Below are 70,596 nucleotides of genomic sequence, written 5' to 3'. Positions count from 1 at the left end.
AAAAAATTAGACTAAATCTAATTTTGGCTATTAGCTAGTGAAAGCGACGAACATTCCCTTTTTTTCCTCCGGCATGGACTATTTGCTGGAAAATAAATATTTCATTTGTATCAATTCGTTAGTTTTCAGTTGATTGTAATGTTACTCATTTTAACGTATAAAATAGACACTAAATGGTCAAATGAATTCCAATATAGGCTAACATTAAGATAATAATTTTCAAAGATAGCCAGTTCACATCTTTTTGTGTCCAGCAAATAGACTGAACCTTCCCTTCCTCGTGACATGCAATAAGGCGGCGGCCTCGTTTTACTGCGAAACATACCCATGTTGGGATAGTAAATTAGCCTACCGTCTGTATATACGTACTGTACTTTCCCCGAGAAAAGCAATCACGTTTCAAACCCTCATCAGTTATTAAGAACAGTCTGAGACATAAGGACATTCATGAGCACAATTCTTAAATCGCGGATACGGCAAATTCCTGAAACGTTCAGTGATGGAAACATTTCGGACGTTAGATGATTAAACCAGCCCCTTGCACTTGACACTTTGTCATACGAATAGCTACTGGTCGATTTAGACACCAGCTTTATAGGATAGCTTTCATCTTTTAATTTGAGGTTTATTCCAGGAATGAGACTAAACCCAAACCGACGTGACTGACACTACAGTACTGTAGCAGCTAAGCTAGTTAGCGAGCTATTGTTCTTGTCAATGTCTAGCCAGCCAACGTTACCAAAAGTCGTCTAGTCTAGCTTCTCTAACCCCAAATAAATAGATTGAGAATATCGCTTGAAGACACAAATGATACAAATAACATTTTATAAGTGCATTTTGTCTGCCTTGCTTACCTGAGTGCTAAGAGATAGTGGTGTTCTTGATCTAGCTAGCTAGTCAACGGTACAACGCCTTCTCTTCGCTACCAGTTCTTCTGAATGTGATCCACGGGGTTTCCTCACACTCACACCAGTCTGAGATGCAGCGACTGGGTACACATGTTATGAATACCAGTGAACTCATGATGGGCGGGGTCTTAGCTTTCGTAAGAGTTGTATTGGTATAATGGTGAAAACTCCGCCCTGAAATACAACGTTATTACAAAACGAGTGTACCTAGGGAGCAAGACAACCGACGTCAAAGGATGCCAAGGCAACGGAGGATGATTGACGCGTTATGGGTTGCATTACAACCTGTGTGCTACGAAGGTCTAATACACCACAACCTACTTATTGACGAAATGTTAGTGTGAGGTGATGCTGAAGCCAGATTTAAATCCAACGTTTCGAACGTGCAGAATTAACCCACAGCTTCCGCCAAAGGCATCAAAAAGTAAAACCAGATAATATGCCACAAAAGTGCACGATTTGGTAACAAGCAGCATACAATAGCCTACTGTACATTGGCATGTGTTCCTTTCTCCAACACACAGCCATTGCATGAGGCCTCTATCACCTAGGAAGTCTCACTTATAACCACAGAAACCTTTGGACCAAGAATCAAGTATTACCTGACGTTACTGTACCAAATATGTCATGGTTACAGATGACAGTATTGTTGTTATAATAACCAGAACACTACAGGCTACAACCTGACAGCCTGCTTTAAAGAAACAATATTTTTGCAGTCTAGCCAGTTTCCATGGGGAAAGTGAATCTATTTTTATCATGTCACATGTTCTCCCCTAAGACCCTGGTTTGAAGTCAGTAACCTATTTAAGGCCAATCATCTGATAGCACTACGATTTCAGGCTAATATAGGTAGCTGTTTTTCATTTTCATGCATTTTACAAATGAATTGCCTGTGAAAGTCCCAGTCCTAGGTTGCCTGGCAGGGCTGTAGCTAAACTGGGCATTCTGAGATGAAGGCTGAGTGCGTCGTTGAGTGTGTGAGTCAGATGTTGCCTGACTGGTTGAGTCGGTTTTTCCCTCTCTCTCTACTGTCAGCCACACCCTGAGAAGCACACACACACACAACACACACACACACAGAGAAGTTGCAAAGGACACTCCAAAAAAGGCAAAGTGGTTCCCAGAGATAAAATAGTCTAACTAGTTTGTGGCCTGAATTAACATACTGCAGCATAGTGGCCTCTGCAAACTAGTTCATACTAGAGATAGTTTGAATACTCAAATGAATACAAAAGATTATTTACATAGTCTTAGCAGTGGGGACAAAAGAATAAATGGGAAATCATTACAGAACCTGCTGACCAGACTGGTAATGTAAGAGACATTTACATTTAGTCATTTAGCAGACGCTCTTATCCAGAGCGACTTACAGTAAGTACAGGGACATTCCCCCCCAAGGCAAGTAGGGTGAAGTGCCTTGCCCAAGGACACAACATCATGTGGCATGGCAGGGAATCGATCCGGCAACCTTATGATTACTGGGCCGACTCCCTCACCGCTCAGCCATCTGACTCCCCAGATTAAATTCCAGCAAGAATTTGTGTTCCAAAGCTGATGGTGAGGAATAATTCTAGAGGCATTTTTCGAAACCAGTTGACCCAGTCCCCCATAAGGGTTTATGCATCTGGCCAAGCTTGCATCATTCCAACAACGATGACGACGACGACGATGCCCTCAGGTGTGAAAAATAAGTCTGGTCTGCAGTGAGTTGGAAGGATTGATGAAATAATATGAATGTGACTCGTATAAAGGATGTGACATCCATCAAAATACATTTATTAGCAGCCAGTTAGCGAGGAATGGAGGACTTACTCATCTTTTTTGTAACTAATGGTGAAGCCTATTGAGGGAATAACTCTGTGTTTGCTTGAAGGGGGTAGATGAGTAACTAATGGAGATGAGGGTGAGGTTTCTAAGACTCCCACCATTGTGTAAACTGAGAAGGAAGTCAGAGCCTACTCTTTGAGGCACACATATATACAATAATGACCTTATGGACCAGCACAGCTCAGCAACACAAAACAGCTTCTTCTACACAGAAAAGTGTCAGTCATTGAGAAAATAAAGTCACATTTGCTACTGTATTGGGATATGTCATATTTAAATGTTGTGGAAACCACAGAAATCAAAGGCAGGCAAACAGAGAAAACTGTCTGAAAAACCTCTTACATTACCTGATATAATTTCCTTTAACACAATACTATGTGAAATGTTGCCGAAATACAGCTGATTGAAGACTTCTTTTTTCAAATACAGTTGATTTAAGGTTTAATTCTCAAGAGTAGGAAAGCCTTAGAGCGCCCCCTGTGCTCAAACATAAGACAACACAAAAGACCTTGAGGATTACAGAAAATGTTACCTATATGTATAGGGACAGCATGCTCTTCTACACAGTTTTTGTGGGGAACAGGTTTATCTACAGGTTGTAGATGTACACGTAAATATGCACATGTGCATGCAAGCAAGCAAGCACACACACATACATGCACACATGCTACTATATTATATGATATATATAAACTTTATTACAGGCTCAAGGCCCACATAGTAAACATTGTATATATATATGTATATATATTTTTATGTTTTTATATACTATATATATAGATATGGTATATGTTATATAATATTTCCTTAATGGGTGATGGAGTATCCTTGACCGGGCCACTCGAATTTGTGTGAAATTGAGGATTGATATTGTACTTTTTATCTTACCTCTTGAAAAAATAACGTATACTTCCAGCTATATTTAACCAAGAACATCAATCAGTCTTTGTATTTGCAGATGTCTTTTCTCATGGCAGCCGGGTCTGAGTGGGTGAGTGTGCACCAACACTCCACTAGGCTGCACAATATCCCATCAAATGTAATGTTCCATAAGGTGGGTATCCCCAGAGTGGAGTGTGAGCATCCCCATCTTAAAGAGCTGCAGATGATGAGGCTGTTCTCTCAGAAGCACTGATACCCTCACCATTGTCCGGACTTGATGTGAGTTGACACTGTCTTTGATGCACTCTGTGTTCAATAAGGAGTGTGCTTTGCTGTCTTGAAATAATTCTTGGCTGAGAAATGTCTGAACGACCATTGATCAAAATGCCCTTGCTGACTGGCCCGACGGAACCATTTTGACAATGGGCTCAAAGTGACGAGAGCTAATGCAGAACATTGAGTTTCATTGCACTATAATGACTGCACTCATTTGAACCACAGATATTGATCTTTACCTCCTATGGATGTTTGTCTGCAGCCTCTGGGTCTGCACCTTTAACCTCTCCAGACATTTCTGGAGGAGGTCACTCAGTGAACTGAGTTGTTGTCAGTTGAATTGATGGCACTTTGTGAGGTTCATTGTTAAAAGGGTTGTACAAATGGCCTTTTGAGTAAAGAAACCTTAACAAATTGGACACTAGAGTGCTATCATATGGGTTGAAAGTCAAATCTACTTAACTTGAAGTAACATGCATGAATGAATTATTTAGAAGACTAGCTTCCAGTAAAAGAGACACACATAGATTGAATTGTTCAGTCTACACTTGATGCTCCCATGGCTCAAAAGCAAGTGGTTAAACTCAACAAGATGTACATGAACTACACTACATTACATTCATGTCTTTCAAAATAAACTAAATCGTTTTATCAGATGATGTACAAACTGTGAGGGCTGAGCTCAGAATTATTTCTGTGAATTACCAGAACATCTAGTGTGACCTAATAATTCGTAGTCACTCATTACCCTGACTGAAAATGTATCATGTTATTAGTATTGAAAGGGGGACTCATTTTCTTAAGCCTCAGCAGCCTTTAGTGTGAAAACACTGTAATCTAAAAGTCATTAAGAGTCAATTGTAATTCAATGCCACAGCTATGTCCCTGGCCGAAAGTGTTATGTTCCAGTTTATAAGCATTGCTTATGTTGATGTGCTTTGATTGCTGCAGCACTACACAAGTAATTATATTACACTAAAGTGCGTTAGAAATCTAATGCTAATAAGAACTGTGTAGCAGGAAAGGGCCTTTGGTTTGAATTACATCATAAGCGAGACATTAAGCTACCATGCCCCTAGCAGACACTGGGAAAGCTTTATTGACCCATTAGGACTTTTCTCTAGAATTTATTATTGAGTATTGAAGTACAAGTGTGCAACAAAGTAATCGGTCAAGCTGTTACAAATAACACCTTTAAGACTGTTTTGAAAGTATAGTATGCTAGTTTGGTTAACATACACACACATACATTATTTACTTTTGACTGGGTAACTGATTTGACTTCATGAGTGATACAAAATCAAGCTAGAAATGTCAGGAAAAACACACTTGTGACCTGCAAAAGTATGGAAAGTAAGCAAATAAAGAAAAAGACCTCGGTAAAAGCACATCTCATGGATGTTTTCTATGGCGGTGGGGTCATTAGTGCTTCACAATGTGCACAAAGCATCCATTAATTTCCTCTAGTTCAATAGGTTATTCTTTCTGGGTATCCAAAGGTTCTTCATCATCATTTTGTGTGGATTCAAAAACCTCTACATCGTCAAATGTGTTTGGCCACAAGACAACACTTCAGACCACATGTTTCCTCTAGCACTGCCTCAGAGACTTGGTAAAGGGAATTGTGTGTTCTCTGAAAGCTTGTTAAAGAACTTTAGGGGGACAGTTTCCCAGAGGACTGACTGAATGCTGTTTAAAGGAGGATGTGTCTCTAAGCTAAGAGCATTAATTAATATGACGAGACAAAAACGCCAAGGCTTTTTTGTATTTCACATAATGAAATATTTAACACACGTTTCCCTGATCAGTGAATGCACAGTACACAGACACACAAACAGGAGAGACGCACAGACAGACAGACAGACAGACAGACAGACAGATGCTGAGATGCACATGCACACCCAGACACACACACACACACACATCCTTGCACATTATTAGTGATATCAATATTATACCAGTTTGCTGAAACAAAGATTGTGTATTTTTTCCTTTCGTTTTTCCCCATTTGTATTGTTCCCGGATCCTGCAACTCCACCGGACACTGCTGCTGTGGAGGGGGGATCCACCCTGCAGCATCCCCTCAGCTGCATCATCACTGCTCCCCTGTTGCTACCTGCTGATCTAATAGCCCAGGAGATGCCTTCTCAAGTTCCTCAGAAAAGGGGTGTCGGATCACTCTACTGACAGCTTTAAATACCTCTCTTCTTCTCCATGCCCAATGAATGCATCCCAAATCCAACCCACATTCCCTGGCCCCTGTAAGGCTGTATTGTACTGTGTATTGGACCACCAGCAGTGTAGTCCAGTGGATTTCTTCAGGCGCAGTAATTACAGTGGCTGCATGTCTTTGTGTATTGGAACTCATACAGTACAATTCCATTCAATCAGTGAGAGGGTGCAGCTGAGCGCTGGTTGCTGTGGTTTTATCCATTGATCTGGACTCAGAGCCCAGCCTGTAGATGTTTTTTACAGCATCTTGGTGCATTCCCAGTATTCCACACATTTACAGTGCAAGTATAGTCATGTAGCAGGTGCTTTTTAAAATCCAAACCAATCGACACATAGTGAATATAGTAAGGGCAACAGATAATAGAAAGTGCCTCTGTAACATTGTTATGACAGTGGCAGGTGCCATGGAATGGTCGGGGGCCTTTAGTGCCCTGTTACAAATACCATCACATTCCAAGACTGTCCGTCTGGTCCCAAATCATGTGACTAGTTCTTCCATGCAGTGCAGAGTCCAAATAAGGGATTGAACCAAAACATCTGACAAAGACACTCACCAATACTGACAGATGATAAGGCTGCATACTTAGCAACATGCAGATCTCTCATCTGCCTGGGAGGTTAAGCTTTGTGAGTCATACACCTTGTCAGTCCTCCAAAACAACACCTTGTTCCAGAGAATGACGGTTGATCCAACATGTTGTATCTAAGTCTGCTTTCTGTGACCGTGTTAATTGTTAGCGGGCACTTTTGATCTTATAGTGCTGTATGGAATGCTATGCTGTTGTAACGGCTTGTCCCGGGTTCTAAATACCACACCCTTAAAACCATACTCTACCACTTTACATGTGTGTGTCTGTCTGTCTGTCTGTTTGTATGCACATACATATAGTATCTATCACATTGTGTTTATCTGAGTGTGTGTGGTGTGCGTGTTTGTGTGTGTAAGCTTTGTGTGTGTGGGGTGTCTTAGATTCACACATTCCAGTCTATCCTTTAGCTGATGGGAGGAGCTTTAGGTGTGTGTGTGTGTGTGGTTGTCTGTATATGAATGTGTGTCTGTGTGTGATTGCCTGTCTGTAGTCCCTCCCATGGAGGTGTGGTCTGTTCTGGTAAATTGATCAATGAGCAGCTGTGTTCTTCAGATCCTTCATTTGTCATCGTAGATCTGTCAGCACTGCCAGGACGCTCAAAACACACACAGACACACCCACTACATCAACGACACAGAGGTAAGTCGTGCACGCTTTGCTCTGTGTTATCACTTAGAAACATTTTCAAATTGGTATCAATTTGAAAATGTACTTTGTTTTAAAAGGGATGGCAGGGGAAACGTGTGAATCTACCATTCCATAAAAGTATTTCCTGCCGGTGACTAAGTCGACTCACTGAGAACACCATGTGTGTCTTTCCTGTTAGCAGCACCAGTACAAGAACAAACATGTGCTGCACAATATGGGAGGCTATGTCTTCAGGTAGAGAAGTATGTGTAAGAGAGTCTTTTGCATAAGCAGCACTTGAGTAAACAATGTATGCATGGTACAACACCACATACTTCTGCTAGACAGGGTCAACATTGAAGAAATCTTTGGCAAACATAAAATGCTATACCCTTTGCGTAGTATTGCCGGCTATTGCTGGATCTAATTGTCACTGTAAGATATGTTGATCTCATAATATCTATTAACGAAATTCGATTTTTTCCTCAATTAAAATAAAGTTCTGGATATTAAGCACCTTTGTATGTCATCAAAAGCATAGCATGCAATTACACCTGTAAACAGCCCGCAGGTAAAATAAGTGTTGACTGTGTCGAAGGATCCTTAAGGCTCCTTTGTTTGAATGCATCTTGGAGAAATAATGAATAGAAATGCTTTCTAGATAAAATGTGTATTTGCACAGGATGTGTTAGAACTTGCTTCCATATGTGTATTGAGACAGGATGGATTAGCAAGAGCTTGCAATATGTTTTAGACCTCTTTTCCATGTTGTTTTGAATTAGCAACTGCTTGCTGATGTGCATCTAAGATAAGATGTGTTAAAACGTCTTGCGGAAAGTTTCAGACAGGAGGCTTCTGTATGACAGCTAGACACTGTTTGCGTATGACTTCTTAGAAACTGCCTGCATAGGATGAGGTTAAACACCTGCATAGAGGAAGCAACACTTGACCTTTTAGAGAGTGCAGGTTACTTGTAAACATGCACGATACCTGGATATGTGCGTCATAGCACAGTCAAAAGTTAAATTTGTCATCAGTATTGAAGCAAATAAAACGATTTGTATGTCTATGTAAAAAGGAGAACACGAGACTTCAGAGACAAGAGCAAGAGAAGAGAGAACTTCGAGTGCTGCCCCATCTGGGGCAGCGGGCTCACAGAAGAAGTCAGTCCGATAGACAGGATATAGCTCTCGAAGTCTTACTCTGTTAACAGTTTGAGTGAATTATTTTCATATATCCTGACTGGAAAAAAATAAATATCAAAAATATTCAAAAATATTATAACAGTGTTCAGAGACTTTAAATGTACTGTAACTCCTCTGCATTCCAGAGGAATTTGCATTTACTGTAGGTTTGAGTGTTAACCTGTTTCTGCTGAAGAGGAGGGGTTCTAACTGCCAAACACACTCACAGGCTTTAACGTAGTATTCAGGCTGCACACACGGAGAAAGACCTCCAGTAGTCTTGTAACTTGAACTAAATGTATTGTCAGCTTTCAGACACAAACGGTGATGTTGGAATTGTACCATTTATATTTTATGAATGCTATGGCTCTCCTAAGGGCTGTCACTGTGGGACCTGGCAGTAGACTGTTAAGAATTCTGACAACTTCTGAGAAGTAGTTAATGTGAGAGTTGTTGTTCAAGAAAATAATCAGGTCTTTTCCAAAATTGTATTTCATCAACTTAAACTCCAATTGGAGTCAGATTGGCTGAGCGGTGAGGGAGTCGGGCTAGTAATCAGAAGGTTGCCAGATCGATTCCCCGCCATGCCAAAATGACCTTGTGTCCTTGGGCAAGGCACTTCACCCTACTTGCCTCGGGGGAAATGTCCCTGTACTTACTGTAAGTCGCTCTGCACAAGAGCGTCTGCTAAATGACTAAACGTAAATGTAAATGGCATAGAATCATCCACGAATCATGTCTACAATTGTGACATTTGTGACCACAAACTCTCAACGGATGTGGATATCGTAACACCGATCTTAAAAGCAAACCGGCTCTCCATCGCCTTTGCTCTGTGCAGGACATGGCTATGAAGCTGGGCTGCTGCATTGCTCTGTTCTTCCTCCTTGCCAGCGTGGCTGTCATCATCACCATCTCTGTGATCCAGGGGCATAACTGGACTCACGAAACACCAGGACTCAAGGTAGCAACCAAACATACACACCCATGGTCCCTTCAAGTTTAAACAAGTACACAAGTCCGACATACCCTTGTCCAGATGACGTGTCAGGCAGATAGGAACCGGACACCAAGGTCAAGAAGATGCATCAATAGCTGTTTTACGATGTTCCCTGTGCATGGTAGCTGTGGTCCCAGTGTTGCTGCATATTTAATGTCTGTATTCTGTGCCCTCTCGTTCTTATGGAGCAGGGTAACCATTAGGCACTAAGTCTGATGATCACCTAATGGTTGTTGGGATCATTTGGTCTGTTACATCACATTCCCTTAGTGATAGTCTCCTAAGTAGTTGAGCTTTTTGATTTGAACCTGAGGTCATCTGTTTAAGTCGCTGTGGGCAAAAAGTGTTTTTCTGAGTGTTGTGAAATAATCCCCACACAGGCTGATGTGACACAACAACTAAACAGGGCAGGTGTTTCCATGGCAGTCACAGTCTGACAGTCCTGATAGTTCTGAACAGTCCCGTTGTATTGTGCTGGTCACAATGATCAAAATCCCAGTTGCAAGTAGGCTACTTATAATTGGACTGACATATACAGTATGTATTTGATTGATCAAAACAGGATGTGTTTAACTGATCTGAAGTGATGTGTTTGTACTAAAGCTGAGGCGCTGTCTTTTTCATGCAGTATGGCATCGTGGTGGATTCTGGCTCGTCTCGCTCTACTGTTTACCTCTACCAGTGGCCCGCGGAGAAGGAGAACAACACAGGAGTGGTCACTCAAAACATGCATTGCCAAGTTGCAGGTGAGCGAGCACTTTAAACCCAGCTCCAATCGGAATGTGGCAGTAACAACAGGCGCAATGCATGATGGCATCCTCGCCATCAAGACTGGATGTGAACGTGGCACCTTGAACATGTGCAGCTTGTGTTGTGATAGAAAAACCCTAGATTGACTTCCAGGTTCTTTGTTGCTGGTTGCTGTCTCCTTCTTCTCTTCTTCTCTTCTTCTCTTCTTCTCTTCTTCTCTTCTTCTCTTCTTCTCTTCTTCTCCCTCCAGGCCCTGGGATTTCTGACATGAACGTAGATCCAGCTCAGGATGAGGCATCCTGGAAGGCTATCAGAGCCTGCATGGCCAATGTCACCAAGGCCATCCCTCCAGAACAGCACAATGCCACCCCTGTCTTCTTGGGGGCCACCGCAGGGATGAGGCTACTGCAGTAAGTATGCCTGAAGAAGTTAGCTTTGCCTGCAGCTCTGGTTCACTGAGGTGGAGCCTTGGGGGTCAGACTGAGTGCTGTGTGGTAGTTTTCTGGAATTGAATTGAACTAAAAACGGAATTGAATTCCATTCGTGGAATGGACCCTGAAGGATATTTAAGAGCCTGCTGACATAACACAATGAAAGATCTTTCGATCAATTTCCAATCAATCAGATGATCGAATCACATGCCCAGATGTCTATATCTGTTCTATGTTCTGCCCCCAGGTCTTTCACACAGAATGTTTGAAACTTTTTTTCTTTTTTTTCCAAGTGCACAGAATGAAGAAGCGTCCAATACAATCTTGCAGAACCTTAGGGACTATCTCATGTCCCTACCATTCAGTTTTCAAAATGCTTCGATCATCTCTGGACAGGAAGAGGGTCTGTATGGGTGGATTACCGTAAACTACCTCATGGGGAATTTCTTGGACGTGAGTCAAACTTCAAACAAATAGTCAGACATAAATCTCAAAGAAATCCTGTTCATCTTCCAATTGTTCAATCTTTCAATTGTTTGTTTAGAAAAACCTCTGGAACTCCTGGGTGCGTCCGCATGGAGCAGTGACACGAGGCTCCATGGATCTGGGCGGGGCCTCCACACAGATTGCCTTCGCCGTTCCTGAGGACCTTACAGGACAGGATTACCTCCCTGTGACGCTGTATGGGTATGACTACAACATCTACACACACAGCTTCCTGTGCTACGGGAAGAACGAGGCGGAGAAGAGAGTCCAGGCTGCTTTAGTGAAGGTAAGGCCTCAAGCCAGTTTATGTCCAAATGTATTTGTGTGTGGGTATGGAGACATTGACTGTATGCAGCCCCCCCCCCCCCCCCAATTTAGTCCTTCAACATCCATTATGTTGTTACCAATTATCATAGCCTTTGCCATCAGTGGACACCCTTGTCCCTCCTGCCTCTCGGGCTTTCAGAAAGGAAACAGGAAGCCTTTTGTTGTTAACGTATTGATCGCACCACGTCTGCTAGCTTGTAAAAGTGCACTGTTATGCTAGCTTTGTAGAAAACATTTCCAGTCCTTAAGCTTTGCTACCATTTATGAAAAGCACTTAACCTCTTGTGCAATAGGCTTCTAGCCCAAACTCAATGAGGTGGAAATGTGCACATAAAATGCACATAATTCAATACTGATGTACAGTAATGTCTTTTCGTTACTAAACCTCCAGTTTATTGAAAAATATATTTTTTAAGTGAGTTAAGAAAAAGAATACCTTCGTTTAGCACACGCTTTTATACAAAGCAACAAACCTGTGACCTCTTACTGTAATCTGTTCCCACCACTGAGCTATATAGGCTACCCTTGCAGAATTTGTGAACATAATATTGAGTATACCTCTTCATACCTCCACACTGTCTTTCATACTGCTAGTTGAACTGGTTGTACAAATGAGCGAAGCAGGTTCAGGCATGGCAGTGCCACATCACCCATCGCCCTGTTCTTAGCCCATAGGCTTAGCTCGATAGGCGGCGCTTTAAAGTCCCATCCGCATCCTCGGATTACCTTTGTGTTCTGCGCTGCTGCCACCCACCACCATCCCCTTCTCCCCCATGTTGTCTGTCTGTTCTCCCCGTGGGGGATTTAACTCGTTGCTCCCTGCCTCATGTCATGCATGCTGCAGTGAAGGCAGGGAGCGCTTCCCCATGTACATCCATTCCGCCAATGTTAAACCATGTGTCATGTGTCCGAATAAATGGTGAAATCAATCAACGCGAGTGTCTTGACTGAACTAGTTAACAACTGAAAACAAACGTGAACTAGCAGGGACTCCGTCAACGCGCAGCGCTGCACTCCCAGACGTGAGTCATAACCAGGCCTTCATCCTCCCACAGTCCTCGAAAGACCCGACCACGGTGGTCCATCCCTGCCTTCCACGAGGCTTCAACCACACCATACCCGCATCGTCCATCTTCAACAGTGAGTGCACAGAGGCTCCGGAGGGCTATGACCTCACTCTGAACATCACCATGGTGGGAGTGGCTGACCGAGACGCCTGCGCCGACGTCGTGCGCTCCTTGTTCGATCTGTCCTGCACGGGGAACTGCTCTTTCAACGGGGTGGAGCAGCCACCGTTGTCTGGAGGTTTCATGGTACGACCGTCATGCAGGTGGAAACCCTTGCATGGGGGCACAGTGCATTCAAACATGTCAGAGCACATCTGATATCTATCATGAATATGTTGGTGTGCGTATATGGCATGTGGATATGATTTGTTTGTGTGTCTGTGTGTGTGGGTGTGTGTGTGTGTGTGTGTGTGTGCGGTTGTGATGTACTGTCCTCCAAGGCGTATGCTGGTTTCTACTACAGTGCTGCAGCTCTGTACCTGAGTGGCACCTCCACTCTTGACACATTCAACTACACCATGCAGAATTTCTGTGCCATGGACTGGCCCACAGTGAGTCTGCCTGCCCGCCTGGTGACTGTACCCATGGTCACTGGTCCTTATCTAATGATGTGTTTGGGTGTGAATTCAATGTTTGGCAGCTGATGATGTAGGTGTTATCTTACGAGATGTGGCCTGAAAGCAACACATTGTCAGACAGTATTTGAACTTCAGTCAAACACTTGCTGGATATAACTTATGGGTTGGGAATCCTAAGAATAACAGGAGGGCGAACAGCAGCCATCTCTGCCTCTCACGAGAAAACATGTTTTCAAAGATTCCATAGTATTAGTATTCGGTATTCACCGATCATGTACAGCCCAAAAGACACAATATGGTTATTTGGTTGACTGTGTTACTGTTCTTGTTTGTGTTTTTCTTCAGTTAAAGAAAGAACGGACGAGGATAAGAGACAAGTTCTTGAAATCCTACTGTTTCTCTGTTAACTACGTGTACACTTTACTGGTGGACGGATACAAGTTCAATGAAGAATCCTGGAAAACCATTCAGTTTCAGAAAGAAGTAAGTCTCTCTTCATGCGAGTCTCTCTTCATGCGAGGTGTGGTTAGGAACTAGCAGGGATGTGAGACACTTGTGCACTCACGTTGCAGAAGGCCAGTTTGTTGAGCAGTATGCACTAGATTCCTGTATACTCTTAAAGTGATTAAATCATCTGATTTCGTTTTAAAACTCTTCTGGAAACCGTCGATACACAAGTCAATCCTTCTTGTTTCCCAACTCTATCCGTCATTTAGAACTGACGGTTCTAAACATGGTGTCATGCTTCCCTTGGGAAAAAGACTTGAAAAGGATATGCTTTGCATTCCGCATCTATGGCTCCAAGAAATACAGCTGTAAGGTCACAACCAGACTTCCTGTTATCCACTCAGACAGTGCAGAGCCTGCGGCCAGACTGCTGAAAACTGTGACAAATAGGATGAATTGTCTGTCAAAAATTAGGGTTCTCAATATTTCCACAATCGTTAACAAGTAAGCCACTATCTAGCTGCCCCTTCGTGTGTTTGGTGTTAGACTTGATGTTTCCCTCATGGAGAGGAAGATGGGTGTCTGAGTCATTTGTCTCTAGGGCATAGTGCTCTTCAAACAAGTGAGGCACACCATTCATCAGGATTCAATTTGTAAGACACAGTACTATTGTAAGCATCTCACTGTTCTCTGTCAAGTTGTTTTGGCATTCTCAAAATTCTGTCATCTTAGTCAGCTGAAATTAAATACGTCCATAGTTTTCCATCCTCCTTCCATCTTTCCTTTGTCCATTTTCTGATGGGGATATGGGGACAAACCATAACCAATATTTTATCCGTGTAATAATCTGCACCCGCAAATGGCCCTGGACAAACTTGGATCTGGTTACTGAGAAGCACCCAGTCTTCTGCTCTTCCTTCGTTGTGCTTCTTTTCTAACGCAGCTGTTCCTCTCTCCTCTGCAGGTGAGGAACACCAGCATAGCGTGGAGTCTGGGGTACATGCTGACACTGTCCAACATGATCCCAGCAGAGGCTAAGCTGGTCCGTCTACCCCTGAACATCCCTCTGTTTGGTGGTCTCCTCTTCCTCTTCTCGGCCCTCACCATCGTCAGTTTGATGTTTCTCCTCATCAAGCTGGTACGCGCCTTGTACTGACCACCACTAGAGGGCGGTGCGGTCGTTGAATTACTCAGCCTTGACAAGGAGATGGAGGAGGAGGAGGATGTGGGGTCAGGGAGAACACTTGATGTCTAACTGTGTAACATGAAGTCACATGTCACCGACTTGAGATCAGTTTTGAGATCAATTCATTTATTATCCGGCAAGGTTAGGATGTGACCAACAGGATAGGGATGCTAGCAAACTCCAACACTGTGTCTGAGATAAGACACACTGCAATGCATGAGGGCTTTTTTTTGCACCTTCCAGTCTCTGTTTTGAACAGATAAACCAGAGAAGAAAACTTCTGTGGTTTTGTGAAGTAGAAGGGCGTCCCTTTGAACAGCTAGTCACTACCCAAGGATAATCCGAACAAATCTCTAATAAATATAACTTTTTGCAGCGCAACAAAAAGCGATAGTCCAGGTGAGAGGAATGCAGTGAAGATACACTGAAGGACCTTGGAATGATGGACGGTTGAGCTACTTGTATATTGAGTAACATACTGTAATCTTGTATGAAGACGACATGGTGCATACTACTGGAAGAACATACTACTGTGTGCGTTTAACTCTTTGTTTGATTCGATGGTGTTATTGGTAATGCCGTGCAGCCCAAGAAACTGCATGTTTAGTATGAATTGCAACCATGTACCATATTCTTATAGGTTGAATGGACTGTATGATGTATAATGCACTCTGAATAAACTGAAAATGATCATTGGAGTGTGTAGTTTAGTTTGTATTATCAATGTTTTATCAATGTATGTTTGAATGGGAATGAATAGCCTACATCAGGGGTGTCAAACTAATTTTAGGTAAGGGGCCACATACTTTCCACTTGGACCTCAAGTGGGCCAGACCAGTAAAATAAATCATAGCATAATAACGCATACATAACGACAGTATTTCTTGATGTTTAAATCATTGGTGAAGGTTTTTGATGACAACCCCTATTTTAAAGTCTTTCTACAATAAACTAGAAACATAAAGACCAAAAACTCAGACATCAGTCCATTGTTTATCTGCCTGGGCTCTCCTCAGCTAATTCCCTTGTTTTGTGACGCCTTGACGTCAAATGCGTTACAAAGCGAGCGCTGCTGCCTTTGCCAATGAGCGCTTCTGCCTCCGGAGCAGACATCGCATTTACGCTGTTTTTGAAGCAATTACTGGATCAATTAAAACAATTACTTAACCTTTCTAATCATAAACCTGCATATTCTTAATAGACATTTGGATTCGGAATAGCAGTTACTTTTATAGAAATGCGAATTATGTCTTTCTCTCAAACTTAGCAAAGACACCCGACGCGCCGAGCTGGATGCCCTGGCGGGCCGTATCTTTGACACCCCTGGCCTAGATACTGTAAGCAATTATATGACTGTCTCTAAAGAACTGAACCAAGGCCTGAGCTGATCCATTACCAGCAGAGGGCAGTCTTGTACAGAGAAGCCAGTCAACCGTGCAATCCATCGTTAGTGTGGCGGCGGGCACACAAACTGTTGTCTTATGGTGTATTCAAAAATGTTGAGTGAGTATTGTAGCCTACAAATTGTTTTCATATAGTCCATGGCGGCCCTTTACTCATTTTCGCTCTGGAGAGAGACAACGTGTTTAATCATGTCACTTCAGCCTCAAAGCTCAAGTTGAAACTAAAATAGCAAAACCGACTTTTCTTCATGAAAAATGTTTGGTTGATAAATGATTCATGGGTTCATAAAAACGTTCATGCATTTAAGCAGTCCGTCTTCAACAGTTGGCTGGTGAAGTTATACTATGCAATTCGAAAGCTATCGAATTTCAGTTCAGCCAGCATTCCACCATCTCACTCCGCACAAAAAAGGGTTAGACTTTTACTTTGAAATGAACTTCCCCAAATTCATGGTCCCTTGGGAGAAACGGCTATAGGGTAGTCCAGCCCTGTTGGAGTAAGTGTAGTCTATGGGATAGAAACTTTAGGTAGTGCATTTAGAATTATGTGAATCAGAAGATAACTAGGCTATTCAATAATGACATTCCCCTTGGAGAGCTGAGTAGGTAAAGCTTTTAAGGTTGCATCACATTGCAACATAAAATAAATGAATACATAATGCATGGATGCAACACAATTTGAAATGTGGAATGTATGGACCAAGATAATTGCTGATTTACGCCGCTGCAGCTGCATCACTGACGGGATGGGGGGACCAGTCTTGATCAACTCGCGACGTGTCGCAAATTGAAAGCTTGCAAACCCTCGTTTTGGAATGCACCTTCATAGGATAAACGATGGTAGGTGTGAATCATATATTAGTAAAATGACTCTTTTGCTTTAGACTTTTTGCTGTTCATATTTTGACTTAATATCAAGAGAGGATAGGACTGAGAGAGAACTGATTGTGAAAGATCAACAATTGGCTTGTTGCAGCATATTACTTGAACAGATCGCCCAGGTAGCCTACTGACATTGTGCCAGGACTATGAGCAAGCTATGGTCAAGTTTTGGGCAAGGGTATATGACTCTGGCTGGTAGAACCTGACAACCTCAGATAATAGACTAGTTATCGATTAGTATTTAGGTTGTGCGACATCCTGCATCAATGGCCTTTAAACCATGAATATATTCATATTACCTAATGGGTAAAAGTATGTTTCAGTATAAAACAAAACTAAGTGGTTTGAGGCGGGTGATCACTCTTACAATTCCAGCAGTCGTAAGTTCCTTAGGATAATTGATTCCATACGCAGTGACTGGTGGTTTCAGCGGCTGTACAGACGTTAACATAATCAAAACCTTTTTCTTTCACTTAAGTGTGAAACTTTGTAATGGTTAAATCTTGAACCCCAAACTTAATGGATATGGTGTTTTGTATCGTTGTATTTTTGTTTGCTGTTTCTGTTTTGCTTTGTCGATGGAACACTAGGTTTCTTCCTGTGTAGCTAAAATGATTTATAATGTTCATGCACAGAAGCCTTGTGTTAACCTCAAGGTACCAACTGCTAAACCTGGAGTCAAAACATGTAGATGTAATTTTGCATGCCTGACCAAACATGTAGAATTTGCACCGAATATTCCCAAATTGGTTTTATCGCACTGGGCATGTGAAAACAAGCCCACACAGAGTACCTCTGAGAAAAAATGATATCCAAATCTAATCTCCAGTCTTGTTCAGCTGGGTCAGTGGGCCTCCAGTTGGAATTTCTTTCTGGAAGTGACTCAGACAGGAACCATCAGGGTCCCCATCTTGCAGAACATAGCTCCACACAAGGCACTGCCTGCTGGCCATGTGTGTATTTTCAGCTGGATCTCTATTGCTGCTATTCCCAAGCTGTGAAAAGAGAGACCAGCCAGAGTATGTGTTTTAGAGGCAGCTACCAGCCTCTATAGGATCTCTCTCTCAGACCCTGAACCAGCGTCGGGTTCCTGAGCCACGCAGGATGCTAAAGTTTGTTGCATTGCTGCATTATGAATGACCCGTGTAATCTGGGTTTCCTCTCACTGTAAATCTACGAAACAGCCTTGGTGAGAACAAAACAACGGCACCAGGAGTGTATTTTCACTCCTTCAAGTTGTCATCTGTTAATGTGGCGCTGTTCATAGCCACTTCAGGTCTAAAGACAGCTGATGGGGAGGGGGGGAGGGGGACAGGGGACGGAGGGGGGGCAAAAACTCCCAGGCTACAGTTTTATAAGACCTGCTGGTTTTAGGTCCCTTGGAGTGGGAGAGGGATTCAAGGAAGTGGTTGGTGTGTGTCTCTCCCAAAGCTTGTGTTTAGGTTGAAACAGGCTAGTCCGACCACAAAAAATGGCCTACAGCAGTTATGCGTGCTACTTATCTCAGTGAAGCACATGGTTAAGAACTGCCTGCAGAGAGAAAAGTCTAAAAATGAGTGGAGCAAAGTGGAGGAGAGAACGAAGAATTGTATTGAAGCCCTTAAGGTCAAGGTGTCTCAGCTGGTGAGCCTGTCACGATAAGAACTCCAGAGGTGGTGAAACGTTCTTGTTCCAAACAATGCCCTCCTTCAAACCCAGCTCTTTTCCAGTTATGATTGGTAGAATTTAAAGCAGTAGACATTTCGAATTCCGTTTCATATTGCTGCCACGTGTTGAGAATAATTTCTGTGTTGACCTCAAGTTCAAGTCTTTTATTGTCAGATGCACAGAACAACACAGGGTCAGACTGGGCACTGAAATTCTTTGGACAAGACAACACAAAGCAACCTGGCATAACATGACATAACTGCTCAGCACATAGACCTACAGAGCTGAGAACAGGACTACATTTTGTTCACAATACTACATTGATTCAGTCATGGTTCCTAATGCTATATCCCTGCAAATTTGATTGCTTGACATAGCAAAAATCGATATATTTTGGTCAAATTCTGTCTGCAACAGCTGGAGAGGTACCTGTCGCAGACAACATCGTTTTCTTCACATGAGTTGTGTGGAGGTCTGGCGAAGGGTGTGCTGAGAAGCCTTTTTTGGACTAGATCTAAGAACGGTGGAGTTCATGGCTGCATTCCTGTTGTTCTGAGGGCTGTGTCTGGTTAGTCAGACTACTTGCAGCCTGTCTTGCCCAGGTCTTCCTAAATCAGCAGACATAAACCGTCAACCGGGAGACCTTGAGTATGCAGTAGCACACCAGTACACACCAGTACACACCAGTACACACACGCTTTATATACAGCACACCTGTAGGAGCCTAAGGCCCCGGCAAGCCTGGTCTGGAGAGCAGAATAAAGGCTTTGTACTTGTCCTCAGAGCACTATCTCATCACTTTCTCTTTGCTCCTCCATTGCTGCTCTTTCATTCCCCTGGGTCCCTCCTCTCTCTCTCTCTCTCTCTCTCTCTCTCTCTCTGTCTCTCTCTCTCTCTTTCCCTTTCTCCCTCTTTCTGTCTCCTTCTCACTCCCAGTTCGATAGAGTATTGTTACAGAAGAGGGATGGATTATATTAATGAATTCCTTTTCAGTTTTTCACCTGTAAGAGATCATTAATCTCACACTAATGTGTCCTTGCCTGGTAAATTCTTCTTTAGACAGATAGCTGTATCCTGCAGTTGATCTTTATAGACTGCTCCCTCCCTCCCTCCCAACACCCCCTCACCCCTCTGGCCCCAGGAGTTTCACCGTGTTTGTTTACTGTGGTAGTGTGGTTCGCCGTTGACCTGTGTCATGTCCTGGCCGTGCCTGTTTGCTCTCGCTGAGTGTAGAACCCACGAAGGGGCAACAGGGTCGCCTGATATTGACACATCCACACCGACAGAGAGGCTGCATGATGACTGGGCAATAAGTGATGCTGCTATAAGACATGTTAAACTCACATATCATTCATTACACTCACAGGCCTGTGACAAAGGCTATTGTAATATAAATGAACACAAAGTTTGTCACACTTTATCAGGTTTGCGTTTGACAGTAAAGAAAGTGTACACAGAGTTAAAATCACGTATGGTTAAAATCACGTATCAAGTATGGCAGTACCCATATTTATGTAATTAAACATCTGGGATGTAATTTTTTTGGTGGGCTATTCCTTTAAGGAGAGCTGCATGCCTGTCGCACATATGGTGCTGGTCTGTACGGTTATGTCTGTAGTGAGGCCCCTATTCTGTCAGGAATCTCCACGGACACCTACCCTGCTGGACCCTCGGGCCCTCAGAACTCCCAGACCAACATTCCAGCAGATGAGCATAATGGAATCCTTTCACAGGTGGTGTGATCTGGGAAAGCCATAAAGCAAAGCTCGGCCGTGGATGGAGAAGAGATCTCGGCAGTCTGAAAGTTCTGGGCGGGGGGTGGGAGTGGGGGTGGGGGGTGGGAGTGGGGGTGGGGGGGCATAGTGTGGATGGATAGTACTAGTGTGTCAGTGAAATTGGGTCAAGCAGACATCAATGTCATTTGCTTTGTAACCAACATGTCCTCACTGTGAGCAAGGAGCTTGGTTATAGAATGAAAACAGACAACATAAATAGAAAAGATACATTACTATCACAAATGCCTACTTTAAATGATACTTTGTGTCCTGTAAGTAATGGGTATAGTTTGTCTTGCACAACATGCTGAGGCAGTCATTTGTCATGGAGCCGGCTGTGAAAAGTCATCCATTGCTGAACCTGACAGCATATTCATGATGGCTCTGCATGCACGAGGCAGTGTGGAAACACGAGTGTGTGCCATAGCAGCTCTTAGCTGGGTAACCATGAAGAACCCAGAACCTTGTGCCTGAAGAAAGCCCAGGCAGACTTACTCTCTCTTTGTGCAAAGCAGACAGGATACACGTGGGTGATCAATCTTATCCTCCTACTTTTCTGTGTTTTTCCTTCTATTTTTTCTCTCATTCCCCCTTCTTTCTTACTTTCTTTTCTCCATTGCCGATTCCCTCCCCCCCCGTTCTTTCTCCCCCCTCATGTAAACATGAGAGGAATGCAAGCTCCTAGCATTTAGTTTACAGTAGTCATGCTATCTTTGCAGTTTACAGCACCCTTCCATTATAATCATGGCTTTTTTTCCAGCTGGCTGGTTAACTACAGCCCTCCTCCCTGTGTCCCTGTTCCCCTCTGTTCCCAGGCCTTGAGAGTGTGCTCAGCGATCCGCTGCAAGAGCTGGACTCTGCTTTCCCTGCTCTTCCTCCTCCTCTTCCTCGCGCTGTCGGCTCTGATGATCAGCACGCTCCCCTTCCCGCTCCCGGTGACGATACAAAGGCTAGCATCCCGAGGTCTCAGCGTCGCAGGTGGACCTACGCCAGGGGGTATGTACAGGGACCACCCCACAATGGCCCCCCTCCACCTCCTGACCCCCAACATCCACAGTGGGGCCTGGAGACAGGCTGATGGGAAAGAGTCCTCCAAGCACCTGCTGATGGTTGTGGATAAGGCAGGGGTGAGGGGATCTCCGGGGGATGTCATCCATGATACCTCTCACACGCACTTACGCGGAAGGACCACAACCCGCAGGATTAAAGGCATAGCCTCAAAGAGGAAAGAGACGCCAGCATCCAAGCACCAAACCAGGAAGCATCCACTCCCACTGGTGAATGATGTGCCAGGGCGTGTTGACATGCTAGCCAATCACAGTTCTGCTTCACAGCTCTCCTCCAATCCTCGCCCTGCTCCCAGACATGATGGACCCACGGACCAGGCTGCAGCTGCAGACTTGGAGACGTCAGAACCTAAACAGACTCCAGACAGACACAAGTATGCAAAGCATGCTGGGAAAGCCGGGAAGGCCTTCGAAGAGCATAAGGACGTTCAGAAAACTGCCAGGGCCCTCCGGAAACGCAAAGCACCATCCTCCAAAAAAAACAAACGCAGCAATGGTGGGCTAAAACCTCAAGCTGCATTGGAGCAGAGAGACGGTGTCTTGTGCAAGACCGGCACAGAAGCGGGCTTGTTTCCCGACCAGGACCAGCGGAGGATAAGAACCGACACCCATCCTCTGCCCTGGCTCAGTACGGACGACCTCCAGAAGATGGAGATGCTGTCAGGGGGCGACGTGGTCAGCAAGGCCCGAGTGCCTGCCCACGGGCAGGTTCTCCAGGTGGCGCTGGGTCCTGGCACCCAGCCTGGAGGGGAGGAGTCCCACAGTGGGCGGTGCGAGCAGGGGCACTGTGCTCTGGTCAAGAGGGCAGAGGACTGGTTCGAGGTGTTTGGCTTCCACCTTGACAGGGTCCTGGGGCTCAACCGGACCCTGCCCACTGTGCTCAGGAGTTTCCATAGCGACATCCTGCCCTACCGGTAGGTGTAGGACTGTCCCTGACCTTTTAAAGTTGTCAGGCGGACTTCTTATTAATGCAATGAGGTGAAAAATGAACAAAACACAATAATGTGTGGTATTGCGAATTGAAGAATAATTTCAATGTACTTGTTTTTGTTTTGTTTTGGTTAAACAGAATTTTGCTTAATTAACTGACAGATTGATTGATTAATTAATTGAATTTAGCTTTCATTCAGCAGACAGAACTGACCTGAACCTTGACAGGTACACCAGCGGTACACCTAGACCCGTGGTCTGGTGGGACCCAGAGATCCAGCACCTGGCTGATAAGGACAACGACCAAAATTCCATCCCACTCACCTGGACCCAGTATCAGCACCTGCTATTGGCTGGGTGTGGCCGGGGCGTGGGCCTAAACTCCGCCCCTTGTGTGGGCGTCAACCACTCAGAGTGGGGGAGACTGGCTCTCTTCGACTTCCTCCTACAGGTGAGGAAACGTGGCCTCATTCTGTCAACTTCCGGTTCTTTCTTAACATACACAGATTAGGTGTTATAAGAACCAGTGTATGACCCCTAACTGTGTGAAGTGCAAACAAGGTTTTCTCTGGTGATGGTGAACTTGAGTGACAGGCAGTCAGGGATGTCTCAGGAAGAGAATGTTCAAAGACACGAGGAGTGTAATTGATAGCTGCTGCTGTTGCTATTAGTGCCTTGCATCTGTGGACCGTAATAACCAAACTGGAGGTTAGAATGGCCTCATGTATAATTGGAACTGAATAGAATGAAAAATGTTTCTTAAATATCCTCTGATTTTCATTGACTCTGTGGTAAAACATCTCCCATCAGACCTTTTTACCCTCCTCCCTTCTTATTGTTCCTGATTCCACCGGACAGAAGGGAAAACCTGAAGCGAATCAAATCAGCTGTAGGAAAATCCGCTTAAGATAAGGACTGGCTTCACACAGTCCGTGAGATGGAATGTGTAGCTGACTGTGAGCCGAGCCAGCTGGTGAATAATGCATGAGCTCCTTCTTCCCCAGAAGTCAATACCTGTAACATGGCCAACTGCTAATAGCCTTCTATTGATCGTGTGGAACTGCTGAGTGGGAGGCTTGAACACTTGTTCCTACCTGCTATTTAACACCTCTGATGGGGCTGATGTGGAACCCAGTCCCAGTGCTCCAGGGAAGTAGGGCACAGGACGGGACTGTGTGGAGAGCCGACGCAGACGGCCCGCGGAGGGCAAAAGATGTGGTGTCTGCTTCTAGTTTCACACAAGGGATGGGGTCACTGCTAACATCGACGGTTCAGTGCTCACAGGGGGGGGGGGGGGGGGGGGGGGGGGGGGGTTCCGCATTTGGATGTGACTATATTTAAGACTGTGAATGGTTGAACAGAAATCAACTAGATTTAGTTGGTTTGCTGGTGTTGTGTGCTGTTGTGTAATGCTTTGAGTTTCACAGCTCAGCAACTTGTGGTAAAAAAAAATCTTCATTGAGAGTGTGAGAGAGAGGGATCTTTTAGTGTAACCCTCTTCTGGAATCCCTATGTTCTTCCCGGGTTCCAGGTGAACGATCGTCTGGACAGGTACTGCTGTGGCTTCATTCCAGGACCAGGAGAACCCTGCGTTGAGAACCTGCTCCATGTCAAATGTAACAACCCAAAGGACCTGGTGCTGGTTCACATCCTGGTACAATCACAGACTTGAAGCTTCTCATGTCAAAGAATGTCCTCTTTTCTCATGGATTCTCCATTATTCAGAGAGACAGTATGTGAAACAATCAGTACTGATCGTATACTTATGCTGTACTCATGTCTGTGTAGGTGAGGAAAACCGACCGTACTAAGCTGGTGTTTATAGACAACGCAGGAAGACCCCATCATCCATCAGACAACCTCAACTTCCGATTGGTTGAGGGTATTAATGAGTGAGTCCAGCAACATGTGTATAAAACGCTTTAATCATAGTGAGAGACACACCTATTTATATTAGACAGATACAATGTTATTCTGATGTAAAATAAAACATCGCTGTTATTGTATTAGTAATTATTTTTACCAGTACATACAACTATGAGAGCACCTCTGTTTTTACTGAAGTAAGATGGAATCTGTATGTATCAGTACAGTATTCAGAACAATCCTTGACAGACAGCACTAAAATACCCAATTGTAATACCCAATTGGTGATATACTGACACCTGACCCGTTCACAGCCAGTGTTCTATTTCCATGGCAGATTCCCAGAGAGAGCAGTGTCTGTTCTCCAGTCAGGCTGTCTGGAGGCCATGTTGCTGCACTCGCTCTACACGGACAAGGAATTCTGGAATAGCCAAGGAGGAGAGTCTGGCGTGCGACCTCTCATACGCACTGTGGAGCAGCGAAGCAGGATCCTGCTGCAGCACATCCACGACAAGAAGCTCCGACTCAATCGAGATTTGTGATCAGCTAGCCCCCAGGGCTAACGCTATGAGATTATTAGCTACTAGCTATGGTGCTTCGGTGGACTGCAACCATAACAGTGGTTGCGTTAGCCAAAAAGCAAAGGAGCTAATTTAGTCTGTACTGGGAGGATGCAGAGAAAACTTCAAGGCCCTGGATGTTAGATTAGTTTAATAATTCAAACAAACAAACGCAACACGATTCAAACAAACTTAACACGATCCAAACAAACGTAACACGATTCATACAAACATAACACGATTCAAACAAACAAACGTAACACGATTCAAACAAACGTAACACGATTCACAAATGTATTTCGTGAATCACAAATGTAACACGATTCACAAATAAATGACCCTACTACATTCGTTTGCAACCTGACAAACACAAGTTACAAATCCCTGCATTCGGTGGTGTGAATCCCTGCATTCGTTGGTGTGGTTTTTTGGAACTTTCCTGACGCCCTTAGATTCACGAATGCATTTTTTCTAAAATATATCCTCTGCAGCCTATCAGATCGTCTCTTCCAATTCACATTAACGTGTCTATGTGGTCTTCAAAAACCTGCCATAATGACGGACATCGTCTCCTTCAGATCACGAGCAATGTCGTCTGGTAGCATGTAGGTGAAATGTTGCTTATTAATCTTATTAAACCGATGATCATACGTGATTGAATATTGTTGAGAATGGCAGGATTCATGTTTAGTCATTTTCCGTGTTTCCTAGGCTAACGCAGAGCCCGTCTACCCATATTAGACATTCTCCGGTGATTGGCTAAAATTGGAGACATCTGATAGGCTGCAGAGGATATCTTTTGGAAAAAATGCATTTGTGAATCTAAGCTCGTCAGGAAAGTTCCAAAAATCCACACCAACGAATGCATGGATTCACACCAACGAATGCAGGGATTCACACCAACGAATGCAGGGATTTGTAACTTGTGTTTGTCAGGTTGCAAACGAATGTAATAGGGTCATTTATTTGTGAATCGCGTTACATTTGTGAATCACGAAATACATTTGTGAATCGTGTTACGTTTGTTTGAATCGTGTTACGTTTGTTTGAATCGTGTTATGTTTGTATGAATCGTGTTACGTTTGTTTGGATCGTGTTAAGTTTGTTTGTTTGAATTATGAAACTAATCTAACTCCATACTGGAAAGCCCAAAGATACATTTGAGAATCAAGTCATTTAATACAATCATGGTCTGAGTGTATTGTTTTATTCACTGGATAACAGCAGTCTATGCTTGCATGCACAGCACCATCGCTTCAAAGCTGTGCACACACACAATATCTTAAAATGTCCATCACATTGAATGTGCTCGCTTTAAAAGTGTGTTTTAGGAGATAAATGTAAGCTGTATCATCTGGAGATCAAAGATGGAACATGACAAATGGCCTCTCAGGATTGGCTCCAGAACTCCTTATATGAGAGAACAGCTAAATCCATGTGATCTCAAAAGGCTGAAACAAATGCATATTGCTTTACAACAAGAATGAGTTTGGATGCCCTAAAAAAGAAAATAAAGGCATCTTTTGTGAAATGATAGACCTACTGCATTGTTATTTGTAATTCAGGTGTAGCTAAAGCTCCATTTTGCCCTCATCCTTCCAGCCCTCTGTTCCATCCATCCCTCCATCTACTTTCCTCCTCTTGATTAGGTCATGTTGTTACTAGGGTATGACTCATCCACTGCCATGGGCTGCCGTGTCACTTGTCGTCAGATAATAATATTGTTAATGGATGGCCTATATACTCCCTTCTGTTTTTGATCGAAGATATATCCTCTTGTATGGCTTAACAACAAAGTAGATTGACTTACTGTGCATTGAAATATACATGGCGTTGTTTAGACTTGTAACAAGGTGCAGACAGAAAGTGACATTGCTTATCAACTGTGTATGAGGCGTTGGTGGCAGTGTACTCTATTCATTTGAACTCTTCCATGGTCTCCAAAACAACTGTTTGCTGAAACTAAGGAACTTATAACCATTCTTCAGACTTTGTATTTCTCTAATTATTTGGCAACTTTTATCAAGGCATTCTTGGCAGACTGTTTTACCCTCTGAGTAGTATAAACAAAGTTTAAGTTGAGAGAAGAGAAGACAGCCTATAAACTACGTTTTTACAACCCACACTCGCACTCTGCTTGCTCATTATCCTTCTGTGTGGAAAGTATTAACTAATCCTAGTAGGGTTGCCAGTTTGGAGGCAAAGAACAGCATATGGGCCAAGCAGACCAACACTGGCACCATTTACTTCCTGCCACTAAATTATACTGTCCAAAAACTGCAGCCTTTGAACCAGAACTACCTATTTGGGATGTCTCACTATAGTGGATCTCAGTAAGGTACTTATTGTCTCTGCTCTGTCCCCTGGTGCCTTGGTGCTTGTTTATTCTGAGGGTTGCCAGACTCATTAACCCTCTCCCCAGGCCACATTAGCCACATGCTGGCAACTAACTGTTAATGTTTGTTAACATTTGCTGAGTTTCACACATTGCTCATCTGGGACCGAAAAAGGTTATTAACAAAAGTCAAAAGTGAACTGAACTCAAACCATATCTCAAATGTAATTGGGAGCCCAGCCTTTAAAAACACCATCTCAGTCTTTACTACTCTGTCATTTGGCACTCCCTGTGTAATTCCTGTACCTCCCCCACTAAGTAAAGAAACACTCTTTCCAGACCCGGGGTTTTCACTCTGGATTTGTGGTGTCCTTCCCTCAACAAAAACACTGACTTCCTTAAAAAAGGAATAATAGGGTGCTCCGGTTAGTTCTCTGGGTAGGGCGTGTACCATGTAGGCTCAGACCTGAAAGCAGAAGCCCCGGTTTGATTCTGGCTCAGAAAATGTCTGCACATCTTCCCCTGTCTCTCTTTGCTTTTCCTGTCTATCTGTCAAATAAAGCCGAAAAAAAATATATTTAAAAGAAGGGAATCATAGCAAACCTCCCTCTCTGCTCATTCTCTATGCTTCCTCTATTTCTCACTCCTTCCCCCTTCCCCTCATTCTTATTCTCCCTTTCAGTTCTCCAGGGGGAGTGTGGTAAATGTACACCCGCTCATGTCTTATTAATGATGATGTCTTTGGGCTGGTTCCCTTGGTTCTGAGGGCAGGAATGGCGATATGGGCTAAATTATATTCTAGAGGGAGGAGAAGGAGTGCAAAGGAAAACGAGAGAAAAACAGATGGAAAAGGAACAGGCAGGAAGTAAAAAGGCAGTTAGGTCCATCAACTAAATTTTTTATGGTGGACAAGTGAACATGAAAGGGATAAAGAGCAGGAGGAAAGGTGAAGGTAGTCTGACTGTTTCGTTTTTTACTCTGTCCCAAAAACATGCAGTGTAGAGAGAGAACACCTGAGCCTCCAGGAACCTTCCGGGCTGCGATTCTAACGAGCGAACCTTCACTGCTCCTCTCAGGTTTTGTCCTAACAATGAGATGTGCGTTGGCATAGGAGCAGTGACAGCACCCCCTCAGGTGTGCAGGGGTGACATCAATGAATATGTGGATGTGCATGCTCCAGAACCTGGATACATAGGGCGTATGTGTGTTGGTGTGTCGTTTTCAGAGTGAAAATGGCATGCAGTCTGTATATTTAAGACCTTGGTTTGAAATGTACGAATATTTGCACATTCAGAAAGAAAAGCAGTGACATATTTGTGGATGAAATAGTCGTTGTGATCATCTAATATCCTCGCAGACAGAACTCACATTGCCACACACAGCACACTGTAAACATTTCCCTTAAGTCTCCTTAACCTTCCAAAAGAATTAATAAGGGGATTGGAGTTATACACAGAGGGAAAAGCGGCTTTATTTCAAGTTCAAAGTGTGGACTATCTAGCTTTCCTCTCGGTGTAAAAGTCAATGAGATATAAACCTGACTTCAAACATCAGATTAACCTTGCACCTCTCCAAAAACCCTATTAGGGAGTCACCGCTCTGTTTCTGAGGTGAAGACCGGGTTTGAGACAACACCCTGTGAATACTGAGATAAAGACGCCCACTCTTCCAACCCCTTATGATTCAAGACAACATCAGTCCCTCTGGTTCCTGTTATGTCATTCGAGCCAGGGTTTGGTTATACTGTGAGACTAGAGCTTTACAATACATTTACATTTAGCAGACACTCTTATCCAGAGCGACTTACAGTAAATACAGGGACATTCCCCGAGGCAAGTAGGGTGAAGTGCCTTGCCCAAAGACACAACGTCATTTGGCACGGCGGGGTATCGATCCGGCAACCTTTGGATTACTAGACTCCCTCACCGCTCAGCCATCTGACCTGGCACTGAGTGAGTCTGGATCATGGCACATGTGCATGTGGCTGTGAATGAAAGACAAAGCAGAGATAGTCTTCCTAAGCTACAATATAGAGCTGGAATGCATGTGTAGACTGCTGCCCTGTTCATACTGTGCAGTTATGTTGACACAAGCAACACTGAGTCATCGAGTTGCAATAATGGAGCTCTTTCATTGTAATACCATTTGCAGTCTTTGCATCCCTTCCAGCACACATTCACAACCGTTTATCCTTCAAGTCTGGTTTTCTGCTACCCTTCGTCGATTTAACACAGACGTGATAGACTGGAGCTGCAGGAGGCAGGCTGCGGTGTGATACTAACAAGCTTGAGTTTCACCTTCTGTGGAAACACAGTTAGAACGTAAAAACAACCCAGTCCTTCCCTGCTTACTAGATCTAAGGTCAGGCAACGGACACATTACACTTAAATCCATATTCTTGTTGAGATGTAACAATAAATAACCCAGGATGACTGGGCTTGAATCCCATTGTTGCTCGTTAAGGTCTACATTGGCTATAGAACACCAAATCAATAGCTATACGAGATATGGTCAAAGGCAGCCGTATCCGATATGGATGAGAATGCGCTTCGAGTGTAGAACAATGACAGGAAAAAAGACCCAAAGTACGTTAACGGTCTTTATTTTGTTTTCTTCATTCAATTACTTCAAAATTGTTTCTACATTTTTTTCAAAGTGATATTGATGGAATCGTCCAATTTGACACAATTCGCAAATATAATATCTTTAAAATGAACAAGCATTAACAAAATCTGTAAACAGCATCACATTGAACAATGGTTGCAAATAATCTTAAATACAAACACTGATAAAAACTGCATTTGAGAACATATCACAAATAAAACAGTACAAGGTTCAGAAAACATTTCTGGATGGAAAAGGACCACAGGACAGAGAAAATAGTAAAGATTAATCTCAGTAGCCAAAAGTTTGTTTATCCTCCCACGGGCCAATAGCCACCATATCAATAGAAGGCTGAGCATAAAACAGATAAAAACTATTGACATCAGCTAATGCATATCACATCTGTAAACTGTGATGCACACTTGATGCAATACAAACCTTAAAAACTACATTTGTTTTGAGTTGTGAAACCAATCACTATCCTCTACTTCAGTGGTTCTCAACCCTGGTCCTCAATTACCCTCTGTCCTGCACATTTTATGTTTCCCTGTTCCAACACACCTGATTCAAATGAATAGTCGTTAGCAGGCTTCCGCATAACTAGATAACGACCCATTCATTTAAATCAGGTGTGTTGGAACAGGGAAACATCTAAAACGTGCAGGACAGGGGGTACTTGAGGACCATGGTTGAGAACCACTGCTCTACTTTACCAGCTCACCTAGATACACGTTATATGCTTAACTACTGCAGCGATAAGCACAAACGCTTGAATAAGAGCCATCCAAACCATAGGCCTACAAGCAGCAAGCTTGAGTTCAAGGCTGAGGCAGCCCAGAGGAGGCACAGATCCTCAGCTTGTCTTAATTAGCAGGCAATTACCAGCTCTACGCAGAAGGGTCGTTAGCTGTGGAGATTAGCTGTAGAGTGGTCTACTTCTACACATCGACTTAAGGGACAGTCCCGCACATGATCAAATTGAAAATGTTGACGGCAAGTTTAGCCCGTTTATAGATTCACATACAATATGACAATTTTATCAACTTATCAGTGAATAGGCTACAATAATGGTCTCATCTGCTCTAAACGCTGACCACAGATTTTGAGGGGGATAAACATGGACACAAGTGCCCTTCATTGATTTAACAGCAGCATAGCCATTTGTGTATATCACTGTCCCCCATTTAGCCTCACACTTGACATACAACGTTGAAACATCAGCTATTCAGTGTTTTACTAAAACGAGAAGTAAAATCTAGAAGTTGTAAACAATAAAAACCTAGCTTAAGAGGACACAATAATTTACTTTTAGCTAATTTAGAGACTTTTTAAATTCATTCTATTCTTCAATTGGAACCTTCAGATAACTGGCCATGAGTCGTATTTGTAATTGCTTAAACATTTTACATGAATATGTTAAGAATTAAATGTAGACAATCAATAAACTACAAAAAACACAAAATCCAACAAAACTACAACATAGACGAGTGACTACACCACTTTTTGATGCTGTTGTTGCTACTGGGAAATTCAGAAAATTAGTATGTTGTCAAACTTACCAATGAAAGGGCTAAAAGGTTCAATTCACTCAAGACAATGACCTACAAAACACAGATCTCATGGGCTTAAAAGGCCAATCACTACCCCCAGAATACCACACAGCACATTCAAACAGGTACCAGAAAGTTCCGTTTTCTACTACTCATAAAAAATTGTAAATGTGCAAATTGTTTTCTTCTGTAGACATGTAATACATACGACATTTGTGCATTCCATGTTTACCTGTGTCCCGGTCTGTTGCTGTTAAGATTCTCTTGGCCTGTGCCACAGTGGAATCAGCCATGGGGAGCTCATGACTGTGTCATCTAGCACTGACCCAAGACACAGGTGACACTTCTGCCCAGCAGCTGTCCTGGTCTGGACGTCCTCAGGCCTCTTTGACCTCTTTCATTCTCCCCATCTCACCATGTCTGGGGACAAGTTATGACACCGGTGTTCACCTCAGACAGTCCAAGCGGTACTAGCAGCACAACTGAAGAGCTTAAAAAGGTTATGTTCTACACATGAGGACATCTGTAAACGGTCCCAAGAGGTTCTTGTTGAAGATGCAGCGCACCCACACCAGGTAGGTGGTGAAGGGCTTGATGTTCTCCGAGAAGGTGTAGTTCTGGTGGGGCAGGATGTAAGGCATGTACGTGTTCTCTCCTTGCTCCTGGATCCATACCTCATACTTCACCTCCCTGACCTGAAATTACATTAAAAAAAAAAAAGACGTGTGATATTTTGTAACACAATGAAGGAATTATAAAGCGGAATATATTTGGCACTTTACCTTCAAGTACTTGAGGTTCCAAGGGATCTGCCAGGATACTGTGAGCTTGGCTTCGTTGGTAGCCTGGACTGAGGTCTGGCACTGAGGCTCCCTCACCCTGCCTGGATGAACAGTGCTGGCAGGCCGGGTCTTCTTGAGGTTGGGCCTGGTCTTCAGGCTCTCCCTGAGGACGTCCAGCAGAGAGGGGATGTCCAACCGGGTGTCCTGATAGATGCGGAACAGCCACTCTGGGTTTCTGCAGCAAAGGTGTCTGGGCACCTCTCTGCTGGCCAGGATGCGCTCCTGCTCATCCTTGTCCAGGTGAGCGATGCCCCCCTGATCCCAGGGTCTATCTGGGTGAGCCACGGAGTTCTCCTCCATGGTGTTCCTCCAGGCGACATACTGGAGGTCCATGCCTGGCAAGGTGGCTAAGGTCTTGTAAGGCGTGTACTGCTCAGGGCTGACCGCGTAGGGGAAGAGCTCCACCACAGCCGCCCCTCTGGGGAGGAAGAGCGAGGTGACGAGCTGAGCTCCGTGCATGCTGACGAGCATGGAGGCGCCGCTGATAACCCGCACGATGCTGGGGTAGGTCTGGTCCTCCATGGAGACCGTCACCACCCTCATCTGGAACTCCTGCGCCAACGCCAGGATCAGCTCGGCCTCGTTGAGGATCAGCCTGGTTTGGGAACGACTGAACACCACGATGTACTGGTCCTTCTCCTCGGGACTTGTCCCTTCGTTCTGCTCCTTGGTAGTGATGTTGAGCTTCTCCATCAGGTGGGAGGCAAACTGCCGGATCTCGTTGCCGGAGATCAGGATGTTGGCCTTGGGGCCCTGTGGTTGGACGAAGCCGTACTGGTACCAGGTGGTCATCTTGGACAGGCCTACGTAAGACTTGGTGAAGCACATGAGCTTGCCGAAGTTCCTTAACTGCTCCTTGAGGAGAGGCTGCTTGCTGCTGAGCAGGCGGTAGAGGTCAAAGTGCGGCCCTTCGCCCCAGCCCTCCATGAAGATGAGACGCGCCTCGTCGTCCAGGTCCGAGTACTGCCTCATCGTGTAGAAGATGGGGAGCAGGTCGTCGTGGAAAACGTGCATGAGATTGTCCGGGTTGAAGCGGTTCAGGATGAGCGCCACGTCGGGCACAAACACGGGCTTGGGCATGTACTTTAGGGCGGCGGCCGGGAGCTCCAAGAAGTTGAAGTACTGGGTGTTGTGGTCTTCGACCGAGGAAAGGTCCAGTAGCGCCGGTTGGAAACGTCGTTGCCCTATGTTGGGCAGCATGACGGAAGAGTTGCCGTGGAAGAAGACAAACTCCTCCGCTTCGCTGCAGTAGCACAGGTAGTCGAAGCGGCAGACGCGGTCGGTGTGCATCTTGCCCGTGCAGACCATGCGGGTGCCGTGCTCCTGGAGCGCCAGCAGGGCGGCGTGGTAGTCGATGCGGGCCTGCGACAGCTCTTGAGACTGCTGCGTCAGGTGGAGCTCCTCCTCCAGGGAAGCGGCGTGGTCGCTGAGCTGGGTGTACTTCCAGAGCAGAGCCGCCACCACGGAGACCAGCAGGCCGTTCAGAATGGCTGCGATGTTCATCCTGCAGCCCGCCACTGCTCGCATCACTCCAGCTCCGCCGACTGGCTGCTTATCGAGCACAAGTGCATGCTCTGACGCCGCCCACGCAAGCAAACACCTGACACAAAGAGAATACATGGAGGAGAGGAGAAGAGATGGAGAAGAGGAAGGTTAGACACAGACACAAAGATAGGGAGATGTATAGGAGAAAACGTTGTTGAAGGAAAGGTGAAGGAAAACACTAGTGTCAGTACACTTCTTCAACCAGGGATCAACACTGGTCAAAAAGCCAAGGCTATAAAAAGCAACATTACAACATTATGTTAGTAATCTAATTACTACAAGACTATCAGAGCACACCTCCAGGAGGTTTGATTTCCCTTTTCCAGGGTCCATTCCAAATGCATCCACCTAACCCCCACCTCACCGGCAATAAATTACATTGTGGAGAGATAAAACATGGGTGGGAAAAAAAGGTTTCTTTCCACTAATCTGCATATGGAGAGAACAAGTGAGTCATGTGGAGAGAGACTCTTGAGGACAAGCAGATGTGGCTGACAAACTGGATATTCATCCAAAGGTAACGGCCGGCTAAAACAGAGTTCTGCGCGTGGAATAAATATATCTTTACGGAAAGATATTGACTGGGATAAAAAAAACTTGATTGAAGGTCAAAGGCAATTGTTGAGGGCTAATTTAGGTATCTCAGCACAGAATACGTTTTATTCTGCCGTTTTGTAAACGGCAGTACTATTATAGACCTTTTCCTGCCTAAACAGCAAACCATTCAAAAACACACATGGACTGAATAGTTGAATTGAGAGCAAATCATCCCCTTCTCCCTTGAATTGAACACTGACCAGCAGGCCGGCATGGCTGCCGTTTGTAGAGCCACTACACACAGCATATGCATAGGGTACAAGCACACAGAAATGTCTTCATCCGTCTCCCTGTTCAAGCCTAGATTTCCTCCAACAGCCCTGGGTGGATCACTCAGAGTCACTACCCTCCCACAGCAGTAGCAGGACTCACACCAGTTAAGAAGACAAGAGACAGGCAGACAGACAGGTGAGGTGAATGACAGGCAGACAGAGACAGACAAGTAGGCCTGTAGGCAGACAGATGGGCAGACAGAGAGAGAGACTGACAGACAGGCAGACACATACAGGCAAATAGGCAGAGGAACACTCGAGCTGGATTCTAGGTTTCTCTCGCTGTCAGAGACACAGCGTCCTTCAAAACCCAGCCAGGGGCCTGGAGGGAACAGCCAGACTCAACAAAGACGGAGGTTAATGGCTCCGTATCTCTCTTTATCTCCTGATTCTCACTCTCCCCCCCCACTGGATTGCTCCTCCTTTATTTTTCCGCCTTCATTCCCCCAACACCACCCTCCCTTTCTCAATCCATCCTTGTCCTTTCACCCTTTTCTCTTCCTTGCTCCTCCTCCTCCTCTCTCTATCTGTGTGTTCACAGTCTTCTTCTCCTCGCATTTCCCCCCCCCCGTCAATATCACTCTTCCTTTTTGCACTGGAATATCACCCTCTCCCACGTCTTCCTGTTCCTCAACCCCTCTGCCACCCTCCCAACCCTCCGTCTCACCATCTCTCTTGCCCTGGTCTGCCTCAGACCATCATTTGCCTAACCAGTTATAGAGGCTGTTAAATGATCATAGTAATTTGGATGGTAAACATTGTCCTAAGATCAAAACCAGAGCTGACACTCTAAACAGGAGAATAAGGCCAGAGAAATCCCCTCGGCTCCTGTAAACGTACCCAGCTCATTCCAGCGTTTTGGAGTCGATTAGACAGCACTGAGACAATACGGCTTCATTACACACACAGACTCGTCACAGAGAAAAAAGCCCCATAATGCTTAATGCCATTTTCTGCTAAAAAATGTCACTGAGTCTAAACAACCCAGAGTGCCATTGCCCTACCATCCACAAGGACGTCTCAGGGGCGCTGCCATCGCTGTGGTGCAGATGTTAATCCCCCCCTTCGCTCCCTGGGTTGTGCCACAGGGGTGTGTGAGCATGCCCACTGTGGTCCCTCGGTGCCAACAAACCAAGGGCTTGCAAATGTCAGGCTGGCGCTGGGATTAGCGGGCGGCGGTAACATGCTAGCCTCCATCTTTCACCAGCACCATGGGGGAATCTGGAGCTGGGATTCTCCAAGGCTTGTTTTTTGCATTTGGAGAGTTCATGAATGCACCATTAGCAGTATTAGATTCCAAGTAATAAGGCCAGCATGTAGTTCTTACCTTGTCAAAGAGCAGGGGAATATAAACATACAAATTCATGCTTTCCATTTCAAGTTAATAGTGACTTTAAGATATCTGCCTTCCGTCACCACTGAGAATGCTCGCACACTTAAAAATCAAGGGATCATTTGAAATCTGTTTTCAGTTTGCCTTCAGTCTGTTCTCCAGGGATCTTCCACCCGCCTCCCATCCCAGACAACTTGGCCATATCGACACACGCATTCCACTAATAGAACTTTGTTATAGCCTACAGAATGGATATACATAATATAACAGACAATCACAGCTGCAAATATCTCCCTCAGAAGACTGTGAGCAAACAGCCTTTCAACATTGCTGGGGAAAAAACACTGAAAACTACCTGACAACAGCCTGAGAAGACAACTAATCCCTGGCCTGAATGAATAACCTGTGCCTTATAAATGTTTCACGTGTCAGGCTTTTACAACCGTAATAGCCTTTGTCTCTCAGAAAAGGTCTCCCTGTCTCCCAACCTGGCGGTGAACTCCCAAGTGTTTGGTGTGGCTGCTTCTCTGTGGATCCCTGTCCCCTCTGTGTGGGTGAGGGTGGGGGTGAATGAGGCTGGGGAGCCAGTGCAGAAGCATGGGCAGGCTGTAGATTCTAATGCATTTTAATGAGGCTCCTGGACAGCCAGTTAGTCTTCTCTCTCTACCCCGCCCCCTCTCCCTCTCCCGTCCTCCACCACACTCCCCCGGCTGCTCAGGGTTACCTTGGAGATCACCCGCAAGCAGGACGCAAACGACAACGACAGCCTGACGACTCGCGAGGACAGTTGACATGCCCTTCTCCTCTGTCCTCCTTCAAACCCTCTCTTCTCTTGATCGGCTACCTGCTCTCACGTAGGGTTCTCGTTTGTCAACATCTTTCTCCCTGGTCCGATGGCGTTATGCCAGATTGGACATACATGACGAGCGTTCACACTAAAGAGGCAAAGTAGGAAGACTGAAGCTTGTGTCACCCTCCAGGCAGATGTAGTATAGAGCAGTCTACATCCTAGAGTATGTCACTGTGAAGGGAACCTGTGCTGTGCAGTCCACCCTTCCCCAGTGGGGCAGGAGAGGACTGGGGCTGATGCAGCCTTTCTGCTGGGGAGAAGTGGGTGGGGGAGGAGGAGAACAATGTCACTGAACCTCATGAGGGTAGGACTTCCTAATAGGACACTGCAGCACAGCAGAATAGAACTGCCACATGACAACAGGCAAGGTTCCAAAAAACAAACAAACAGAAAACACAATCATTGGATCATCAAACTCAACTATTTAGATTTATGTTGATCGTTTTACTCAATGTCACCAAGGTCTTACCAACTAAATCCATTGATTTAAAACATCAGCAGCCTAACCTAAACTCTCAGAGGTAACCCAAACTTCTTTGGGCTGGGAATAAACTGTTCAAGGTGCCATGGCATGGGTACCAGTTGACGACGAGTCATTTAGGACAGGCACATACTACCAGGCATGCTCACTGTGATCGATAAGCGTATCGCACATCGTATATGTCACACCTGTTGTGCTCATGTCAATGTGATTTTAATGTTGCAATTACACTCAACGTTACAGAACTCTTGAAATGAACTGATTGCAATTTGCATGTTGTCAAAGAGTAGTCGAATGAGTGCCAGTTGAGAGTAATCTGATGACACAATTAATGACATATGTCATGTTCGTTTTAGAGACTACTGTAAGTTGTGTTCTTAACAAAAAAACATACGAACATGATAGGCATTTTATTGATACGTCTATCATGCTTTTCGACTAAGATTTCACTGTCAGTGTCCCCACACACAAACCTGGTGGACCAAGCTCCAAATGTAACAGCATCACATATCTAGCTTGACCACAGCTGGCATTCGCAATACACTTGAACTAGGGACATGGTATACAAATAGATAAAAGCTATTTAAATTGTGCTTACCGAGTGGATAAGGTTAGCTATGGTGCTAAAACTGTGTTCTTTCTTCACTAAATCCGGTTGATTAGCTGGATAGCTAACTAGCCGGGATGAATCGGTAGCTCCAGAAGGAGCAGGAACGTTCCTGAATCCGGGGTTCTGACGCGTTCGAAATAAACTCTGCAACGTCTAGATGCACATAATGCGGTGCAATTGCACAAGACACCTCCGCATTCATTCATCAAGTTCTCCACAAATAAACGGTATTTTTGTATATTAGGGGTCGAAAATCAGCTGTCATTTTCGATGTAGCCAACGAGCGATTCAACTTGCAACTTGACTCCACCCACATCTAAATCAAATGTCCGAACCTAACATCGCGAGATGTAATCAGAGTTCTCTGTTTCGTACCACCAGTTTGATGTCCATCCAGCATATGGTGCTTTGAACCATAAATATAGAAACATATCTATATCTAGGTGATCTGCATAATATAACGAAAATAAGTCAAAGATTCCACGCGCATAGCAAACCATAATAGTCAACCTCTCCAACACATACCACACAACAAACGCACGATAGAAAAAGCAGTTCCAAGGTGTTAATCTTATTATTAGCTCTTATGCCTTAGAGAGCAATTAACACCATGCATCACGAACATACTGTTGAGTTTAGCAGAGAATGGTGCACCTTCTTAACCGGTGTATCCTTGCTTTCTACATGAGATGTACAAAATCTGAGTCAGTGCTGTCTCCTACTGGCCATTACAAGCTGGTGCATTTGAGTGCACGTCCGAAAACCATTGAGATGTAAGATGCCCTGAACGGTTGAACCAGATCTAGCTGCATCTTTTCAGCCTTTAATATGTAAGTATTAGAGTTACTATCTTTTATAAGAAACCAACAGGATGAGATGTCTCGGCAAGAAGAGTCTATTCCTCATAGCCTGTGTTGTTTTTTTGGGCCGTGAACGATTTAGGGGTCATGGTCGACATCTAGCGGCCATTCAGGGTTATTACACTTCATCGCTTTCAGAATGCATTTTAAAAACACGTTTTTATTTTGTCATCTGTTATATGCTTAAACATTAACATATTTAATTTGAAATGGTAATTTATCATGATAAGAAACATCTCTCGATAAACCTTGTAAAAAAGCCACTATTTTTAACAACAGACTGTCTTACAGTGTGCAACCTGTTACAGGTTACCTTATTGTGTTATCAGTATATTAGTAGGTCATAGTTAAGGAGACTTAGCAAGCCATTTATGTATTTTATTGGAAGTTTCTGTAGTCAGCCACATTGATGATGACTGATGAATTATCTGTATAATCAAAAATAATACATAGTTTCAATACAAAAAGACCTAAAGGTGCAGACATCCTAAATTGAAATGAATGAAGATCAGGTAAACACAAATAATTATTGTTCACACAGCACCCTTACAGATAATAAATAAAAACAGCCAATACTGTGATCATGGGGGTCAGACAGGGATATAACATTTTAATTGTTTATAAAAAGAGCCTTAATGATAGGCTGCTCATTTCAGTCTCTTTGTCCGTCCTTGAGACATAATGTAGCACCATAGTTAAACCTCAGTTCATGCATTTCCTCTGGGCTAGGTTGATCCAGTTGTAGTTGAATGGTGACAGAATTTCGAGGAGAGACACTATTTATTGGTCACTGTCCAATGGTTCCTCTAATTATAGAAATGATGTCCTGCCTCATTATGGCCTATCCCACAGTGGTCTGGTTACCAACACAACTGCTCCCAATGTGAGATGTCAGGCCTCTGCAAGAGCAGTCCCCCGACTCCACCCACTCTCAGTTCTGTTGGTGGAGTGGTTGAGAACCAATCAGACCCCTCCAAGAAAGAGCAACCAATAACCATCCACTGTCCAGACTGTTGAAAGGCAGAATGGAAGGTTGGTCCCTTCGATAGATGTCCTGCATCATGAGAATAACACTTCCTTCGTGCTGTATCGTGTGACTGTTACTTCCTGTGTCTTCCAGTTCCTTGATATGATCTCTGTTGTCAGTGCATGCACATGCTCTATGCAAAGTTGTCAGTTGGTACCCACCGGTACACTATGAGCACAGTCCTTTATGTCCTGTACCTCTGCCGGATACAGCCCTCTGGTCCCTTGAACCTATAGGTTTGAGTGAGAGCAAGACTTGCAGCATTGTTTCCCATAGAACTTGTGGTTGCATACTCCATGCTGAGGCACCAGGTAGCACCAGTTAAAGTGATCCTTGCAAGCTGTATCTGTGGAATATAAGGACAAACAACATCAGATACACTGGGAAAAGGCTGTTGAGTTGCGGTCAGTTATGTCCATCAATGGATACTGAACTCAACTACAGTGAGCACTGTTACAAAAAGTTAGCAATCGTAAATTGAATGGCAACTGGCATACAAGCTGTTTTCAAGCAGTACCTTTCTTCTCAGACAGGGGGCAGAAGTTGGTGTTGCAGGCCTGGGACATGGGGGGTCTCAGGTGTGGGGTACACCCTGAGGAAGGCCTGCCCTGGGCCAGGCACTGCACGGTCCTGGCCTGCACCCCTCCACCACATGTCACAGTGCACTGTGGGGGCAGAACAAGGACCTTGTAACACAGCTTAAAAATGGCTCTAAAAAGGTAATTCGATTTAACTTGATTTGATTTAGTAAAAAACAGAGTCAACGCCACATAATTAGATAAATCATCACATAATTATATTTCTATGGTCAACACCCAAGCTGGCGATACGACATTACTACTTCACTCCATAGATTGCATGAGTTCTATTACCAATGGGCTAATGGAGAGAGATCCAGGGAACTCGAAATATCATGACTGTCTGTCATCACTCACTATCATTACTGTCAATCCGACAGTCAGTCAGCACCAACCTGAGACCAGGGGGAGGAGTACCACTCGGCCCAAGGCAGGGGCTTGGACACGGGCCAGGTGTGGAGGAGCGGAGGGGGGCATTCTGCTGGGGTGCAGGCTCTGTGGAGCTCCGCCGAGGGCTTGGCCACGTGCTGGCACTTCCTGGGCGGCAGCTCGCGGTATTTCCCCGCGGCGTCCTTCTCCGCACACTTGATGAAGCGGGCCTGAGAGCCACGACCACAGGTGACCGAGCACTGCGGAGGGTGGAAGGGAGGAGGGGGTGGAAGGTAGGAGGGGAGACAAACACGGCTGTAATGTCACAGCGATCAGCCTTCACTCGAGAAAAGTTGAGCGTGGCACCTATCCTCACTCCAGAGCGGGACAGTGACCGGACCAGCATCACAATCGTCCCGAGGCTACTTTACCTCCTGCCAGGTGGAGACGAACCACTGGACCTTGCGCTGTTTGGGGCAGCGTTTGACGAGGCAGGTCTCCTGGCTGCTGGGTCTCTCCACGCCCACGCAGGAACTGTCGGGCAGGCTGTGCGTCCTAGCGACCAGGCCGGTGCTCATGCACGCCACCGTCCTCCTCCTCAGGCCCTTCCCACACTTCCTGGAACACTGCAGGGAACATGACAACAGTGGCAGGGACGTCACACGCACGCGTGGCTTGTGGAGGTTGACGGGGGACATTCTATGAGACTTAAGCTTTTTCTTGACTCCTGGGACAGCAGTCGTCAAGGAAAGACAGTGAAACAATGCCAGATCTTTTTGGTCTTTTTTGATTTTTTTTTTTTTATGCTCCTCGGAGCTCTGTTAGGAACACACACGGATGTAAAGAACAGAGATGTCATAATGTGAAATCATTCATCGTCACAGGAGCAAAAGGGCATCCAGAGTTGGAGTGTCATAAAAAATAACAACGTACCTCTGACCACGGTCCAGCGCTCCACTCTGGTGGACAGCTGTGGGCACTGCAGCTCTGTCTCCTGAGCGGTGGAGACTGTCCACACTGGGTGTCGGCTAGCGCGTCCTCCTGTGTCTGGCTGCTCCTCTGCACACACCGCACCTGTCGCGTCTGCTCGCCCCCCCCACAGCTGCGACTGCAAACGCTCCATTCCCCTACGCTCCATCTGGAACAACACACATGCATTCCCACATTTGGGCTTTGATTTGGATCCAACTTGGAGAATGCGAAAAGGCCGAAAGCCGCGTGGCCACGCAAGGCAGTCTGGCTTCTCCACGTGTCTCTGATACCCTCTCTGCTAATCTCTTCACCCCCCCTAGACCGGGTGCTGCCAGGGGGCACCCATTTCCATGATGTAATACTGTCTCCATCCCTCAGTCTACACAGACACAGCAAAATAAATAAACACCCACTGCGCTCAAAATACTCAACATGCAGAGAGAGGGACTACAGTCATTTAGTGGCATCATGTCTGCAGAGCACGAGGTGGGGATATGAGGTTTTAGTAGAGGCATAGCTACCGTATCTTCACTTACAGTCTAACACGCTCAGACAGACCACAGCCTCAGAACAGGGTCCAAGCCCGTGTGTGTCTAGGATACTGGATACTTACATTTCGACTGTCACATACACTAATCACTTGTACCGATGTACAAATCGGACCGCTTATTGCCGGAGGCTTCCGTTACGGCACGAATAATCATGTTCCCTCGCTACAGCCTGAAAGAACCTGCTGTCCTGGGTATCTTTGATTCTGGAGTTGTGCAGCCCTGTTCCGTACGCAGCCCAGCGTGGAGCGCTCGCAGGTCTCCCCATCACGGTAATCACACAGATGTCCGTTAACGTGACACGGGATTTCCTCCGTGACCAAAGAGCACCAACACCCCTGTCAGCCGGGGCCTTGATTTATGACACAGGGAGTCCTGACTAAGTGCTGAAGCCGGTGATGTCATCCTGGCCTGTGGGCCTGTGGATGCACCCACACCCACACACACCCACACACGCACACACACACACGCACACACACACGCACACACACACACAACCACACACACCCACACACACGCACACACACACACACACACACAAACACACACACGCACACAGCAGGTCTTCTGTTGAGACCCACATCAGGAGTGTGTTTCATCGTACTGCATGCTGAAACATTCTATCACGGTGAAGACTTGCTGAAAGGCAGGTGGGCTAAGATGGATGACATGGTGTGTGTGTGTGTGACTGTGTCTGTGAGATGTATACTGTATGTTGTGGGCCCTCAGCTGTCCTGGTCGGTAAGACTGAACTGCAGTGGGAGGATGTTCCACGATAGAGAGAAACATAACCCTAACCCCCCCCCCCCCACAGGGGTCTCTAAAACATCTCTCTCTCTCTCTCTCTCTCTCTCTCTCTCTCTCTCTCTCTCTCTCTCTCTCTCTCTCACACACTCTTTCTCTTTTGTGGCTGGAGACAGGGATGATTATTTTGTGTCAGTTTATGGCCTTTTAGCTTGTGTTGTCAAGACAATCCAAACAACCTTTATTGAGAGAAGGCTGCTATTAGGAGGCTACTGACTACATCTTTAACAGCAGAAGAAGTGCATGTCATGGTTTTACAGAGAGTCAACCAACAAATCATGTTGTTGATTGCACAAAAGCAATGTCCAGTTTGGAGGCACTCCAAAAAACGTATATATGAAATTCAGTAACAGCATACTTTTTCAAATTAATAGTTATTTTAAACAAATCATATTACCCAAAGAAACATGCTAGCATGCTTGAATCATTTCGAATTCTCAGTTACGCTCACTTGTGGAAATTGAATTAAGCTTTAATTGAGAAGGTAAATATTGTCCTTTATTATAGTCTCTCACTAGGGATGGTAGAACAACAAGTCACAGTTATGACTGGACTCATTGTGGGCTTATGTCTTTTTGCAGGAGTTGTAACACACACACACACAGCAGGCCTACCTGGCAGGACAGGGCTGGGGGTTGCAGGGCGTCATTCCTGTGCTGGGTCTGGTTCTGGGGTTGCAGTAGGACGTGTTCACCTGGACTCTCAGGTCCTTGTAGCACGCCGACTTGGTGGTCATCTGGCCTGGAGGAACCATGAAGGAACACCCGTTAATCAGCAAACATCTCAAAGACACTAACTTCAATAAAGGATCACCCAGGGGCGTTGTTAGACCCTTTCTACTGGGGCACGTGCCCCACTATAAATCTGCTGTGCCCCAGTAAAATTTTTAAATTTTTTTTTTTTTTAAAGTTTTAACAATTTACTTTATTAGTCAGTGCATTCATTTAGATTGATAATCCCAGAGGCCCGCAGAATTCCATGTCAGCGCGCTCTTCTGAGCTGGCCAAATAGCCACTGCATCACGCACACAGAAGTCCAGGTGTCAGACTCGGCACACAAGTCAGAATTGAGGTCGGCTAAGAAAACATTACAAAACGAAATAAAGTTTCTAAATGATAGGGCTACCGACCATCATATTTTGACTAAAACATAAAAACAATATTACATGAAGCTCAAAAAACTATATTTGCGCTCAAATGATAGAGAATTTTTTTGACACGCTTGCATCAACTATTGATGTCCCTGCCAAAGCTAATATCAAATTTGCGTCCCTGAACTGTTGTATATAGTGGGTTAAGCAAGGGGAGATTTTTTAGTGCATTTTGTAGTGCATTGTGCGCAGCAAGCTTGAAAGAAAAAAAAGGAATATGAATAGAGGACTGTGCCCCAGTAGAGTTTTATGTCTAACAATGCCTCAGGGGTCACCTATATGTTAGCACCTCCTTACTCAAAAATGTTCCTGTCATTATGCATTGAAAGGCCTGCAGGCTCTCACTTGATGGGATCTCCATCCAGGTCTGGACCTCTACTAAAAATGCTGGAGTCCCCCTCTTCCAGAACGAAAACGACCCCAAGTCCACCAGGCCTCAGGTGGGGAAGCTCACTAGAGCTCTTCACAGGTATGGAGGTCTCTGACCTCCCAATCACAATGAACTCAACCCCTGCTTTGTTCACACAGACAATCCGGCCCTCTCTTCCTCCCTACACACACACAAACAAACAAACACACGCACACACACACACACACACACACACACACACACACACACACACACACACACACACACAGCCTCTCCAGGCTAGAGCCAGGTCATTACAAAAGGTCTAATTGCAGGGCTCCAGTGAGAGGAGTATCCAGCCACAGGCCATGTCCTCAGTCATGATGGGAACCGGCCCCTGGCCCCCTACTTATCCCCTGCTAAAGGTGCTCATTACAGATCAGTTGACCCTCCTAGATATTTAGGCTCCTTCTCATTGATCTATGCGTACAGAGGAAACGTGACCATGCCTACAAATAGACCTGAACTAATGTTGCTAGGAGAAACGCTTATCTCTAATACCCAAAGTCCCTTTGTCAATTCATAAAATGATGTGGTGGAGTTCAACTACTGTAACTGTTAACGAGTTATATAACTACGAACGGCAGCTGTTTTCATCAGAATAACCCATATTTACAGGCGAGGTGGACTGAGAACCTGTGCTTTCTGAAGATATGTCTTGAGGGGGGGAGGACTGGTTGATGGTAACGGCTAGAGTACTGAACTGTTTGTTACAGCACCTCCTGTGTGTTTCAGAGAAGGCTGTATCGGGGGGGGGGGGGGGGGTGGGGGGGGTGGATGTGCATCGAAGTTCTCTTGTGGGGGTGTGGTGGGGGTGTGGTGGGGGTGTGGTGGAGGTGTGGTGGAGGTGTGGTGGGGGTGTGGTGGAGGTGTGGTGGGGGTGTGGTGGGGGTGTGGTGGAGGTGTGGTGGGGGTGTGGTGGAGGTGTGGTGGGGGTGTGGTGGGGGTGTGGTGGAGGTGTGGTGGGGGTGTGGTGGAGGTGTGGTGGGGGTGTGGTGGGGGTGTGGTGGGGGTGTGGTGGGGGTGTGGTGGAGGTGTGGTGGGGGTGTGGTGGGGGTGTGGTGGAGGTGTGGTGGGGGTGTGGTGGAGGTGTGGTGGGGGTGTGGTGGGGGTGTGGTGGAGGTGTGGTGGGGGTGTGGTGGAGATGTGGTGGGGGTGTGGTGGGGGTGTGCACGGCTCCAATCTTCTCACCTCCAGCGCAGGAGGCCGAGCAGTGGGCTCGTATGACGGCCCAGGTGTAGTTGTGCTTCAGCGCTCCTCTCCTGTCCAGCTCTGCCCCGCTGAGTGTGTACTCCCAGCGTACACCTGGGTTCCTGCCCTGCAGGAGGATCTACAGAAACAGTCCCTCAGCCAGCGGAACACCTAGCTCCGACATACACGATACCACCAATAAAACGTTTTCATTCAATCCGATGGACTACAGAATAGATATTTTAGGGGGGATATTTTGGGGTCAGGATTTGGGCATGGCCTTGTAGGAAACCTTGTTTAAATGTTGGGGGCAGGAGCAGCTACGTTTGAGTGGGCTATCCCTTGACTGACTGGCACGTCACATTCCTTTGAACACGTCATGTCAGCGTACCTCCACCACCAGGGTCTCGTTGGTGGGGCCAGCGGCGGACAGGCTCTCTGGTCGGTTATAAGGTCTCTTGTACTCAAACAGAGATCCGGCGATCTGGTGTCGACCAGGCCAGTCCACGGTCCAGTGCCCGTTCAGGTAGTACCTCCTCTGGGTGTTCCTCAAAGCCAGGTAGGAGCCGGAGGTGTTGAGCTCCACAACCCGGATGCTCCTCGCCCCCGCTGGGATGTTCACCACGCCGTAGTACTCTGCACGGTCACAAACGACAACCAAAACACTGTATGGGGGGAGGGGTTTGCTGAGGGGATTCAACCCAGATTCCCTGCTAACATTAGACCATTCTTCACATGAAATGAGCTGAGGTGTTTGGCTGGCTTTCTGGTTGGCTGGTTGGTTGGCTGACTAGCTGTTTGACTAGCAGGTTGACTGACTGACTGTCACAGTCTTTCTGTCTCTCTCTCTCTCTGTCTTTTTTTCTTTCTCGGTAACACGTCTCAGGCTGGAAGGCTAGGTCAACTTGGGGATAGCGAGGAGGCGCTGAGACGTACGGTTGGTGAAGTGCTGCTTGGTGTACTGGCCCTTGTAGGTCCTGCACGTGGAGTTGTTCCCCTTACAGACTCCGCACACGTCAGGTCCCGCAGACGAGCCCAACACCCGGTCACAGCCCACTTTCTGGGAGAGACGAGACACAAGGGAGGAGAACGTTTTCTCATTCTCATCCGGTGAACAGGTGGCCAAGTTCACACAGGCAGGACCAAGCATCCAAAACAAGTTCACCCACAAAGTGCTTCCACACAGCGTCATCCTTGTGCAACAGTGTCAAACGGAATGTCTAAAGAGAAGAGCGGATGACAAACACGCGTATGACAAACGTCAGTCACACAGAGTTCCGTTCCAAACACGCAGCTCAGTATCACCTCACACAGGCCGTCGATGCAGACGTCAGAGCTCTCTGGGGAACATGGGGTCCCGTCCCGCACCTTGCTGGCCAGAGCGAAGAAGAAGTCGTAGCCGTCGGCATAGCAATACAGTTTGCAGACGTCCTGATCTGGAATTGAGGAAGGCCAATGTTTGCTTTTCTTGACTTGTTGGGGGATTGCGATGACGCCTGGTCACTAAACCACCTCCACCACACCCCACCACACCACACCCCACCCCACCCCACCCCACCCCGACCACCAGAGCCAACCTACCGTCCACCGCGGTGTAGGGTTTCCAGTTGTAGTACCAGCCCCTGAACTGCCGGCTGTTGAACTCTGCACACTGCTGGGATCTGTAGTCCACCGTGTTGGGGGGGCAGTCGTCAGTGTTACACAGCTTGTAGGAGCGCGAGGAGCCCTCGCAGTACAGCCCCCCGAACATGGGTCTGGGGGGAAGGGGGCGCCACACTGAGTTAACACCATGACCACCCGTCCAACCACGTAAAGTGGGTGTATGCGGGTTCAAATTGTGCGTCTATCTGTTAGCATTCGTGCAACAATACCTGTGTGTGTTTCCGTGTGTGTCTGCATGTGTGTGTGTGTACCTCGGGTTGGTGCACTGTCTCTCTCGATACGTAGTCCCACTCTGACAGCTCCGCGTGCATGCTGACCAGCCCGACCAGCCCGACCAGTGGCCGTGGATCGGCCGGGGCCCCTCGTCACCCTGTTTCACACACTGGCCACGACGACACCACTGGAGGACGAAACAAATGCACGTAAACGCCACAGCTGTTCTTTTCCCAAATATTTGCACGCACTGTCAAGGACTTGGGTGCGCTTGGTCTGTCTCACCCACTGCAATGGTGCCACTTCCACTTCCATATGGGACACCTTCATAAGTACCATGAGTGAGTCGCATATTACTTTCATGTAATTGAAGCAGGTCTGTGTGTGTGTGGAGGGGGGGGTCTTTCCAGAAAATTCCAAAAAAAAAAACAATTTCCTGTTTCTGACAACTAGCAATAACAAACATGTTAAATGAGTTGATTTTACACCAAGATGACATTCGTGCGTGAGTTTGAAGCGTCCACCTCGGAGAGATCCCCAGATCTGGGACTGGAGCAGCTGATGGTCCCTGAACAGCCTGGATTCCTCACCCAGCCTGTCACTGTTTGTGTTTGACAACTGGACCTCAGAGGATTGGATGGGATTAAGCCATCAACTTCAATATAGGATGGAGGCAAATCTCTTTGAGATGCTGTCAGGAAAAAGCCCAGAGGAACACGTATTTTCCAGCCCCCTCAACAACAAAAAAACGGTTTTAACAAGCTCAGCACTGACCCACTGTGCTGGCAGTGTTGTCCTATGAGTAGTGATGGGAGAGACGCTTGTGCTCTGCGAGGGCTTGGCTTGACCGTATGCCCAGATAATCCTCTCTGTTACAGTACTTTGTGAATTTGAATGTTTCATGGGAAGTTCTCGGTCCAACAGCATCATTAAGAGACAAAACTTCCCCAATAAAGAATGTGAGGTCCTCAAAAGTCCCTCGTCAGGCTTTTACAGTGCATTCAGCCGCTCCATAAAAGCCGAAAGACAGCATTAAACAGAGAACAAAGAAGCCCTCAATAGACTTTGCTGTTTATCCACTTGAGGCAGTTCACCGATACCCCGTGTGACCTAAGTGGCATTTGCACTGGAGCTTTGACAAACCTGGCAACCCAGGGCACAGGAATGCAGCCAGTCGCACTGTTAACAGAGCTAAGTCTGGCAGGACTAAATGTCACCCAGCAGATATCGGACAAGGGGGATCTGATAAAGATCTCAGGGTCAAATGACTGAAGCCTGTGGGGCAGCAGACGTGAAGCTGAGCTTAGACTCGTGCTAGTGTGGCTACTCTAGAGAATGAGGTGTTTGTGTGTGTTGTCTCGAGGGGGAAGATAGAAAATAGGGCAGAAGACAGCGTTCTGAGAGCACTTCTGACACTTAAAATCTAAAACACAAGTATAGTAATTGTTATGCTGAGTCATGCTATGCTAAATGGCTTCCAAAACACAGCAGCTGATGACCGTACAGTGGACGTGTGTGTGTGTGCCAGTGTGGGTATCCAGTGTGTGTCACCAGCTGTGTGTGTCCAGTGTGTGTGTTTGTGTCACTCTTATGATGCTCCGTCTCACCATGTCTGGACCACAGGCAGAGCCTTCAGCTGCTGGCATGAACTTAGTCTCGCACTTCCTACCAACACGGTGGCACCACAGAGCCTTGCAGATGTCCTGAGAAACACCAACATACACACACACACAAGTAAACACACACACTTGCACACTTGTACAGGTACTGAATAGTGGGAGAGATGGATGGAAAAAGTGGAGGAGAGAGATACGAGGAAAGAGAGACACACAAGAGAGAAAGAGACAAGGGTATAGAGAGAAAGAAAAGAGAGAGGAACAGACAGGAAGTAGAAAAGGAAGTTAGCTGACTAATGGCCGGTCTAGAACCTCGCACCGTCATTGGCGTAATGAATAGATGTTTCTGACACACTTTATGACACTGTCATTATGTTCAAAAGATGTTTTTAGGTGGTCAAAATAACAGTAATGTGCTTTACAGATATGCCGAAGCCCTGTGGTAAACAATACTGAAACACTTCATATCCCAAAGAGTTATCTGCAAACAGCATGTTCCACATATGTACAGTACATTACACCACAGTACATTCATCTATAATGGCAGCTGATCTGTATTGAAACCCACAGGAATTTGCTCTACTCACACCAGCTTACTTATTTCGCCTAAGAGACACAAACTGCTACTTTTCATGTGCGTTTGCTGCTAGAAAGTGAATGACTTTGTCATATTCTGACAACACTGGGAGCAAAATGCTAGCAGAGGCAGGAGCCTGCCAGCAGCTAGCATGGAAGCAATCCCAAGACGTGTTTGTGCAGCTGTTTGCAGACTCAGGGATTTTCCAACCGAGAAACTCCAAAGAACGAAAAGAAGGCCCTTGCTTTGTCTGTGCGTGTGTGCACATCCAAACTATTGTTTTGCTTTTGCCAAGGTAACCCGGCACCTGGGAGGCCCCCGTGGAGAGTATAGTGTGACTTGCTGCTGAACGATCCAGCCATGCCTTATCTCTGTGACGCCTGCCAAAGACTTCATCAAAAACAAATTTGAAATAAAGTAGACCAGAGGGACGAAGTGATGGTTTGGTTCCTACGAGCAGAACAAGTGTCTAGACATCCGAAACACATGGACATCAGCTCTGCTTCCCGAGGTGTGCGCTGAGCGTTGTTGCCTTGTTGGGATGGTAGACAACTGGGATGGAATGCTTCCAAAAAGCTCATCAACGCAGTTTGTAACAGCTCATTTTGCACCACACAATATGATTCAATATTGTCCATATAATATACAGCATATATTATATCCCGCCTTCCCACTGTCCGCAGAACAGTCAGATAGACAGCGTTTGGACAGTCTTTTCACAGTACCTTCTTAAAGTCCAATGTGCAGAGTTTGGCCTTCTCTCCAAACTGCCACTTGCACTGTGTGTCAGCGTCGTACAGTTCCCCAGGCAGCTTCTCAGGGTAGCTGTACTCCTGCACCGAGCTGGGCTCATCCGACAAACAGGTGGCCTGGGCTGAGCTGGAGTAGACGGGAGATGGAATCGAGTATTTAATTAGTTTTAGGGAATTGACAAGCCACACAGCATAACATCACCATCATGACGTCAAAGCAAAACGCAAAGAATCAAACGAAGTCAACAGAGTGGAGAGATGGTTTTGTTGCCAAAGCGATGTAGGTTGATTGTGCATGGATGTTTTGCTCATTGACTCACTATAAAGGAACACATCCCATAATGATATTGTTTCTCACAGAGAAAATGCCATAAAAGGGTTGTCTTGGCAACATAACAAGTGCCAAACCCAAGCAGGGAACAGTTTTATGTCCCTGACAGATTCTCTTGACACGCGTTAATAAATACTATCACTCAGGTCGCTGACAGGCTTCCCAACGTAACCCGATACCAGCAGTAATCATGGGGACGTGTTTTACAACTTCAATCCTCTGGTCCCAATGTAGAATGGATGTAGTGTACAGCCCAGAGAGTCATGAGAGGTCCTGATGGCTTTAGCAGAGCGCAGGGTGCTCACCACTCCTTTACGATTCCTACATGTCTGAAGAACAATGACTGGACTGCACAGCCTTCTAACGTTCCCAGATCTGTGTCTCACAGTGACAACATCATAGGGTGCACGATGGTATATCTGATATACGCCCCCCTCCAGGTCGCATGCACGTTTATACCCAAGCAGATTGCGGTTGTATCCAAGCAGAGAGGTGGGGGCAAAAGGGTATCTTTTCTACTCTCCTTCGATTGATTCCATTCTTTTCTACCGCTCCGGTCCAAAGTTCTGTACGCCCGAGATTTACTGCCGACTTCTCATACGTTCATCCTGCTTCCAATTAGACGTGTATACATCACCGACTGTGTGCTGAGTGTACCGCGTGTGTTACGTGGAACAGGTTTTTTTTTTTCTCCGTGTGTAGGGGGAGCTAGGGAGAGGGGTCCCATCTGGACGCCACTTGTAGGAATGTCAGCGAGTGCTGAAAGCCACATCCATCCAGCCTACTGTCACCTCCTTCAAGGTCCTCACCCCGAGCTCCGCTCAACTGGGTTTCAGTGAGCCTCCGAAACAGGAAGTGACCAAAAGACCATCTAAGGGTCAACTGTGAGACTGCAGTGTGAGACTGGTGCAGAGGGTGGACCAAAAGGTTCGCCAGAGATTTCTCTTACGCATGGACGGAACCACTGACAACATGGCAGGGGAACTGCGTTTGCGTGCCTGTTACGTGTCTCCCTGAAGTGACTAAATCATGTGAGACTGACTTGACCGCGAGCTGGACGATCCACAACAGTGTAGCATGTTCCGCTGGTAGGAGAGACCCAAAGAGAGGGATGCGAGTGCACCTGGGTCCGAGCTTCTTGGCCCAGAACCACCCTCTCTACGTGAGCCAGACGAGCACAGTGTCTGGGTGAGTTTAATATAACCCTGACAGCCCTAACGAGGATGAGATCATGGGGCTTCAATTAAGCAGTGAGGAAATACAGTGTCCCTGACAGTAGGCGATGGAATACCTCACAGCTCCTTTCACACACTGGTAAATTTAGGGTACCAATCTCGAGTTTCACACAATAACACACATCCATATACACACACACACACACACACTCAGATGCACAGACTGTAACTGAGAGGCAGACAGTGAAGGCCCACATATCAGTCTGTTGGCGACCATGCCAGTAATATATATCTATCCCTCCCACCTCCCGTCCCCTTCACTCTACTATGAAGGCTGAAGCCTGGTCCCTGCAGGGGGGGGAGGAGGGGGAGGGGGGGGAGGGGGGGGAGGGGGGGGGGAACCCCACATGACCAGCCAGAATAGGTTCCCACTCCAGGCCTGGAGATGTTCACGTCAGGGGAACGGCCCACGCTTTGGCAGGCTGAGACACCCAGCAGGTATGCAGCATGGAATGGGAGGATAGCTTTCCACCAGGCTTCCTCTGGGTCTGAGCTGAGTACAGAGATAAATCCATCCGATTGGTCCGCATTGCGTGTTGTGTATCATAGGGGGGGTGGTGGGGGGCTGGGGGGGAGGGGGGGACACTTCAGCAAGAATTATACATAAAGTAAAAAGCCTGGTTTTATAAAACTGTAGGCAGTTATGTGCAGTGCAATGAGGCATGGTTTTCAGCATGGGTGTCCTTCATTTCAAAACGTTTTCATGCAAATACTGTTGAAACAGCATTAAAATGACTTCAAACAACATCATACACAACATGCCAAACTGACCATTCAGATTTCTTGTCAGGAATGCCTTTTTTTCCCTGTACAATAAATGTTACTTAAATGGCATCTGATGGCTGTGTTGACTGAGGAACCTGCTGAGGTACTGACTCGCTGCGCAGTCTTACCTGAGAAACCTGGTGAGATACTGGCGACTACAGGCTGACCAGGAGAAGATGCCGTTGTGGCCAGCCAGCGTGGGGGACATGATGTTGCCTTCGGACTTCTTGCACATGTTGCCTTCCCCGTCATGGACCATGCCGAAACTGTGGGAAAGAGATGCAAGGGAAGCAACAGCTCATATCTGATCCTATAGGAAGAGCAGACTGCAGCCTGGGGTCGTTCACAAGCCAACACATCCTCTCTCTAGTATCATCTGTAAGAGGTATCAATCAAAATGGCTTAATTGCTTAAAATAATGATGACTGATGTCCTGACCATTCTTCTATTCCTCTGTTGGCCAGTTGGGTGACCCAACGTCTCTTTCTGCATGAAATGTCTCTATATGTATATGTAAAGCCTCGACACAGACCCTATAAGGCTGTGAGCTCTCAGGTTGTAACAGGTGTTCAGACAGAGAGCAGTGTGTGTGTGTGTCTTACTTGTGTCCAGACTCGTGTGCGATAGTGAAGGCTACTCCCAGGCCCGTGTCCTCGTTAATGGTGCAACTGCGGTACTTGCTGCACATCCCACTGATGGGAGCGAAGCCTGCACAGAGAGAGGAGGAGGAGGAGGAGGAGGAGGAGGAGGAGGAGGAGGAGGAGGAGGAGGAGGAGGAGGAGGAGAGTAATGAATGTGTGGTCCTCCTAATCTGCACAAACTGATTTGTAGGATCAGGTCTCCATTTTTCCCATATTTTGTGCCAACTGTACACATTAAGAGTTCACATTAAATCAGCACGCCATTTGAACTGTGATTCTTATCATGCCCTCTCTTATATGAACGCAGCATATATCTCTCTGTTATGATACAAAAGTCAAACTACATTCCTACATACTGTTATGCATCGTACAGCAAAGGAGTGGAAGGCTGGATTCTGGGTCCGGATTGTTCTAAGAGCAGTGAAACACTGTTAGTTCTTAGTGAATTCTGCTCTACGTTGTCTCTCCATGGCTCTAAGCAGATACGACAGCTAACAGTTGCATGTTAGCTTTGGAATGCATGAAGGAAAATCAAACAAGCCCTTGGTCATCCCTAAAAACCTGTTCGCATATGTGAGCATGGGAACTATGAAGGATGTATGGGAAAAGAGAGAGTGAAAAAGAATTGCAAGGCACAGACACAAAGGATTTCTTTTATGGGGGGTTTTCCCAGTGAGAATGTAATATCATGTTGTTCACTGACTTGTTTCAGACAAAGGAGTCAACCTCAATGGATGAGCGATACCTGGGCTTTTTATACATACTTGAACAGTACACACCTTCGCACAAGTAATAACATAAAAACACTGATTAAGGACTTATTCCGAATAAACACGCATGAGATGTTACAGTTTCATTTAGAGGCGTAAATATCGGAATACAAATCCGTTTTTGTCACAGCATGTTTCATATTTTTGTGAGTCTCTGTATTCCTTCAAACCAGCCTATATTGGCTTAACTCCACACCCCTCCGGATCTCTCCCCTCTGATCTACAATACACCATCCCTCGTTTCCTCCTTCCATCTGCTGCTACAGGAACATAAATTACGAAATAAATAAATATTTGGTGCGGCCGGATGGAGCTGCCGATGTGGGGTGAAATCTCCATGATCCGGGGGGCCTTCCACATCAGAGGCCTGGCCCAGGAGTCCAGGGCCGTCTCTGAGGTGTTAGCCACTCACAGGTTGGCCCGCACGTTTGTCTTCCCAGGAGCCTTTGAACTGGGCTTCAACACTAAAGAGTGTAGCTAACACAAGCTAGTAGTCAGCCAGCACTTTGAAGTCGGAGGTTGGACTTGGGTTGAGCTTGTGTGTGTTTTTGGTGAGTTTGTGTGTGTGTGTGTGTGGGGGGGGGGGGGGACAGTACATAACAGCTTTTTTTCTCAAAGGAAACCCCAGAAGTCCTGCTCCTGGTGATTACCTTCAGTGAGCTAGTTACAGCTCATTAGTGGATAGGAAGGCCAGCAGGCTGGTGTAGGAAGGGTGTGTAAGCTCTTCTAGACAGTGAGAGAGAGAGCTACATTCGAGAGGGACAAGAAGAGAGAGAGAGCTACATTCGAGAGGGACAAGAAGAGAGAGAGGGAGAGAGAGAGAGAGAGGGAGTGCTGCATTTGAGAGAGCGACTTACCCAGCGTGTCACACGGTTCGTTCTTCCAGGAGCATATATCCAACCCTGTGAGGAGGATGGCGTGGTCATGACGACGGCCCTGTCTGCTTCCCAGGCTGGCCTGCCACTGGCAGAAGCTGTTCAGGGTATGGTCAGCGTGGTGGTTTATCGCCAGCCCATCCTGAGGGAGAGGGACAAACACATCAAAGTGTGTGTGTGTGTATATGAATGTATGGTAATGAGTGTCAAAGTGGCAGTTGGTGTCCATAAAAAAGCAAGAAAGTTCAGATGAAAAGCCCAAGTGTCACTCCACTTCATATTGTCAGATGAAGAGTGGGAGAGAGGCACTAAAACCAGTTCCCCCCTTTAGAAGCTCCTTAATCACCTGAAAACAACTGAGCAAAAAGCCAGGTCAAATTGGTCTAAAGTGCCTCTTTACTGGGAGCATATAGCAAATTGGAGAAGTAGGGACATTTTTGACATTCCTGAACTCAATGACCTCTTGGAGAAAATTGAAGTTCGTCAACATTAGGCACAGGTGGATGACAAAGATGGCCTTTCTCTCCGGCTTCTCAACTCCCTCGCCCAGGATTCGGCGAGAAATTTTCGCAAGAAATTGGCGAGAACCCAAGGAAGGGTACACCCCATAATTAAACTGTCATTGTAAAAGAAAAGAACCAATCTGCTCAAACCTCCAAACTGGTGGAACGCTCCAGAAACACCTAGCGATTTGCACCCTGAGGCAGACATAGTCTAGCACATCAGATACATGGATCTGAAAAAAGCCCAAAGCATTTACTACTAAATGTTAACCTTGAAACTACAGGTCTTCCAGTGCCAAATTGTCACTTTTGGCAACAGGGTGTAATTCAAACATAAATATTTTGCTGGCTTCATAAGACTGGGTGACGTGAGACGTGACTTAAGCTGCTGGTTCTGTGTCCATGATGGTAACAGATGAACATCCTGAAAAGAAAACACTAACCTGGTTCTCGTCCAACAGAATAAGACCCACTAGGACAATGTTGATATTCCCCCCTATGGTCCCGTCCTTGAAGAGAGTGGAGACCTGTGTGTGTGTGTGTGTGTGTGTGTAGGGGGGGGGGACATACATTAATCTGAGGATATAATATATCATCATCATCCTTAATACAGTTACCATTGACAACATCTGTAGTAAATACTGCTGCACAGACATCTTGAATTTAAACACAATCAGACAATCATGCATTTGGAAGGGGTAGTCTTGTTTAACAATAATATTGTAAAAAAATGAGAAAAAAGTCCTGGTTTCCGAACTAATTAAACATCTTAAAAAGATTTTGTATTTGGCACAAAGATCAGAGTTTAATAAACAAGAAACAAAGCCACGTTATTTAAAAGAGATAACATCCAAATACCCCAGAGACTGTATGGGAGAACAACGCAGCCTTCACGGCTGGTCTCAATTGAGCCTCTACTCATGCGATGACCTAAACATCAATCAAAGCTCTCAATCCAACTTTGAAACAGGAATCCCGATTCTTCTCTCAGGGATCGTAGAATACCTCTGGTGTCACTTTTACCCAAATGGTATTTCTTCTGGAAACCTCCGCTCCCTCCTCATGTTATCTTGTTCCCTCTGCTGACACGTGGATGGGGAGGGAGATGGCAGTGATACGTTGCTATGTCAGCAACCTAACGGGACTCTCTTATATCCTTATTGGAGAGATGTGTGTGTTGTTGTGAGTGTGAGTCTGTGTGTGTGTGTGTGTGTCTGGGGGTGGGGGGACCCAGGGGAAGAGGCAGAAGAGTGTGGTTGTTCAGTGTAACTTCATCCTGTCAAGATTGCCCCTCTTTAGTAGGTGATGAACTATTCTGACCCGGGTTTTACAGGGAACACTGTTTTGAAAAGAGCGCTGGGATTATCTTTGGATTTGTCAGTCAGTCGTTAAGTAGCAGAACGGCATGACGAGATGTGCTCAGATCAGCTGAGCGACAGCATGCTGTCCAATGACCTCATGTCCGTATCAGTTACATTCTCGCCACACTCTTCGAAACAACACCAGGAGTAGATATCTCCTCGGTCATATAAACCCTGGCGTAGATCAAGACCAGACTAAATCTGGGACGTATCTTTTTCCTATGCAGTCGATAGAATCCAGTATAATTCAATACATTGAATGTTGTGTCTAGACTCCTAAATTAACGATGTGCATGACCCCATTTAGATACCAACCACCATTTCCATTACATAACATGCATTCATAAATGTACCAGATGGTACGGTCCAAAGCAACGGACAAGTGCATGAAGCCAGTACAGATAATCAAGGAACAGCCGTGCCCTGTTCTGTGAACAGTGTTATCGCGGTTACCGCTAAGGAACAGTGTTTTGCCCTGAATCACGGTTCTCTCCACTCACCATGTTGAGCACGGTTAGGACATAAGTGGTTATGTTCTCATGACCGTGGCTGTCCATCATCTTCTTGTCGACCACGACCAAGGTCTCAACGTTGAGTTTGTGGTTGGTGTGGGTTTTGGAAAAGAGAGCTCGTTTGTTCCTGGGTATGTCTTTGAACTCATCAGGTAATATGTAGACGTCTTCCTTTGGAGGCTTGGGCATGTCTGTGGAAAAAGGAGGAAAAGAGAAGAGATTAGAGCCAGATTATGAAGGATTACAGCAACTGTAACACTTAACAGTAGCATAGTTTTCACACATTTCATAAAGGATTAATAAACATTGGGTGACTGGTTGTTGGATTGTCATTTAGGTTGTCTTTTGATGAGTTCTGTAATAGTCAATGCCTTTATATACGAATGAAAGCATTTTATATGAGGTGACAGGTAAGAAGTGTTACCCAAATTTTTTTGTCAGATTACGAAATCATGAGAGGAATTTGAGCTGTGAACTCCCATCTTTAATCCTCCACAGGAATGTTAGACATCTCTGTAGCATAACCTTCCATATTCACTTACACATCAGGTCACAAGGTCAAAACACACATCCGTGGGGTGAAAACCCAATGTTGCCTTTGACATGTATCTTTACCTAATCCCTGCTGACCTCGCAAATTATTATTAATCTTTCTGTCCTGCGAGTGTTTTGCTTTTTAAGACCTCAGATGGAAAGTTTGTTTGTCTAACCAGAAAACAGGTGAGGGCCAAACGGCCTTTTGCTCAAACGTGGCACAGGTGGTGCGCTGATGTCATTCCCGGAGTGTAAACACGACGCTGTTTTCTTGAGGACAGCTGTGACCTGGGCGTCCACGACCCCCTGGTCCTGTGGAAACCCCACGCTGTGAGGTCACAGTCTAATGAGCTTAGCCCGGCCAGGCGTTGCATGACTGTGCTATGAGACGGTCACACAGCACACGGTCATTAACGTGTACGCCATGATACTCGTGGACGTGTTATGTTTCATGCTTCAACATGTTAAGCTTGGTCAGGCCCTGAGAGAGAGAGAGGGAAGGTCCGGGGTCTCTCAGGAATGCACAACAGTAAATTAGTGGACGATTTAATAAAGAGAGGGTGGTGGTGGTGGGGGGGGGGTGGGGGTGGGGGTGGGGCGGGGGTCCAGAACTAGTGCTTACTGCAATAGCTGTCATACAGCCAAGTCCTTCAGTGTGATGGATTCATCTAATGAAACCATTCAATCTGGTCCTCAGGTAGCAACCGTGACTCAAATCAAACACCCTTCATTTACTTTTAAATACCTACAAGTAATTGATACATGTAATTAGCCCGGGTCTAGCACGTAACGTTTGCTGCAAATGCCACTTGTTCAATGACTTTTTATTGATTTCAAAGTTCAAGCAACACAGCCACACTACTCATCAACAGTACATGCTTTTCGTATCAAAGATACAGATTAAGTAGGACTGGGATGTTGGTCCTGCCCATACAAGGAGACAGAATGCCCTTACATACATTTCTTCCGCCTCCCGCAGAAGTGCTGCCGCTGCCTCGTCCCATGGTTGTAGTCGCCGTAGTGACCGTCGCCGTGGTGACCGTGGTCATGGTGACGGTCACGTTGGTGAGCCCCTTGGTCCGCGCCGGCGTACCCCCCCGGCGGGGCGCCTGGCAGGGCAACTAGCGGTCTCTCGGCGTCCCGCGGGGGCGAGTGCAGGTCTGCTGATCTCTTGTAGAGGATGTGAGGTAGGTGGCTGGGGGGGGCGCTGAAGTTCTCCCGCAGGGCCAGGCTGGAGGACAGGGGTCTCAGGAAGTACTCCGCATCCTGCGTTCGGATCAAACCTGACTAGAGGCAAGAACGGGTGCTCATCACCGTTGCAGTTTCAGCATGCTGTATTTTCATGAAATATGGGATGCGGTGGCTGGAACCTCCCATCTGCCAGCCCAAAGCAAAAAGTCCCTAAAAGTTCATGACTTGCTCTCTGCTCAGCTTTTAGTGCCACGTCGGCCTTGACAATCATCGAGCCACACACAGTGAAAACATAACGAGGTCTGGCAGTGGTAGAGGTCCAGATATTTAACTGAGTACGGCCCTTTCTCCACAGTGACTGATGTGTGAGGTCCTTTATCATTGCCACAGCTCTGAGCGGCAGTGTGATAGTATGGAGCGGTGTGAGTATTGGAGTGGAGAAGAGAGAGAAAGAGAGAGGGAGGGAGAGAAAAATAAGAGAGCTAGGAAAAGAACGAGAAATAGATGGAGAAACTGGACTACACTGAAGATAATAAATCGTCATAGCTCTTGACAGCCAAGCTACACCAGTCCTGTATATGACCCCAGCCACGTAAGGGAGGTATGGGTAGTGGAGGTGTTTACAGGTGATTCAGCATTAGGTAATTAGTACTTCCTGTTTTAACTTGTGTCAACTAGCCAATACACATTTAGCATGTTTTGGTGTGCACAACTTTACATTGGCATTGCATGTGTGACCGAAGTGTTTCGGAACCCTGTTTGCATAATAAGTCACCGCTTTGTAAGTTCAATGTTGTTCTTGCAATGAGACCATATTGAGGGCCTCTTGGTCTAATGGTAGATCTCAAGGTGGCACATACTGGTGTGGCAGAACCACAGGTCACCTATTTAACAAAACTAAAACTTAATTAGCTGCATTTTTATAGCATGGAAAATGAACTATAAAGTTTGAAGTCTACAGACATCTATCAATAGAACATCAAAGTGAGGCTTTGGGTTTTAACTGGCTGAGAAAATAGCTTGATCCCTTTGTGGCATCTTAAGAGTGTCAAGGGTGTTCCTGTGAAGGAATTAGCCGGCTTATGACACTGGATACAATCATAAACAGTTATATACAGTCACACAACTGGCTGGTGAAGAGCAATGAGAAGAAAAAAAAACACAAAAAAAAGTTTTTCTCTGTGATGAAATTGCTTGTATGTTGTCCAGAAAATAAATGTCCTTGACTAGAGTGGAAGAAATTGGGATTTCCTGTGTGTTTACATTATTGTGTCTATGTGTCAGGGTTAAGAGATGTTTGGGGTCAGGAGAAAGTGGTGGGTAAACGTTCCTTGTCCTGACTACAAGGAAAGCTCCAACTATGATCTCTCTAGTCTGAGAGTGGCCATGGGTTGGGAGCTGTGAATCTCTTTCTCTGCGACTGTTGTAACGTCATTACTGCCTGACTGTCACTATCTATGTTTACATTCTTGTGCCCTATAAAAGATGGTCCTACGGCCTTCAGAGCTGAGAGAGACATGATTGAAACCTAAGCCTGGTGTTGTGTTGTCATTTATGGTCGGAGGTCTGGTTCTCTCCCAATCTGCAGATTGATGATACTTATTAAAATTCAGAACTCAAGTGAACTTAATCACTCCGTTTATGAAGAGACGGACAAAACTATTTTTTCATCACCAGCCATATGTATGGAATGGGCATCCCTTCTAACTCTGTTTGTAATAAAGAGGTCTATTACTGTCTCTGGAGACTGGGTTGAGTACTCAACAACACTGTGCAGACACCGCTGATGATAGCTAACTAAGCCGCCAGCAAAACGCTCTAATCCTTAGACCAGCAGCCAGGTTGCTTGGCTTTTGGTGACACCCTGTGTGTTTCCAGTCATTCTCTTAGCAGTCTCTTACACGCTGGAGCAATCATTGTAATACATCTGGTCCGAGACTGGGCGAGGTGAGACCCCGGGTCTGGGGGGAGGACATGTCGCTTGAATCAAGCGTCCCCCCTGGAGGAAAGCATTTGGACATGCACTATGACACTTGATGGAAGTGTTGGATTTGCACCTCCACCCCTAAACATATGGGTCTTCAAGGAGACTACAACATTTCCAATGTGTGTATTGATTTTTACAAGTAGCCATATTTGTAAAAATAATTGTTGCCGTGACAGAAACACTGATATCCAGTCTATTTGTTAAGCAGACTGTAAGCACAATGCGGAAAATTGAATTTTCCCAAAGGGGACATTAAAGTCCCAATCCTTCTCCAGTCTGTTGGAGAGCAGATCAAAAAGAGAAAACAGCACCAGGCACCGCTGGCATGGCCAGGGCTTGCGACACAGTCAGATGGAGACCACATGTCACCCTGCACACCACGATCCTGTTTCCTTATGTCTCCAGTGCTGTCACTTCCCTCCAGCACCATATCTCTCCCTCAGAAACAAGAATCCATGGAAACTGCTGCTTTGCCATTGCTGAGAATTGAGGACTGGGACTGCACATGTAAACAACTTGGGTGAAGGGGCTCACATTATTTGAAACCCTGCCTAGATACTAAGCACGTGTATTGCCTCCAGAACATGCGGCTCTGGTCATGCTGTAACCTAGTTAGTTTCAACTTTGTGTTGGACTCATACTACAGTAGTACACCCAGCACCACATGTTACATTACCAAGCTATGTCCACATTAAGATCATGATACTGTATGATGCTTTCTTTGATAATCTGCCACAAATGTTCTTGAAGTGCAAAACAGTTTTCATTAAACAAAGCCTGGTTCCTAAGTTAACCAATTCAGAAGTGTATGTCCTAAACATGCATGCACACATCTATTGCCTGTGCACAACAATCATTATCCTGTATCCCTTCACTATGTGTACGCAGCTCTAAATTAAGAGATTAGGTCACCCTCCCGTTCTCCTAAATAGCCAATGTCATCAGATTACACGCCAGGCCCTACGAGGTGCAAATAGCAGTCGTAAAAAGCTAGTAGGCAGGGTGAAACAGTACCTGGGAGGGGGATGAACAGCTGGACACCCTGGAGGAAGACAGATTCAGACATGTACTGTAGGAAGGGGAAGGCAAGGTGTACAAGTGGATGTCAGTAAACGAGTGTATGCGAGCCTAGAGCTTGGGACTGCCTCACAAAGACGCACCTTCCTGGCAGGTTGGCTTCGCAATAGACTCCTCTTTGAAGCCGTAACTACACACTGTATTTTACCATAATGCAATGAAATGGTTTGTCTTCATGTGAATACTGTGAGACGTATTCATTATCACTGGTAATGCCCTGGTTACAACAACACAACAACAACACTATGCATGTCGGGCTGTGTTCATTGGCAGAAGGCTCTGTATAGTAGAAAACCAAAGGGGACCACACTCAATGTCTCTAAAATGTTCTTTGCATCTACAGAGCGTGTCACATCACATATTCCTGGAAATCCCAGGAAGGTGAGGAAGAAGGAGGAGCAGACGTGGGGGTGGATCAGGTTCTACTATAAACCCTGGAGCAAACATTACTTTTACAAAAGGAAAAACACAACCAACAAGTGATTTGTGGTTGGGGGGGGGGACACTTATGTATGTTCCTTCTGTTCAAATAAAAAGTGCTTTAGAAGTCTGTGTAAGATGAGATCTGAAGATCTCCTTGGTGAAGATGGAGCAGCTTCCTTTAGATCTTGACAAACCAGAGAAAAAGACAGACTGAATGAGTATGGTGTCTAACAACAGTCAGATGGCTGAGCGGTGAGGGAGTCGGGCTAGTAATCAGAAGGTTGCCGGATCGATTCCCCGCTGTGCCAAATGACGTTGTGTTCTTGGGCAAGGCACTTCACCCTACTTGCCTCAGGGGGAATGTCCCTGTACTTACTGTAAGTCGCTCTGGATAAGAGCGTCTGCTAAATGACTAAATGTAACAACGGTTCTAAGATTACTGCCAACCAGTTGAGATTCAAAAACTCAAGACCTGAAGCATCTACTAGGAATGGACAAAATAAAGAAGTGGAGGGGGATCTCCACTTCCTTATTTATTTATCTCAGGACTACCTCAGATAAGATACATCAACAAGCTAATCTAAGGTTGTTACTTCCTCGGGAAGCCCCCTGGAGAGTCAGATTAACACTTAATCTTAAACTCATGGGGTTCACTTCAATCCTAAATCAATCCTGGTGTATCATGTATTGTGTCATGGCTGAGCTCCAACCACCACCTACCTTGAGACTCCACTCACATCAAACCTGGCAATCCAACCTAGCGTATGACTACACAAACTGTACATCTAACACACAGAGGAACCTGCTTTATGGCCTTCATTTGCCATGTCCTTGTGTCTGCTCCGTTTCAAACTCCCTGGCAGACGCACAGTCCCTGCACCACGCTCTACTCGTAACTTTTTAACGGCAAACTCCCTACTGTCATCAAAGCAATGTTAACCACTCTAACTCAGCACTGCCAACAGCCCACTATTCAAAGAGAATTTATACATAGGCTTTAAGACATGAGTCTCCTCCCTGTAGTCATGTTTTACCCTCTCACAAGTCACAAAGTGAACAATGATTTTCTCCCTGGCGTCCATCCCAACAACCTTAAACTGGGACAACCAAACTGTCATGTTTCCAGAGAACCAAAGCCGGGCCCACAAGCAATTTGATCACGTGACATTACTTTCAGACATTACAACTCACCTACGTCATTTAAGAAACAGCCATTGCAATCAGTTGTACAATCAGTTTGATGAATGTACAGTACAGAAATTAGGTGCCCAGGAGGCACATCATCAATATAGAGTAAAAAACCTACACCAAACCCCACCAACAAACCTTGGTCTATGTTTGATGCAGTAAACAATAAATAGATCTAAATACTACCCTAAACACACAGATGAAAACACCCACATTGATCAAGGTAATAAAATTCCATACAAAACAAGACATACATCACCAAGTGAATGTTTATAGAAGTTTGAGTTCAAAACCCTCTGCTACCATGCCGGATGTTCCCGTAAACTGCCACATAACGTGTTTCAACCCAGACCTGCCAAACAGAGATCAATTCCTGATATCGATCCAACCCTATCAGGTCAATATTTGCCTGGCCCTTGTCAAATAGTACCCAGGTGGAAGACCAAGGTCTCCCTTCACTTATCACATTCAGCCAGACAAACATTGTGATAGCGTATTTTTTTCTAGACAGATAGGCCATCGCAACATGAGGGCCGACACACAAATGTCTACCTGCTAACCAGGAAGATCAACATCCCGGAGAGATCGAGACAAGCCACGTCAACATGTACCACAAGATCTAGTCTATTTCATTATTTCAAGCTGGAGGACAAAGAGAAAGCAGCGAGTGTGACAAACTATTTTGGGACATTCCTTTTGGTCAAAATCGGTGACAACGCCACAAGACAGACAGAGACAGACAGAGACCGACAGAGACAGACAGAGAGACAGACAGACTAACAGCAGATCTTGCCATGTTCTGTTCAAGGCATTTCTCTCAGGGGGTTTAGCCTCCTGGCTGCTGGGTATGTTTGAGGTAGGAGCAGTCACACTCAGACCTAAGTGTGCTTTAGGTCATGCTTGCAAAGCATTTCCTCAATAAGCCTTTGGAGTGTCAGTCTTCTAGTCGCAAGCTTTAACCCTTCAGCTAAACACTGCGATTAATCCAGTGCTTGCACCTGGTCATCACCAATAAGGAAAGGGCTAGAAGGAAAACGATTTTATGCAGGATTACTACAGGCCTGGCGACTGGCCAACACGCCCGCCTTCCTTCCTCTCCGCTCAGCCTGACCTCTTTATTGACGTATGAAACACACGCTCCAGGCCCGTCGGTTCACTCACCATTCCCGTGCATGTGGAGAGGGCCACGGACGAGTTCACCTCCAACCTCAGTGACCCCTGGTAAAAGCAAAGGTCGTCCGGCTGATACGCCCGCAGGCTTTTGGTGCCATTCCTCCCCAGGACCTGGACGGTGAAGCCAGGTGCGAGGAGGCTCCGGGAGGCCTCCTGCAGCTCTAGGTGGAAGTCCTGACCCAGGCCCCGGAGCTTGAAGTGGACCACCTCCCAGAGGCTGTCACCCCCGGTCAGTGATCGTCTCCGGCGCTGATGGTGGGCCACCTGGTGGGAAACGTACTGGCCCTGGTGGTCCACCTCATATGGAGCCACAATCTCATACTCTGTTGAGGAGATCCACCAGAACATTGAGACACATGCCTTCCAGTACCTAAAAACTTTCTATGCAAATATATAATGAGACACATTGTAGAGTAGTAATTTTAAGTGCTGATAATTAGGAATAAGGTAAGCAGAAAGGTTACAGACTCATCAAGCACAATTACATACAAAAGCAGTAGCAGAGGTCCCAGAGAAGAAAACATGAATGAAACAAAGCAAGTCAAAGGGATAAATACAAAGTAATTCATTCAGCATCACCAGCTGTGTTCTATAGGTAAAGGAATGGTATTAAACAGAGTTAGAAACCCACTCTGCGGATGTGGCAGAGCTATCCAGGGTGTGAACAGGAAACGCAGTCCTGTCAAGGAGTGAATCATGTCTGACCTAGGCTTTACAACAGTTCAGGCTGGTTTACTGCAGGTTGTAAAGAGAGAGGGGTGAGAGGTCACAGGGCCAAAATGTCAGACCATTTAAATGTCTGGTGGGGCATTAGGCTTCTTGTGTTCTTCCTCCCTCAGGTGAACCACACACTGGAAACACTGTCTGACTCCTGTCCATTGACTGATTCACTTCAAGGTAATGTTCTAGATGGAGGTAGTAGGTTTGAAATCCTTAAAGTGCCATCATAAAACGCTGTCTGAGAGTTTAAGGAGTCTGGAGACAGGTGATGCTTGTCCTCCTGGTGGTGTTGGTTGAACAAGGACAGGGTTTGTAATAGCACAGTGTGGATTCAGTGTAAATGATAAGCGTTATTGTTCTCCATAGTTGGTATTACAGCATGGGAAATGTGGAATTTGCACATGTAGGTGCCAGGTACAGAGAACTGATATTTGGACCAAACAATGTAACCTTTATCCATTTCTTATCAGACCCAGTGAGCTGATGAGGTAAACATTCTCAAAGCTTTTAACTAAGCACAATACAAGATACTGTATCACTATCCTTCATTTTGAAAAATTGAAGGAAAATTACAAACATTAGATAACAGTCTGATTATGTCCTGATGTGAATGAGACAATTAACTGGTGGTTCAACTTAGCAGAGACCACAGTCCGAAATGCCATGCTAAGTGAGTTTGAAGAAGGTAAACAAGCACCTCTTTCTGTCACACTCAGACCTGCTTTGGCAAACACCAAATAAGTACCTTTAGAATGAGCCCGGACAGGGGGCACCAAGAAGCAGGAAACTCATTATCATAACATTCAAAGTGTCTTGTAAAACTATACACCATGCAGGTTACAAATGTATGCTAAACTGCAGTCCCCAAGCCTATGATCACTGAACTGGTGCTACACTGAGTAAACACTCACCTGTCACAACTCACGCACGCACACCTCTACAAATAAACTCTCTCTCTCTCTCTCTCTCTCTCTCTCTCTCACTGTCTGTCTGTCTGTCTGTCTGTCTGTCTGTCTGTCTGTCTGTCTGTCTGTCTGTCTGTCTGTCTGTCTGTCTGTCTGTCTGTCTGTCAGTCTGCTGTCTGGGACTGTAGTCATCAAATTAAATAACGTTTAATTTGTATAGTCTTGGCCTTTGCAAGCAATGTGTCGCTTAGCCGATGCCTGTAGATGTCACCACCAAAGATCCTATACTTCATTAATCAATCAGTGATAGCAGGTGAGTTTTCAGGTCAGCAAAAACATTTCCATTCAATGAAAGGCAAGCAAAACAACAACAGTATGATACAGATAAGAGACAGGGAACATTCATGTCTGTCAGGTCATGTGCATCAACGTAGGGGCAAAGACACGCATACGTGTTCACTTTCTGTGCACTATGAGATACTTCGTTGGTGCTATTCAAGAATGGAACCCTGAATGCACTTTAATCGACTGGGCGTAAAACTGTACTACATCCTCTAGCGGAGAAAAGCAGTACACCCAATTAACAAACAAAAAGCTCTGACACAACTTTGGTTATTACTAAGTGAATGCAGCCATAGATGGAAATTGTGCGTGTAGTGGTTTTAAAAACAATAAAGGAAAAAACGAACAAGAATGAGGTAGGCCCTATTAACATGGTCTAAACAACGATGAATACATTGGTTTATACCTGTATTCTGAGGCAATTTTAGGGAGTGCAGTAAAGTGGATGCTCCTCTTGTCTTCCCATTGTCATTATGTGCAGATTCTCTAAAACTCAGCTGGAGGCTCTATAAAACACACATAGACGTCATTAACACATGAGTAGTGAATGGTCATACTTTTCAGATAGATAATGCACCACAATATTACATACCTCATTAACTAGCAAAATGAAAAAAAGCTGGAAAAAGATAAACGATATTGTCCCGCATCTCCACTTTGCATAAAGCCACAGAGAAGCCATGTCTCCGACAAATCTTTTGCACAATATCTTGTCCAAATCGGTCGCAATTGTCCTGTAGCTTGCCACGGTAATTCAACTAAACTTCAGTGGTTGCAAACTTGGCAGGGATGAATGAAATGTCGAGGCGGTGGGGGAGTTCCAGGTACGTCGTTTAGTCTCTCTCTCTCTCTCGCGCAACAATGGTCTTCCTTCAAACCTGGCATCACTGAAGCGGGCAGTCTTGCAACATCGCAATCCTGTCATCTCAGGGTGGTGAGTGCATATCCTATTATTTCACGAGACATTTCAGTTTTAAGGTTTTCCCCCCCCCCACCTACTGCTCGACCCCTGCGGCTGATTGACGCGCTCATACCGATTTAACTCGGTTGACTGAGGCGCGTGCGTTCATCACGTGATCCATGTGTTTCAGTAGAAATAAAAGTGTAATTCCTGATATTAGTCTAGTAGCTGCAAAAGACCGCTGCAATTCACTGTGGAAGGACCCTGTCGAAAGACTCCGCGTCTGGTCACGTACATGGCAGGACCCCTTCGAGCAACGACCCAACCAATAAGATTCAACACCTGTGCTGAGACACTGGGTGGGGAAAGAGGTGTCTTTGACCCGGTTAGACTATGATCAAATTAAATGAATTACAATTCTTGAATTCTCATTTCTCATATGTTATAATACGCAGGAAATCTGTTGGTTTAAAGCTAGCCAAAACTTGCTGCAATTTGACTGAACAGGAAAGCAGGGAGTAAAGGGATTGCTGATACAGCCAAGTCTACAGTAAGTCAAAATGACCAGACTGTCCCCATCTAGTGTCCACATCTAGTGGTTCAAAATGTTTTCAACCATCATTTACTGTACAGTTATTCAAAACGGCCATTTCCGTCACCAGGAGTGCACACAGGTGGTAGTCTTCGTAAAATGGCACTAGGATGACAAAGGATCTTGATGACTTTTGGTTACCCTCCATCTTTTAGAGCTACACACTGCTTCATTGGAAAAATAATAAAAACAAAGTTATACTGTAAAGTGAACTGAGTCAGACATAAAGATACAACTTCCAGATTCCTCGTCTTGCTTGCCAATCCTGGATTTACCCATTGATAAATTGTGCTATAAAGAGAATTCCTTCACCCATCTGTTCTAAATCATGGAGAATCTTTACAGTGTCAGCTGTTAAGCTGATATTCCCCTGCCTCCCAGCACCAGTCTGTCTGACTGTCAGACAACAGACCAGCATTGCCTGCATATACAGTTTGAATTGTAATTCAATACATTGCAAAATAGGAACATTTTAGTCATCCACATGTATGATGTACCTAGAACACATTTAGGCAATGGTGGAATCTCCTGAGATCTTTGTCTAATTCTGGACAAAATAATGTGAAACAATGCAGATCTTCTCTCCTTTAAGTTGTTTAATTAACCAAAACCACATTTAAGTCAATAGTGTGATAATCTCCCCCTGATAGTTGGCCAATGGTACAAACCAACTCCCCTCCTGAATGGAGCAGTCCATACACAAGATAGAGTGAGTTCACCTTTGACCCCCTGAGCTCCTGTCTGTCTCTGTCTCTTAATGGGCTCACTCTGTGTTTGTAGACTGGTTGAGTTAAGTGCAGTAAAGCCTTCTAACACACACACACACACACACACACACACACACACACACACACACACACACACACACACACACACACACACACACTCTTGTTCTGCATCCATCACCAACCACAAGTACCTCAAGCTTATTCAGAATCTCAGAATGATTCAGAATCACTCTGCCCGGCGATTCGGATTCTCAGTATCCCAGCTCCTAAATCTTGAATGATCCAGGTCTTGTGAGGGCTGTTCACTGAGTGGTCTGGTTTAATTAGCAGTCTGAGAATGTCAGGTGGGGCATAGTCCTCCATGGCAGCGGGCCAGAAGAGCCACGCTGACCGATCGCAGCTGTAACATTCCACCCCTCAGGATCGCACGTAGGGGGGGCTGACGAGAGCTGACAAGGGGAGCGAGACTGGAGCACCGTGGCAGGGGTAAGACGGGGGTAGGGTGAGGATGGGGGTGGGGGGGGGGGGGGACGAGGGGTGCATAGGAGGTTAGAGGTGGGTTGGAGGTGAGGTGGGGATGGGGGTGATCTAGAGAAGGGTGAGGTGGGAGAGCAAAGGACAGAGGTGGTGAAAGTAGTTTGTGAAATATGTCAGGGGAGGGGGTGGTGGTGGATGTGTGTGTGTGTGAGTGTGTGAGAGAGTGTGTGGGGGCGGGGAGTCACTGCTTGACACACTTTACATTAGGAAGGTAAACACAGAAGCAGGTGACCAAAGTGGTCGACCCAACTTTTCTGTTTGTCGGTCAAAGACCTTACCTTACCTAACCCCTCTCCATCCCAGTGAACCCACTGTTCTCACGCAGGGTTTGGTTCTGGGTTCTGGAGAACACTCGCTGTATTTTCCACACGGGAGAACACCAGGCCACTCCCAGAAGGTCTTGAAGCCCAACAGTGGATGGAATCCATTGATTCCTGATTCATTGTGCTAATCAAGTTTGTTATGTATAATCTTTCTAGTAATGGCATCTGTAATTGTTCCAAATAACTCTAGATTGCTTCCTGCAACAACGTGTTTGCACCAAAACCACTGATTGCACACCAGGCAGTAGAAGTCCAACACCAACCTGATGGTTTATGTCACTGTTTCCTACTGTCAGCTGTGGTG

General features: G+C 45.7%; 5 protein-coding genes across 9 annotated transcripts in view; 2 read left to right on the top strand and 3 right to left on the bottom strand.

Annotated features, from left to right (window-relative positions):
- The window catches only part of LOC124473788 (14-3-3-like protein), an 8,498-nt gene extending 7,522 nt beyond the window's left edge, over positions 1–976 (bottom strand). Inside the window, exon 1 of the mRNA XM_047029467.1 lies at positions 855–976. The gene's annotated coding sequence lies outside the window, so the exon portion shown is untranslated. The remainder of the gene's footprint in view (positions 1–854) is intronic.
- Positions 977–7,203: 6,227 nt separating this feature from the next.
- On the top strand, positions 7,204–15,494 carry entpd3 (ectonucleoside triphosphate diphosphohydrolase 3). Its single transcript, XM_047041708.1, has 11 exons — positions 7,204–7,357; positions 9,371–9,493; positions 10,158–10,275; positions 10,530–10,689; positions 11,004–11,163; positions 11,255–11,482; positions 12,579–12,836; positions 13,031–13,141; positions 13,514–13,651; positions 14,580–14,753; positions 15,178–15,494. The coding sequence occupies exons 2-11, from the start codon at positions 9,374–9,376 to the stop codon at positions 15,193–15,195; spliced, it is 1,485 nt and encodes a 494-aa protein (XP_046897664.1). The 5' UTR covers positions 7,204–7,357; positions 9,371–9,373; the 3' UTR covers positions 15,196–15,494.
- Positions 15,495–16,598: 1,104 nt separating this feature from the next.
- On the top strand, positions 16,599–25,151 carry gask1a (golgi associated kinase 1A). 4 transcript variants are annotated; one of them, XM_047042440.1, is made up of 7 exons: positions 16,602–16,806; positions 16,935–17,044; positions 21,324–22,489; positions 22,695–22,956; positions 24,037–24,159; positions 24,294–24,397; positions 24,709–25,151. In XM_047042440.1, exons 2-7 carry the CDS (start codon positions 17,042–17,044, stop codon positions 24,911–24,913), a joined length of 1,863 nt encoding a protein of 620 aa, XP_046898396.1. In that variant the 5' UTR covers positions 16,602–16,806; positions 16,935–17,041; the 3' UTR covers positions 24,914–25,151. The 4 variants fall into 4 exon arrangements, with proteins under 4 accessions (XP_046898413.1, XP_046898396.1, XP_046898387.1 ...); XM_047042431.1 differs by having other exon boundaries at positions 16,602–17,044; XM_047042447.1 differs by having other exon boundaries at positions 16,604–17,044; positions 22,734–22,956.
- A 5,356-nt stretch (positions 25,152–30,507) lies between these two features.
- On the bottom strand, positions 30,508–38,255 carry pomgnt2 (protein O-linked mannose N-acetylglucosaminyltransferase 2 (beta 1,4-)). 2 transcript variants are annotated; one of them, XM_047043783.1, is made up of 3 exons: positions 37,939–38,255; positions 32,203–33,862; positions 30,508–32,115 (listed from the first exon to the last, which is right to left on the bottom strand). In XM_047043783.1, the coding sequence occupies exons 2-3, from the start codon at positions 33,787–33,789 to the stop codon at positions 31,921–31,923; spliced, it is 1,782 nt and encodes a 593-aa protein (XP_046899739.1). In that variant the 5' UTR covers positions 33,790–33,862; positions 37,939–38,255; the 3' UTR covers positions 30,508–31,920. The 2 variants fall into 2 exon arrangements, with proteins under 2 accessions (XP_046899739.1, XP_046899744.1); XM_047043788.1 differs by lacking the exon at positions 37,939–38,255 and adding an exon at positions 36,734–37,060.
- Positions 38,256–39,075: 820 nt separating this feature from the next.
- On the bottom strand, positions 39,076–68,230 carry LOC124477490 (A disintegrin and metalloproteinase with thrombospondin motifs 16). The gene is made up of 23 exons (XM_047035304.1): positions 67,804–68,230; positions 67,618–67,717; positions 65,233–65,567; positions 59,165–59,492; positions 57,660–57,862; positions 56,242–56,325; positions 55,278–55,437; positions 53,612–53,717; positions 53,138–53,275; positions 50,652–50,805; positions 49,341–49,436; positions 47,772–47,920; positions 47,440–47,612; positions 47,164–47,294; positions 46,795–46,918; positions 46,250–46,494; positions 45,859–45,997; positions 43,723–43,849; positions 41,718–41,922; positions 41,216–41,410; positions 40,811–41,044; positions 40,355–40,502; positions 39,076–40,183 (listed from the first exon to the last, which is right to left on the bottom strand). The coding sequence occupies exons 1-23, from the start codon at positions 67,891–67,893 to the stop codon at positions 40,068–40,070; spliced, it is 3,780 nt and encodes a 1,259-aa protein (XP_046891260.1). The 5' UTR covers positions 67,894–68,230; the 3' UTR covers positions 39,076–40,067.
- Positions 68,231–70,596: the final 2,366 nt, after the last annotated feature.

Source organism: Hypomesus transpacificus, chromosome 2 (assembly GCF_021917145.1).
Source record: "Hypomesus transpacificus isolate Combined female chromosome 2, fHypTra1, whole genome shotgun sequence".
Taxonomy (NCBI): Eukaryota; Metazoa; Chordata; class Actinopteri; order Osmeriformes; family Osmeridae; genus Hypomesus; species Hypomesus transpacificus.
This window is presented reverse-complemented; position numbering and strand designations above follow the sequence as displayed.

Coding starts and splice junctions, on each gene's coding strand:
- entpd3 (XM_047041708.1), top strand. CDS start 9,374: ATGGCTATGAAGCTGGGCTGCTGCATTGCTCTGTTCTTCCTCCTTGCC. Junction 13,142..13,513: donor GTGCCATGGACTGGCCCACA/GTGAGTCTGCCT, acceptor GTTTTTCTTCAG/TTAAAGAAAGAACGGACGAG. Junction 13,652..14,579: donor CCATTCAGTTTCAGAAAGAA/GTAAGTCTCTCT, acceptor TCTCCTCTGCAG/GTGAGGAACACCAGCATAGC.
- gask1a (XM_047042440.1), top strand. Junction 22,490..22,694: donor AGCGACATCCTGCCCTACCG/GTAGGTGTAGGA, acceptor AATTGAATTTAG/CTTTCATTCAGCAGACAGAA. Junction 22,957..24,036: donor TCTTCGACTTCCTCCTACAG/GTGAGGAAACGT, acceptor CCCGGGTTCCAG/GTGAACGATCGTCTGGACAG.
- pomgnt2 (XM_047043783.1), bottom strand. CDS start 33,789: ATGCGAGCAGTGGCGGGCTGCAGGATGAACATCGCAGCCATTCTGAAC. Junction 32,116..32,202: donor GGAACCTCAAGTACTTGAAG/GTAAAGTGCCAA, acceptor ATGTAATTTCAG/GTCAGGGAGGTGAAGTATGA.
- LOC124477490 (XM_047035304.1), bottom strand. CDS start 67,893: ATGGCTTCTCTGTGGCTTTATGCAAAGTGGAGATGCGGGACAATATCG. Junction 67,718..67,803: donor TCATTTTGCTAGTTAATGAG/GTATGTAATATT, acceptor TGTGTTTTATAG/AGCCTCCAGCTGAGTTTTAG. Junction 56,326..57,659: donor TCCTAACCGTGCTCAACATG/GTGAGTGGAGAG, acceptor ACACACACACAG/GTCTCCACTCTCTTCAAGGA.